The sequence below is a fragment of the Colius striatus genome, chromosome 10 (assembly GCF_028858725.1).
Source record: "Colius striatus isolate bColStr4 chromosome 10, bColStr4.1.hap1, whole genome shotgun sequence".
NCBI lineage: Eukaryota > Metazoa > Chordata > Aves > Coliiformes > Coliidae > Colius > Colius striatus.
Genome location: NC_084768.1, coordinates 6,173,011 through 6,245,099, shown reverse-complemented (window position 1 = coordinate 6,245,099; position 72,089 = coordinate 6,173,011). Strand labels below are relative to the sequence as shown.

General features: G+C 39.8%; 1 long non-coding RNA gene across 1 annotated transcript; it reads right to left on the bottom strand.

Moving 5' to 3' along the window:
• Positions 1-40,614: 40,614 nt before the first annotated feature.
• Positions 40,615-62,731, bottom strand: LOC133626300 (uncharacterized). Its single transcript, XR_009819393.1, has 6 exons — positions 60,978-62,731; positions 56,366-56,471; positions 53,786-53,928; positions 53,178-53,363; positions 47,002-47,135; positions 40,615-41,455 (listed from the first exon to the last, which is right to left on the bottom strand). It is a non-coding gene; the product is annotated as an uncharacterized LOC133626300 (long non-coding RNA).
• Positions 62,732-72,089: the final 9,358 nt, after the last annotated feature.

Below are 72,089 nucleotides of genomic sequence, written 5' to 3'. Positions count from 1 at the left end.
GAGAAGCTGGATCAGTACACTTTAAGAATGTGCAAAACTGGTACAACATGCCAGCTGATCATAAAAGGTGGATCTGAGCTATTTTCATCATTAAGGAACAGGAACTGTCCTATTTTAATGCTTGCTATACTAGCTATTTTTACATCTCAGTGCCTAGATAAGACATATCTGAAAGATACCATTTTCAAGACATGTGAAATGAACCTCCTTAAAATTCCTTAAATTGGTGATGCACACCCTCCAGGCACCTTTGAATATGTTGGGGTGAAATTTGCTTCTACTGAAGTCAATGAGAGTTTTACTACTGAGTTCAATAGTGCTGCATCTTACAGCTTTCTACTGACTTCACTCATTCTGAGTTCTCTGGTTGGCTGGTTTATTTAAAAGGTGGAGGAGGAAAAAAACTGTCTGAAAACACTTTTTCCACCAACAAGATGATTACTGACTTATTTTCCATTTTAGACCATGCAAAAGTGTCACAACTCAGTAAAAGGTGTGGGTTCATACATTATTCCTGACATATTTCATGCTTACAGTTTATACAACAGAGCACCTTCCTCTATTATTATATTCTACCTCATTAAGGGAAAAGGATGAATATAATAAAAGATTCTTTATGTAGCAAGGTACCAATAATATTCTACCTTAACAGCTCAAATCACCACACCTTATAAGAGTAGCACTACTGTGTGTAGGTTATATCTGATGCTGAACAAAGAACTGCATACGTGGTTTATATTTTCTTCTGGCTTCACTGAACATTTCTACAAGATTCATTTTAATACATTAAGAAATGGTAGTTCTGTATACATTTATCATTAATGTACTAAATGCACCAACTATAAAATGATTACACTGAACAATATGTTGTAGGGTGACAGCCATTCAGGCCCTGAAATGCTGAAAAATAAGAGACCTAATGACAGATAAAACCAGAAGTCTTTTTGACTCTGTCACACAAAACAATGGTAAGTGTTATGCTTTCATGGCTGTGGAGGAAATAATATGAGGGGGAAAAAAAAGCCAACAGGTACAGGGTCAGTAATAGCAACCTCACAGAAATACTGTAACACTGCTGACATTAATAATTAAATGTACAAGAAATCTCAATAAATATTAACTTATTTGCTAAAGAAATCTATGCCAATGGCCTTTTTTTTAATGCCTGCTCAGACAAACTGATTCATATCAGAGAAGTGGGGGAATCTGTTTTAGTCAATTGTGCTGTTTCTTCTGCAAGCTGCAGAATTGTAAAGTGCAAATCTGCTTAAGTTGGTCTTTTCTTTTACATTTATAAAGGGCCACACTTGATTTAGCAATACTATTTTTATGTGTAATGACATAGACACATTTATTATACATTCCGCTAATCTTCAGACTTGCATTTTGACTGAATTAGGAATTTATACAATATGTAGACTTCAGGCTGCACATTAAGGCTGAAGCACTTCAATACATTGGGTTTTTGCAAGCTAAGACTATTTGAAACTATCATTTTGTGTTTCCTGCTCTCTGAACAATGAACCACAGTAATCCTTCTGATATTATTTTCTGTTTAAGATTACATTTTGTTTGTACATTTATAGTGTCACTTAAAACAAAATCCAGCAGGTTTTCTTTTAAGATATCTTTATAAGGGAAACAGAAGTAAATATTTTAAGAAAATGACATAGAAACTGAATTTTCTAAAAGATACATTCTTCCTGGTATGTATTTTATAAATATTTAAATGAAAGATGATCAGAAATGTATAAATAATTGTGTTAACACTTTAGGAACTGCTACCATCTTCTCCAGCTCAGTAAGAGGTTTCCATACTGAAGAGATTAGAAAACGTACATTTAGTAAATGCAGAAACTGTTTGATTTCTTTTTCCTATAGAGCAAGTTGCATCACTGGTTTTGATACACAGGCTAGTTAGACACGATATTCCCATCTAGATAAGGTATAAAATGGAAATGGACACAATTATTTCATTAAAATATCAGTGCAGAAATTCACAGCATTGCAAATGTACAGTAGTTTATTTTCAATCTTAATAATGAGAAAGTTGTTATTCATTTGCATGAGAATGGCAATTTAGTGTGGCAATAGAAAGCTCCAACTGCATCCCTGCAGTTTATTGCCTTAGGTTTGCAAACTGCTTTAGCAGCCATCAGCCAAGAAATGTACATGTCATCTGCAAATCACAAATCACAGATCTTGACTCGACTGATTGCACAGGGAGAAGTGCTGAAGGGTTCATAGTGGCCAGAACAAGACTTAAAAGTGATGTGAAATAGGGAGCAAAAAGGGCTGCAATTGCCTTGGAGCCTAAAATAGACTGAGCTTCAATGCCATGGAAAAAATCACCAGCTTCTCCATCATTTCTTTAAAGGTCAGAATTTTTGTAGGTGGATTGGGAGCGCAGTGGATTGCAGATGCGTTTAACAGCAGGGTATTTTCCGCTGCCATGACCAGTTAAGGAAGATTTTCAAAAACACATCTGCTGGTAAACAGTTTGGCCCTACTCTGGGTCATCTGCCTTATCTGTGCTCATTGCTGCATGAATTCTTACCTGGATAAAGTCCCAAACCTCACATCAGTCAAAGTTAGGCTTTCAGTACAGTCCATTACATTTTTTAGAGAGGCACCTCCGTGGCTTTCAGTTGGTTTTATGATGTGGGTCTGCTTCTTCACAAATGTACGAAGCACACTGGCAGCAGAGAGACAAAGCTTGCTCCTTCCTACTTCATGTTTCTCTCGTCAGAAGGCAGAGCACAACATGAAAGAATAAATGAAGGGAAAACAGATGACTTACTTAAAGAACAACAAGGACTCAGAGAGAGGATTTCTCTGTGCTGCAAAAGGAGGCAGGTTTCCCATACCATTTTGTGTCATTTCACACCACTAATATTATGCAGAAATTGATTTATGAGGAATTCAAACACAAATTACCTACAAACTGGTCGAGAAGGCAGTAAATCCATTTTCCTTTACAATCACTTTCACTCTGTGGGTGACTAAATGCCCCTGCTTTAAGATTTCTTCTCCTCCACTTTGTTATAATAGAATGCGAAGTTCTGTTTGGAACTGCAGAGGTTAAAAAATAATCCTCTTAATGAAATGGTGAACTAAAATGCAATTAAACAGACAAAGACCTTTGCAGGTTGGGTTTTATGCTGGGGAGTCTCTACACTTACACATGTTTGTATGACACTTAAATATCTCTAAGTAATTTAAGTTCTCTAAATGTTTATTAGTCCATGGTGAGCGCACTGTATCCTCTTCTGGGATCAAGATATGAATTTATAAGAAGTGTAAAGCATTTAGACAGTTTCAAACAGATTTCAGAGCACTTTTAACATCTGGGGATTGATTTCTACTTAGCTGTTCTACTGTTAACTTCAGAGAGAAATGTAGGCAGTTTAACCAGCTGAGATTCTTTGTACCAGTGGTAGTGGAGCCTGTTTGGCTAATGGTTATTATGAAGAGGGTGTTATTTTCTTTGGTGTTCCTTCCCTCCCAACTCAACCTCTGCCACCCAAATGACACCATACAGAAATGAGCTTTTTAATTTCTGCAAGAGAAAGAAGATAAAATCTCCACCAAAGGCATGTGCCAGGTGAACAACTGAACATTCTTCCTGACATACTCTGCTGTGAGCTGAGACGTAAAGGAAGTCTCAGAATGCAAACTTAACTTATGCAGGGAAAAGATGGCAGCACTCTTCACAAAATGTTCTGCTTTGGTTTTGAAGAGATGTGTAGCTGGGGCAGCCTTACATGTATGCAATCACTACATCTAACTTACATGGCTTGTGGTTATGTCTTCCAAAATAGCTCTCACAGAGCATCCGAAAGATTTGTCTGCACATTCGTTATTTGAAGGTTATGCTGTTCACACCTTGGACTTGAATTTGCAGTTTAAAAAGAACAATGCCATATTTTTTTCAGTTTTTATCTCACCTTGTGTAACCTCCAGTGGCAACTGCTTTTTCTACTGCAACCCATCACCAGGTGGCTTCTAACAATGGTCAAAGACAACAGGTAACTCAGAAGACTTAGCATTAGTTTTCACATAACTGGAAAGCACTGAAGAAAAAACAGAGAAGAGAAAGAAACCAGAGTCTACAGGCATTGCTATTTCAGCAATGAATGGGAAACTTTATCTCAAGAGACTGAAGCCATCACTTCTCTGATGCAGTCCAGTTTTGCAGTTCAACCAGGGTTTCAGAGCACCCTACCAGTTTTAAGTGTCCTGCATTTGTTAACAGATACTGTTGCCACACTGAGGAAGAGCTGTGATTTTACATTATTAGCTTCCCTCCTTTTGTTTTCACTTACAAAACTGGAGAGGTTTTCTTCCTCTTTTTTTCAACTCACCTTACTTTTAAGTCTCTTTAACAGAAAAATACGAAATCCTGTTTCTTCTGGTTTTTGCAGTAAAGCTATCTGTGACTATCATAAGCCCATGAGTCAAGGATGACTTTCCCATCTAGCTCTTACCAAGCAAAATCTGCTTTGTTTTATCTGGTCATATGGACTGGCTGTTCTCCACTAAGCTGTCATGAGTGGAGCACATGGAAAGGGAGAGGGAGAGGGAGAGGGAGAGGGAGAGGGAGAGGGAGAGGGAAAGGGAAAGGGAAAGGGAAAGGGAAGGGGAAAGGGAAAGGGAAAGGGAAAGGGAAAGGGAAAGGGAAAGGGAAAGGGAAAGGGAAAGGGAAAGGGAAAGGGAAAGGGAAAGGGAAAGGGAAAGGGAAGAATTTCTGCAGCACAGAAATTTCTCTGCACCTGTATGGGGGAAAAGGAACAGAGAAAAGAGAGTTGAAAGAGCTGAAAAGACTGGAAGAGATGATAAAAAACTGTCATAGACCTGGGGTAAGAAAAGGAAGTAGGAATCACAGATGGTAGGGGTTGGAAGGGACTTTTAGAGATATCTAGTCCAACCCCCATGCAGAAGCAAGTCCACTTAGATCAGGTCACACAGGAACATGTCCAGGCAGGTTTTGAAGACCTCCACAGAAGGAGCCCCCACACCCTCCCTGGGCAGCCTGTGCCAGGGCTCCCTCACCTGAACAGTGAAATAGTTTTTTCTCATGTTTAAATGGAACCTTTTGTCTTCCAGCTTATTTCCATTACCCTTGTCCTTCAAGGACAGATTCAACAGAAAAAAGGGATACACCAACCTCCTGACATCCACCACTTAGATATTTGTAAATTTTAATGAGATCCCTCCTCAGTCTCCTCTTCTCTAGACTAAGTAGCCCCAGTTCTCACAGCCTTTCCTCATAAGGAAGATGTTTCAGTCCCCTGATCATCTTAGTGGCCTTGCACTGGCTTCTCTCCAGCAGTTCCCTGTCCCTTTTGAGCTGGGAAGCCCAAGAATGGTTGCGCCCTCAATGTCACCCTCAGTGACATAGCAAGGTGGGAACCCATAGCCTGATCACTGTTTAGAACTCTAAATCTTTTAGAGTTCATAGTATTTGCCTATACTCAGTACATACATATACTTTGCATGTACTCAGAGTATACTATGAATTGAATATATTTGCATATACTCAGCCCAACTCAGTCAAATTGCTTTCTGTGGAAAGAGCATGGAATCAATCCCACTCCAATTCAGATTTGATGGCACTTCTGGATCTTTGCTTTGCTTTTCCATCTCTATCTCCTCTTGTTCTGGCCAGACAATTTCCCCTCAACATACTCGTTTGTTAACAAGTGAAGGCAGTTCATGTCATGATTTCTCATTCCTGATTTAAACTAGATGGCTCCAAAGGGATAACAGTATCAGTAACAAGAGTAGTTAGTGACTCCCCCTGTGCCTGAAGAAGGATAGATGAGAGAAGGCAACCTATAAGAAGGTCTGCAATTACTGGGAAAAACAGGTGGATGAAATATCTAAGTTTGCTGCTCTTTTCTTCTTTCCCTTCCAACAATTATCTAAGGCAGCTACTGAGACCTAACTACTAAGGATCCATGCAAATATCTGCTGTGCTTGTCTGATCAATGATTCAATAGGCAAAGAGGGGCCTTTTTTCCATGCTCATCTTTGATTTCTGCACAGAACTATGCTAAGCTTGTGTTTCTCAGATGAAAGCAAGTGATACAGTTTATGCTAAAATGACAAAACAATTTGAAAGCGAGTGTGTATAACGGGGAGAAGAACTTAAGCACATGGTTGACATTATTACGTTTATTTCTCAGTGAGACCTGTCTTTTCCTGACACTAATCAAAAAACTGGGTCACCTCACAATGGTAATTTCCTAGGAATCTTGAAATTCATGAGTCAATTTGATCCCTTTTTAGCTGAACATTCACTAAGCATAGAGAGGCTGGTGGAGCTCAGCTAGCTCATCAGACTTGTCATCAACTATATGTGAAGAGTTTATATCCTTAATGGGATCAAAGGTTTTATCAGTGATCCCTCGTAAATGTAAACAGATGAAATATTTTTCTATCAGCATTGATTCCACACCTGACATTTCTTCTGTTGATCAGTTAATGGTTATTGTCCAATATAAAATCAGAGACAAGGAAGGTTCATCACTTTCTTAACAGCCAAGAACCACGGCAAAGAACATCCCCATCCCTGTTGTTTGAATTCATCTTGTAACAAGTGAATATTAATAACATCATTTGCCATTGCCAAGGACAGATTTGGACAGTCTGGACATTACAAGGAACATTTCAAAATATTACATGGTGTTTTAAAATGCAGATCTCCCTTTAAAGTCAAACAGAAGTCAGGCAGCTAAAATCCCAGTCATCCTTTAGAAATTTAGAACTAGAAAGGTCTCCAGACAAGGATTTGTGAAATTAAGGCATTGGCAGAGTGCCATTCACTTAGCCTTTATTGTCAACAAAAAATTATGCTCTTCTTCACTGCTAACTCTGAATAGTTTCCTGCAGCTACATGCAATTGAGAGTATTCCTGGGAGTATGACACATTTCTGAAACATTTATAGCTATCAATGAATTAAGTCTCATACTCTTCAGCTGTGGAATATTACTCCTGTTTGGCATAAGGACAAGGTGAGTGATGCAAGCGACTTGCCTATAGTATTACAAGATTATAGCAATGCAGAAAAACAGTCCAATTCCAGTAAATTATTTTTACTGGGGGAGAAAAACAAATCTACAGAAAGAACCAGTCCTCAGAATAAATCATACTATTATAGAATGTAGTTCAATTATACTATAAAAGGGAAAAATGTTTCAAAGCCCATAAAAACAAGAGAGGAATAATTTGGATTAAGTCAGACAGAATTTTTCATTTGACCTTGAGTGAAGGGTTTTGGTTTACCAAAGAGGAAAATATTAAACACTCCAAACTTCATGAATTATCTGCTGCAAGGGTGATCAAAACTGGAAATATGGCAAATATACATTTAAAAAGAAGAAAGGATATTTTAACCTAGATAGGATCAGACCAGTTTCTCCAGGCACAGCATGAGTAACTCACTTAGGCTCATATGAGTCAGTCATAGCCACAAAGGTAGAAGTGAGCCTCTGGGCTTAGTATGCAAGAGTTATCTCTTGTCCCTAAATCAGCATCAGCACTGTCAGCTGGATCACCAGGAGTACATCTATACAGCAGAGTACAGCCTGTTTGGAGATACTGAAAGAGCACCGACCCAGGATTGGGAGGATGCTGGGTAAGTCTCTCAGCTGATCAGGAGGCCACCTTATTAGACTGAGCAGAGCAAGAGCCATTCAGAGACGCTGGACATGCAGCAAGAGTCACTCAGAGCCAGCTGGTGGTTCTCTGCACAGAAGGACATTTTGCTGTACAAACTCTTCCTGCAGAAATTACCGGCAATCATCAGTGTTGTATTCTACTATTTCCAAACGAACTCTCTGTGTTAAATTCATCTATGTAAAAATGCAGTCTTGGGGAAAAAGAATTTCTATTGCAATTTTTTCCTCTTTCAGCTTGACTTCCTCAACTTTTTACTTCGGCCATGCACAGTGAGATTAGGAGACACACGTGCATATCAACAAAAGGTTAGGTCAAAGGCAAAAAATTGGTTAATTGCCTAGTTATGTACATTTGAAACCTGCTAGATGAGGGAAGAAATAAGATTAACCATGTACTGATGTAAAGGAAGATATAGAGCACACATAGAAAGATACAGAGCACCTAAAACAATCTAAAAAGGGAGACAATAATTTCATTAGACCACTGTATAGAAAAGCATACTGAAAAATCAGTAGGCTGCTGGACCTAGTCTGTCAATTTCTCATCAGCATTGACCTCAATAAATTCTTACAACTCCACATGAATGTTTTCTTTTGTGAAGTACAGTCATCATTTGCTGACCCTTTCTTTAATGTACTTACTTTAGAAGCAGACAAAAAAAGTATAACAATGTGCTTTCAAAAAGGCTAAATAAATACATTGCCAAATTGAGCACTCAAGACTTGATTGCTTCCTAGCTTAGTGCAGGAAAGAAAATGATTTACCAGGAAGTCAATCACTTAAAAAATGAACTCCCAGAGAAAACTTTTTTCTTAAAAAAAAAAAAAAAGCATATGCAAATAAACATCTTTTATCTGAAGTGGAATGCTATGCCAATTTAAACATCTGACTGCAAGCAAAATAGTCTCATCCATAGTTTGTTCTTTTGAAAAAACCAAGCTGCAAACCACTCAAGCATGGTTTTGCTTTCCATCTTTCACTCATAAGGTTTCCAACTCTTTGTCTAAGCCAGATAAAAAAATATTGTCATAGAGGGCACTTTTTTTCCCTCTACTTTCTCTTTCCCAGCTCAGTTGATATCACAAAGTGTGGATATCTTAAAAAAACACAGGTGAAAAACATTAATGATTTTTAACTTAAAAACTAAACCCCTGTTTCTCCAACTAGCAATTGGATTGGAGTTTGATTTATGTTTGGACCATAAGCCCAATGTTATGGAACTTGATCTGTCCCTATTTACCCAAAGTTCTAAAAAATTTTCATCATTAGTATTTGGCTTACTAGCCTATACCAGAAACGGAGTATCTCAAAGGTGCTACAGAAACATAAAACTGTGGTATTTTGTTTATTTAGTCCAATGGCAAACATCTCTGTGATTAGCAGACAGACATATGATGCTTACAGATGTGTCACCACAGACTTTTCTGTGCATCACAGTCCCAATAACTCAGATAGGGCTATATGATGCAAGATAAAACTCACACTTTCAGACAGGGCATGCCAGCTCTCCGGGGTTTGGCCACCATTGGTGCAACACAGGAATAGATGGACATAGAAGAAGCATTTACTGGAACTTCAGAGGCAAAGAGATGTTTGGAAGGCAGCTGTCAGATTTTGCATGTGCGTGGGATGTCAGGAGAAACTGGGTTGGTGTCATTCAAATTATCTTGTCCATCAGTCTTCTAGGAAATACACTGAGAAGCCTAAAACAAGATGTTGAAAGAGATGGTGTTATTTCTTCTGTGAAATGAGGGGATGTTTTATGTAGCAAATCTGACAATGAATTTCCAACATGAAAGAATCTGCTTACTACATCTTAGCTACCTTACTTGATCCAAGGTTTTAGAATAACCTGAGAGTGTCAATCAGGAAGAAAACAATACAAAAAAACCCTGATAAAAAGTCAGGAGTTGTACCAGACAAAGTCAAATGAAAGCAACCAGAAGGATCAACACATCAAGATAGTTCTTTTTCTCTTCCATCACCTGCTGCAGCTCTTCCTCTAAACAGGTGTCTCTAATTTGACAAGAAAAAACAATTTTAAATCACTGTTGACTCTTAGCTCATTTGCAGAAACCCACCAGTCCAGCTGTATCTACTGCTTTTTCACATGTAGAAACCAATTAAGGTAGCAGTAGAACACAGGACACAGTAGAAAGAAGGAAGGGATGGGTATTTACTCCTTTCAGCAGCATATCGCTTGTCAACCTAACTCCTACTTCTCTCCATTCAACATGCTCCTAAAAAAGCCATCCAGCCAAGATATCTATATTTAAAAGATTTATCATTCCTCTGCAGCAAGCTCATTCTAGAAATAAATTATCTGCCCTCAGTTTCACTGGTAGTAACATTAAAATCTTTTCCTACTAGTGTCAGCTGGTATCATACTTGCAGTGCAGGTACAAATGATGCTTACAGCCAAAGTGAGACTCTAAACGTGGAAAATAGAGAATGACTGATAGTTTTAACTGATAAAAACGTAGAACTTCCACACAGGATATGTTGAAACTGCTGAAGATATTGACACAACTTGCCACACTTAAAGTAACGACACCAGTGTAATGTCAGCCTCAATAAAAAGCTGAAAATTCTTGAGAATTCAGAGCATGAATTTCAAGACATTCTGCTGCTGTTTAAATGCTCTGCTTTGCCAGTATATCAGATGAAAGGATAAAAGGCTGACCACAGCAAATATTATTTCCCAATAGTTCCACTGAGCTTCCGAACCTCCAGGAGCAATGTCTCAATTTGCCACTTGAAAAAGGGAAGTTCTACATCTGGGCCACTCCTCATTTCACCAGAAGTTCCTGACACCACCTAATTTGATGTTGGTCTTAAAAAGCTAGCTTCCACCATATCAACATAGAAAGAACATTTTAGGAAAGCTTTGTTGTTGTGCATTTTCTCTTGGATTGGAGAAAGAAGGAAACTTTGTCATCATGTTCTGATCTTACTGTTCCAAAAAACATTTTCATATGAGGACACAGAGGCACTCAGAGAACTTGGTGAAATGAGATAACATTTCAGTTCTTGTAGTGATACATCTGCACGTCATCCACCAGGACAGGTAAACAGTAATAGATGCTGAGCAAAGAATGCTCATCTGTGCTCAGATCAACAAATAAAAAATAACAGTTGCTTTTAACCACTGCAGCTCCCTGGATCACAGAATCACAGAATGGTAGGGGTTGGAAGGGACATTTAAGAGATCATCTAGTCCAGCTCACCTGCTAAAGCAGGTTCACCTAGATCAGGTCACACAGGAATGCATCCAGGCGGGTTTCGAAAACCTCCAGAGCCTCCACACCCTCCCCGGGCAGCCTGTGCCAGGGCTCTGTCATCCTTACAGTAAAGAAGTTTTTCCTTAAGTGGAACTATTTGTGTTCCAGCTTTTGTCCCTTACCCCTAGTCCTGTCACTGGACACTACAGAAAAAAGTGTCACCCCATCCTCTTGACATGCACCTTTCAAATACTTCTAAGTATTAATGAGCTCCACCTTCAGTCTTCTCCAGGCTGAACAGCCTCAGTTCCTACAGCCTTTCCTCATAAGATGCTCCAGTCCTCTGATCATCTTGGTGGCCCTGTGCTGGACTCTCTCCAGAAGTTCTCTGTCCCTCTTGAGCTGAGGAGCCCAGAACTGGACACAGGACTCCAGATGAGGCCTCACCAGGGAAGAGTAGAGGGGAAGCAGAACCTCCCTCGACCTCCTGGCCACACTCTTCTTGATGTATCCCAGGATGCCATTGGCCTTCTTGGCCACGAGGGCACATTGCTGGCTCAACCAGCAATTATCAACCAGGACTCCCAGGTCTCTCTCTGCAGAGTTGCTCTCCAGCAGGTCACCCCCAGCCTGTACTGGTGCATGGGGTTGTTCCTTCCCAGATGCAGGACTCTGCACTTGTCCTTGTTGAACTTCAGGAGGTTCCTCTCTGCCCAACTCTCAAGCCTTTTGAGATCCCGCTGAATGGCAGCACAACCTCTCGTGAATCCAGTCCTCTCAGTTTAGTGTCATCAGTGAACTTGTTGAAGGTCACTCTGTCGCCTCATCCAGGTCATTGATGAAGATGTTGATTAAGACTGGCTGCAGAACTGACCCCTGTGGAACTCCACTGGCTACAAGCCTCCAACTTGACTTGGTTGAATTGATCACTGGTCTCTGGGCTCTGTCATTTAGCCAGTTCTTGACCCACCTCACCGTCCACTCATCCCACTCACAGTGCCTGAGCATTTTGACAAGAGATAGTGTGAAAAGCCTTGCTGAAGTCAAGGTAGGTGACACTGACTGCTCCCCTCTCACCTAACCAGCCAGTTATACCATCATGGAAGGCTATCAGGTTGGTCAAGCAGGATTTCCCCTTGGTGAATCTGTATTGAGTCCCCCTGATAACCACCTTTTCCTTTGTGGGTTTTGAGATGGAAACCAGGATGAGCTGTTCCACCACCTTTCCAGGGATGGAGGTGACGCTGGCTGGCCTGCAGTTTCCCAGATCCTCCTTCTTGCCTATTTTGAAGACTGAAGGGACATTGGCTTCCCTCCAGTCCTCAGGCACCTTGCCAGTCCTCTATGATCAATCTAAAATGATGGAGAGTGGCTTAGCAATAACATCAGCCGGCTCTCTCAGCATTCATGGATGCATCCCATCAGGTGTCACAGATTTATGGGTGTTAAGCTTGCCCAACAGGTCTGTTAACCTCATCCTTGTCCACCAAGGGAAAGTCATCCATTCTCCAGACCATTCTACTATCCTCCAGGGACTGGGATTGCCAAGGGCCAGACTTAGCAGTGAAATCTGAGGCAAAGAAGGCATTCAGTAGTTTCGCCTTTTCTCCATTCTCCACCACCAGGACACCCTCTGTGTTCATCAGCAGATTCACATTCTCCCTAATCTTCCTTTTGCTGCTGACATATTTGAAAAAGTTCTTGTTTTTCTTTACTTCCTTTGCCAGGTTTCATTCCAAAAGGGCTTTGAGCTTCCTGGTTTTGGCCCTGCATACTCTGGTGATGTTCCTATACTCTTGTCAAAAAAACAGGCCATTTTTCCACCTTACATAGATTTCTTTCTTCTCCTTGAGTAGTTCCAGTAGTTCTTTTTTTCATCCATGTAGGTCTTTTGCCTCCTTTTCCCAGTTTTCTACTGGTGGGGACACACCGATCGTGGGATTGGATGAAGCGGTGCTTTAAGATCGACCAGTTTTCTTGGGCACTCCTACCATCTAGAATTTTGTCCCATGAGATTCCTCCAATCAAGTCTTTGAAGAGGCCAAAGTCAACTTGCCTGAAGTCCAGGGTTGCAACCCAGCTTTGCTCCCTGCTTCTTCCACACAGCATCTTGAACTCATCTCATGGTCACTGCAGCCAAGGTTGCCTCCAACTTTCACATCCTAAATCAGATCTCTTTTTGTCAGCACAAATGAGAGTGACTCCTCGGTTTATTTACAATCTCTCATTACTGTACTTTCTTTGTATGTCTCATCCCAAACTTTGAGCATGACATGCAAAAATCTAAACGTGCTCTTCTTGCTGGGACTAGTTTCCAGAGATACAATAAACCTGACTTGTAATTGCCAGAGCAACTTTCAGAGTGAAGTGCTATTCAGCCAAAGTGAGAACTGCCGGACTTGCGGTAAGAGCTCTCATGAATTGCTGTTGGCAGCAAGCATGAAAGAGAGAGAACATTACTGATGAGTTTAAACAGCTGAGATTCAGATGTATAGTCACAGGATACTGGAAGGCTCTCTGACCACAGTTTCCTCATAAATAATACAGCTGGGGATATTTTTTCAAATAAAATAATTCTACCACTTTTACAAAACACTTAAACTTTGAGTCTTCAGACCAAAGATTAAATTCTCCTTCAAACTTTCATTTCTATTTTTTGTCTTTAGAAAAGTAAAGCAAATGGCAATAAAGAGCCCTTACTCAATTCACTGATTCAGCCAGGAGGCCTCAGTCAATCTGAGTAAAGCCTTAAGTAAGTTAATAGAGAAATGTGGCATTTGGATCAGGGGCTTATACACCTCTTCTTGTTCTTGAATAGTATGTTTAAATTACAACTTTTCTGTAATCTGCAGATTTATCTTAAATTGCCCATTAGATAGGTTAATGTTTTAAGTTTAAAATCATGATTAAATTCAAAAATCCACAAAAAAAAATCCCTCATCTTTCATTGGATAATGATTTTAATAAGCAATTAAACCACCATAATGCCACCAGTTATTCCATAAGATTTCTCTTGTATTATTCAGCCTACACTCATCTTTCAGTCTTTTTTGTGCTGCTTAACTGTAATACAGCCTTATCATTCCACTCATCCGAATCTTTCTTTTCCATCTTAACTGTCAAAATAAAGAAGAAAGATTTAGTCTACTAACACAAGCACAACCTTTTTTCCTTTGAAAAAGGTAATTTGCAGAAACCCAAAGCATAAAGTTTGGGAAAGCAGATTTCCCAAGGTCACAAAGTACCACTGCTTAAAAAGACAATATCCATGCCTGTGAGTACATTAACAATTACATCCACCTAAGGTTGTAATCAAAGAGAAACACAACCATGTTCTTTCATTTGACCACAACTTTAGAGTTTAGCTTTAAATCATTTCTGAGGGAAGGCTTCCTGCAGACTTTTCACTTAAGTAGTTGTAACTACAACCACAAAACACTGTTGACTGGTAGACTCCAGAGACTTGTTCATTACCTGTCATTAAATGTTTTAAAGTTTGCATAATTGATCCAGCCAATAAGTCATCATTGATTTATAGGGGTCTGTGCTGAAGAGTTGCTCGTTAAAAATTCATAACACTGGTATGTGTCTTTACAATCCATTAGCTGTTTACGTACCCACAGTCCTAAGATTGATTGACCTTGGACAGAGATTCTCATGGACTCTGCTTCTTCTCCCAAAAAAACCCTTTTTTTTCATTTTTTTGCACAAGTCTACAGTATAGAAAAGCAATACTTCAGCCTTCCTCCCTTGACAGCTATACTTTGATTTCTTTTTCCTCTCCATCAAAACTGAAACTTTACTTGAAATGATGAATAAATAAAGCATACTCCATAAACAGCTTTCCACTATTATTTAAGCTTGCGAGCTGTGCTCTGTTAGTCTCCTCTCCCCACCATCAGATTCAAGTGTGTAAATGTTCTAAAAGGCTTTGAATGTTTTATGATGATTTCAGGGAATGATGGAGTAATAGCTGAAGAGAGAAGCTATTAGTTTTAATATTTATATTGAGTGCTCTGAAACATTAATGTGACAGGATGTAAGATCAGAGCAGCGGGACATATTTACTTCACAACCATTGCCATGTGGCAAAAATATTTATTTTCTGAAGCTCTGAGGCCAAGTTTTTTTCACAAGAATTTTAAGTTGAGATTGACATACATATTAGCTTTTCCTGAACCTTGTATTTGTTTTTAGGAACTAAAGCTTGGCTGCTGTTTCGGATATAACTTCATTTAGGTAGGACCTAAGCATAATGATGTTGGCAGTGCATTATCATCTCTTTACAGAAGCTTTCCAAAGCTGATATTAGTTTACCAATTCATCTCTCCCTGTCTGCTGTGTCTGCTTCCCAAAGAGCACTTTAAAGAAAAATAGTCCTTTTTTTAATAAAGAACTGGGATTGGCTCAATAGCAGAACCATCATTAAATGGTTGTTTCATATTGTCTTTGAGTATTTCATGCGTGAAGTAAACCAGCCCTGTAAGTGTCCTAAGTCATTGTGCTCGGTTCTTCTGTTCAAACTAGCAAACGTATTAAGGTAAGTGATCTTATAATTACCAAAGGTCAAACAGTGCTCACCCCACTTGTGTGGTTCTCATGGTCTTCAGCGAATAAGGAAAGCAAGCAAGATGAGATCCCTAGGGAGAAATCTTCCTATCAGATTTGCAGAGTGGATCTGATATAAAGTGGAACGAATGATGACTTATTGCATCTACATTATGAAAGTGTGACTTTTCCAGATGCTTCCATGCTCTGTGCAAGTGCTAGGGAGCAGTTCACAGATGTCCAGCAGGAGAATCAATTGGGTCTATTTGGTACATTTCAGCCAGATCTAACAAATGTTATACTGAACTACGTAAAGCAGGCTTACAAGAACAATAGCACTGGGCAGAAAATGCAGCCTCAGCAAGGCATAAACATGTAGCCTTAGGTGAAAAAGTGAGGTTACCAGTGAGTTGTTATGTTGCTCAACAGAGTCATATTTATTCTCCTTTCTGTATAGTCATGGTGCACAGGGGGCTTACATGGGCTCTGAAGATTTGGGCTGGAAAGTCATACAAACTCTCTGTGGCAAAGTTGACTAGAATGGTTTATCAGGTTCTTTTCCATCCTTACGTTTCCGGGAAGACAAATATAGATATCCAAAGGTCTTAGTTATCTCTCAAACATTTCATTACCCTAAATAACTTCAGACTTAGTCTTCGGTGACCTCCATTCCCAATTACCTTCCAAACGATCCTCACAACTGAAGCAGCCAATAGAAACCATCCTTAAGTCAGTTCTGACAAGACAGAACATGCAGCCTTTACTTCTGGAAGTCTGTTTCACTGACCTTCATGTCTAATGACACATAAATACCAGTTTCTCCACCATTATTTTGAATATTCCACTAATCAAGTTAATTCCCTATGTTTTATATACAGACATCAAAGTCATAATTCTTTGTCTTTGGAACATCTGCTTCTGTTCCTAACTTGCTTATGTTGTTTTGGAGGCATTTCTAAACACAATTCTTATTATTAACTGAATCATGCAGTACACTAATTAACAGATTAGAATCTTTAAACATACTTAAGGGGAAAAACAAACACACTTACCTACAACTCTATGTACAGCTATGATTCAACTTCTTGGCACTGGAGAAAGTAATTTACAAGTGTTTGTTTCCACTGAAAAGACTTTGAAGAGTGCTAGAGGAGACTTTCTGTAAGGAAACAAAAATAGAAATTAGTATAGCAAGCAAAAGGAGAACAATTCCCAGCACTATATAAGGGGGTGTCACATTCAGACCCGCGTCTGCTACAGTATTTTTGAAAGGTGGAAAATGATGATGTCAAGGTATTTGCTACCTATTGGGAGGTCCTCCTATACAGAACTCCATTAAAATACATGGTCCACCAAGGCAATTCTTCACCTTGTCATGGAGCAGATATCACAAACACAATGTACAAAAGGATAAAGAAGACAGAAGCCAAGAGGACAGGCTGTGATGAAACTGGCACCCTGTCTTCTGCTCCCTAGCAGATGTTCCTTGGGACAAGGGTATGGTACTGCAGAGTCTGTCAGACTCAGTCTCCTCCTCCCAAAAGACTACTCCAGCAGAAAAGGATTTTACTTAGTCTCCCTTTGACAGGGAGTTTCCACACAAATGCTGGAATCACAAATGATACTGTTCCCTTAGCCGGATGTTCATTAACAACTGCTGACTCACAAATGCTAATTTTCATTTACAAACTTTATGCTCAGCAACATTTCATGCTTGGGATGTGGTAAAAAGTGCTCATCACCATATGAAGTCTCTGCCTGTGGTATTGAGGGAAATTAGTGTGATTTTACCAAAATTGGGTCAATTTCTTCCCCATTACTATTCCACAGGCAATGTTTGGTTAAACCAGTGATATATTTTGGCTAGTGTGATTAACAGGGTCATTGTTAAAAAATCTACTTAAAAGTATATGTTTATTTGCTTTTTCTCATACAGGTGAGCATTGCAGGGCCCAAATCAGAAGTAACCTTTTGTAATTTACTACACAGCCATCTTGCAGTCATGTGCAAAACAGAATACTGGAGTGTCCCTAATTATCAGGAATGTGACTTGGTATACCCTGTATGATACACAAATTGTGACAAGTTTGCTTTCAGAGTATAAACTTTTAAAAACCACTATAAAGACTCCATAAAACTACAACTTTGACTAGAAAAAGATGTAAGCTGCATAATGGCTACATGGGTATTTTTCCTTAGAGATCAGGAGAAATATGACAAGTATGACTGCTATTATAGTTATATAGCATATTCCATTTAGCAGCAATATAGCAGAGCTGTGAAAGCATATCCTAAGGTATTTTCACTTCATGCATTTGACATTGATATTAGTTATTGCATTTAAGATACATTGGGCTGTTTATTGCTGACTGTTTCCCCTCACTGAGAATGTTAACCACAGCAGAGGAATATTTGATGTTACAAATTATTTAGCTTGCTACTCTTCATTTTCCTTTTAGTATGCAATTATTTGTTTGGTTTCACTGAGCAAATGAAATTTCAAGGGCATTTCAAGGAAAATAAATAAAATACAAACCAAAAGGGGTTTTTTTTGTTTGTATTCAGGAACAGCACTGAATCATGCATATGTATGAATCAACAAAATCAGGTTAGCTAAGAAATTGGAAATTGCACTCCACACTAGAGCATTTTTCTTGCTCTAGAGATCTTTGCTATGGATTTGAAGGACTAATAAAAAATCAGCAGCATGACTGGAACAGATGTTTTTTATGGACTCAGCTTGTTAATAGTCTTTTTAGCTTCTCCTAAGGACTTAAACCAAGTTCCTCACTTGTTCTGAATATCTGAGATGATGTTAACATTGTCCAAAATGTACATTAACAAGCAGTAGTGAAAAGCTGAGGTCTTACATACAGTTATGCATAAAAATTCATAACGTTGCTGTGAATGTGATGAAACCCCAACATGGGCAGTGTTACAAAACAAAAAAACCCAAACTTATTGACTATATCAAACCCATAGAGTGTCATTCTCTTGAAGGGAAGACAGGCTGGTAAAATACTTCCATTCAGTGTACTGCATGTATGGTAAAAACATGGGCTCATTGTAACTGAAGAAATTCCTGATATATTTTAAATTGTGGTTCATTTCTGTATACAATAAGAACAAAACCAAAGTAAGGCAGATCCTCAACCAGTGCAAAGTAGCCAGGCTTTATTGGCTCCAGTGGCACTGTGTCAATTCGTATTTGCCATATAGGCTTTGTATTCTCATTCTAGTTAGTGAATTTCTAATGGTAAAAAAGAGTAATCAGGAAAAATAGAAATCAGTCTGTGTTGCAGATGTTTCTCCATTCAAGTAACATTACATTTTATCTGTTGTTGGTTTATTCACTCATTTTTCTGCAATTTCCTATGTTGCTCCAAAATTTCATACCTGCTGGATACTGCACATGTTCTACATTAGGCCAGGCTCTGAAAGGGAAGGAATCGCCCCAGAAGTTGTCATTTCATCACACCTTTTACCTAAGGTTCCAGAACAATGCTGCTAAACAATAATACCCAGACAGGACTGGTCCTTCCAAATCCCAATCAGTGGGATCAGCAGATCTATAATTTCTTTCTCAGAGAAGAGGGGAGAAGGAAGCTCCATATCAGTTAGGTAGCACTTTTTAAAATAGTACTTGAAAAAGCTTCACAATCTCAGTTTGCTGATTTTGTTTGTTTGTTTTTATACAGAGGCATCAAACCATTACTGGCATTCAACACTGAGTATTCTAATGTCACTGCTGTGTCAGATAAAGAGATACACCTTCATTCACTTCAGCCAAGCAATACTCGAGCTCAAGTATATCATTCAGTAAGGACAGATTGCCTTTTCTCTACATGTAAAACCTAAGGGAGAGACAAAAATAGCTTTTTTGTTGACAAATGACTTCAACTCAGGTGCAAAATAAGGACAACTATGTCCACTCTCTTCTCAAGTTTTATTGTGAATGTCGTTCATATTCTTCTCTTGGAGATGTTGACAATCCTGGTAGTAGTTTCACAGGAAGGACTGGGGATTTTCATTGATTTATCCTAAAACCTGTGGTGAGCAGGTGCTGCTGGGGGATCTATTTAGACCTATCTTTTAACCCATTTAAATTAGTAGTTGAGGTGCACTGGAAGTTTGCTGTCTTCATATGTCTTTGCCTATTGCCTGGGTCATTTCTGTTTTTAGGACATCCAGCTTTGGTTTGAGAGAGCTTTGGTTTGCAAATAGCTTGAATATAGAACATTTGATGAAACACTTTCCACAAATGGCTGCACAAAAATCTGAAAAAATACCAATTACTGCCAAAATGTTCCAATCTGATTCAGTAAACCCAAAGCAACCTGTGAAGTACACTGAAATTCTTTCAGATTTGTGCAACCTGACACAAGAACTTGTGGCCACTCATCTCAGGCTATGGACTGTAGAAAATGCCCTCACTCAAATTCTACATATGGATTATCTACTTGCAGGTTCTTTGATAGAAATTTTAAACACAATAATCTGCTGCTTCTGTTATCTCCTGACTGGTAACTGCTTAAGTCAGCAACTTGAACACTCTAGTATATAACTCATTTAAAAAAGTACCCAAAACTAAACCAGATAAGACAGAGAGCAATGAAGAAACAGATAGGACAAATCCACATACACTTCTTGACCCCCTCCACAATTATCAGATTCCTCAGGCCATAGAAAACATTTGCAAGAAGCAGAAGTGACTTTTTCACAAGTGCCACACACAGTAGGCAAAACACTCACGGAAGGGAACCATCCTCCACCAAAATGCAGAAGGTTTTAGGGAAGCTGCCCAGTAATCTGACCTCTGTACTGCCTTTGGAGTCCCAGCTCTTTTCTGGGGGGGAAGAAGTGAGCATCTGAGAAGTTCCCAATTGTTTGCTAAAAGGAAACTATCCTACAGAACAGAATCTCTAGTTGGATTCACATTTCAGTAGCATTTAAGTGAATAAAAACACAAAATCTTTTCTTGTTAGTGTGTCATAATGTGATTTTCTTGGCAGCATTTTTAGTACCCCATCACTATCCTTACACTGTTTAACTTTTCTCAGATCACAGTTGCAAACAACAATCTTAAGCTTATTTCTGCTCTACCTTGGCTTTCTTCCTGACACTAAAATAAATCCAGACAGTTGTTGCAGCTCCTTTCCCTGTCAATGTGGAACTTGGAAAAATAGCTTTGACCTGAGCTGGAGTAACTCCTTGATAAGATTTTATACCAGACACAACTGATATTTTGTCTCATTTAAATAATGATAAAAGCTCTGTTTTCTGACCAGGAGAGACCTCAGCACACATTCTTTTTTATAACACTGAAGGTAAGTGTTAGTGAGACCTGCTGATTATCTGATAAGAACACAATTAATTTGTGCCCAGACTCATTAATCTTTCGTAATACATGTCAGCCCATTATGTTTGATCCATGACCTCTGTCCCCAGACTTGCATGAAAATCTCTCAGGCTCAGAATCGCATCATGATTTGGCATAGAGCCACTAGCTCTGGCAGTTGACTGCAAAATGCTTCAAAGCCATCAGCAATGGTAGCTGCTGTATTTATGTGCACACGTCTGAATGATAAGTTCACAGCTCCTCTACAGCAGACTGAAAGAAGCTGGCCATTCGAAAGCCTGAATCTCATTAGAAATACAGCTGTGTCCCTATTTAGATCAAATGATTACTCACCTTCACTCTTACTTCTGTTTCCACAGACACAAGTGTCATTTGGAGTGCTGGAACAGCCTATGAAAATACTTTCCCCGTGGCTTCTGTAAGCAATATTTGATTTAACATTAATAAATGTGCAACAGTTCTTTGAAACCAACTGCCCTTTCACATGTGGACATTTGTGGATGGAGGAGCAGAGGATCTAGTTAAAAAAATCACTCGTTGCAGTACACCTGGGTCCTTCCTGCTTTAACAATCATCTCAAGACAGGGAAGTGTCATTTTTTGTAAAAGTTCAGGCATTTAGATTGATGAAATTACCTGGCTTGACAGGGGACATGAACACAGGACTTTGAGTGCTTTTTGGCAGCTACTTTCCCATCCACACTTAACAAGGAACGTCCAAAGGCTCATATTATTAGTACTCCTAGAAAATAAATGCACATAAGAACAAGCAGAAAATGTGTGATGGCACATGCACAACCTCCTTATGCAATACTGCAATATTGTGCACATATGCAGTGTTTTTTAATTGAAGCAAGTATTTCTAAGCTGAACTCCCTACGAATTGCAGCCCAACCTGTTCCTTGTCATTAGATAGTATTCACTGGTAGGAAAGAGGTAGGCACTGAATCTGAGGATGACAGAAGTTGAATGACCACAAAAGCAACTCTATGCAGTGGTTTTTGAATGGCAATTTTAATGCCAAATGTCAAAGTTTTTCTCACCATGTATTGAATTAAAAAATTCTCTCCCAGCTACATCTAACTTCTGTCACCAATACAGCTTATGAAAAATACATAATCATTTGGTATACAACAGTGGTCTATAAACAGCATCGCTCTAAAGGAACAGTACACCTTTTCCTTGTTAGCTGATGATGTTTCATTTGCTGTTTAACACATGAAAGACATAGTGCTGCCACAGCAATAACATATGCAGCCAGTGGCTTTAGGGAAGGTTCTTCTGAGGGGTTTCCTGTGAATCTTTTTACCTTCTCTTGGCTTTCTTCCATCCATGGAAACAGAGAGAAAACCCTGCAATACAACTTCCAAAGACAGATCGTGAAGTATGTGGTATTTCAAATGTAAGTAACATTTTCTAAAGTTTCTAAAGAGCAATTTCTATTATGTATTGGTTTATCTGCAACCACAGTATTTCCTGGTCATGTCCTAGCAAGCATATGTTTATTTCATTCTTATTAAAATCTCAAACAGGATCCTAATCTTATCAAAGTGATTATACTGCAGCTTTGAACCACTCTGCAGAAAAAAACACCCATTCATTCATTAATCACTCACTCATGCAACCAAGAAGGTGAGATTGTCAGATACTTACCATGCCTGATGGGCTAATTGTGAAAGGACACAACTCAGCTGCTTGCCAGCTGTCCAGAATGGTAACTCTCAAGGGAAAGGGAGGGAAGAAAGGTTCTCGTGTCTGCTCTCCCCAAACAGTGTCCTTTTCACATCTTCAGAAGCCATGTAATCTGTGAAGATGTAGACTGAGCTGTACTTTCTCACTTCTCTAGCACTAGGGTTGATCAGATCTATGTCTCCCCCTGCCTCTCTGTCCACAGACATCAGATTGTGGTCCATCATCTTCACATGCTTTTTTCTAAGAAAATAATAAGCATGAGGGAATACTAGTGGTTTTCTTTCCAAGCTTCACTGCAGGCACCATGAGAAGATTGCCCACTTCTCTGCTGGGAGCTTCCTCCAGCTTTAAACAGATCCCCACCATACAGAGTGCCAGGCTAGGATCATAAGGAAATCTGGTTTTTAAAAGAGCAGAATTCATATAGGGATTGTCACACATGCCACAGAGTAAGCAAATTTGGACTCAACTGTCAACCTTATTGCCAGATTGTCAGAAGATCTGAATCAGGAGAATAATTTAAATGTCAAATCAAGACATTGCAAAAGCAAATTCCTGTGATTTACCATGTTGCTCAGAGATAACGTGACCTAAGGGTAAAGAGAAGACCTGACTGGGAGGGGAAAAAAAAAAAAAGGCTGTTTTTCAGGGACAACTTCTTTGTTATAAATTCACCAAAGAAACTGGAATGTGTAGGATTTTTTCTCAGAAAAAAACCCCACAATGGTATTATGATAGAGGGTTCTCCAAAGGGGTTCTGAATCTCCTCCAGATGTACTTGCTTTGACAGGTATTTGCTATTGTGGGAAATAATAAACTAACTTTTGGGAAGTGCTCTGAAATCCTGGGGAAAGAGAAGGCCAAAATGCCAATGATTGTTACTTTTAACTGTTTTACATGGAACTACAGATATATCATAACATTGCAGCTGTTACTGTGGCCCGTTGCAGCATTTTTGATTAGGCTTGCACTGTAAATACAGAGATGAAAAGATAAATAGATATTTTAACAACAAGCCTTTCTCAATAGCTAACATTGTGTTGATATTCATGACCTTAGGGAGGATTTTCTCTGAATATGGACTGCAGAATAATGTCCACGTTGAAAAGAAACATATGAACCGAACTCGAAATAAAAAAAAACCCACTCAGGTTAAGAGCTGTCATTCTGAAACTCATTTTCCCCACCATGAAGATGAACTCTTATTACCTGTGAATATGGAATTCAAATACTATTTTCAAGTTTTAAATGTAGATAACACTTTACATTATGTGTCAGTGTGGTACCAATTACAGCATAACTCTGATATTGTATATCTACTGAGAGGACTGAGCCAAGAAGTTTCATAGGAGCCCAAACTTCAAGTAAAGTTTTAAAAAAAACAATAAAAATCCATTTACTCTTCTTATACAAGCCCATATTTAGTAACCTGGGACACTCAGTGCCTATGCTTTTAATGTAACAAACTTAAATACCTTGCACGTTTTCCTCTCCTGTCCCCTTCATGAGTGAAAATAAGATCTCCACCTTTCCACTTTCACACCTTAGTAGCTATTGCATCATTTTCTTTACTCCTAGTAAGGAAAGTCTACATCCTCTGGTACAGTGCTCTGCAAAAAGCACATTCTGGGCAAAGGGAAGTGGAATGCTGTCCTGGCTCCACAACTGAACTGTCTTCTGTCACTGTGTTTGAAGACAGCTCTTTCTCTGGCTGACCTATAGCGCTGTAGCTAAAGTGACAGCTCTTCAGCTAGCCCAACATCTAGCCCTCAGAAAGAGGAAAAAAATAGACACAATGGTATGAGGGAAGCTGCTTTAAAGAAAAGAAAGCAAGGCTGTGTCTTAATCTCCGAGATAAAATCTTACAGGATTTAACATGCAGCATTGCTGTAGGTATCTAACTAGCCTTTCGTGGTAAGATACATCTCTAATTTAGAAGCTGATGGCAACAACAGCTACATTTTTCATGAAGAGTGGAAACAAGGACATAAAGCCATTTCCAACGCTCAATGAAGGTAATGGAGAGGTACTGCCACTGGTCCATTGAAGGACTGCTCCTTCCCCCTTATTGAAAGCGCAGGTACAGATCCACAGACCCTGTAGAGCAGTAGGGTGCCATGGCTGAATTATTGCTTTCATGTGAAAATATAACAGACAAATAGGTCTAAGCTATTGAAACATACAAGCTACGTTGTGCTTGAAGAGAGAAAATGAACTATCTATGTTTAAACAACAAAATAATGCCCATTTCCTATGGAATACTTCAGCTACTCGTGTAGTCTTGGAGTCTGTTTGCTGGACTGTGCTTTTAACCACAGTACTAAGCCCCAGTGTACATGAAATACTATCTATGCAAGTGGCTCAGTGTTAGTTAATTAGGTACACTAGACTATTTTCCTCCCAGTGAACGGAGCTTGTATACTGGTATCTGCCATTAACACTAAATGGGGCTTACACATGTAAAATCCCCCCGGCACTGAGAAGGGAAAAAAAGCCTTTTTCATAAATAATGGATCTGTAGAAAATTAGCATTTCATGAAAAATTTGAAAAACTAGAAAGAAAATATAATGCAATTTCCATCTTCTGTGTCCCAGTTTGCCAGTGTATTGTGTGATACAACACACAGGTCATCTGTACATCTACTACATAATCACATCAAAAATTCTCTCAGTTATCTGCAGACTCAACTACTCACCTATGACCAATGTCCTCTGTGGCATTATGATAGTAAAAGTGCCCTTATTCTACCGGAGCACTGTGGCAGTGGGTTAATTTTCTGGTGTATGAATATTTCTGTGATATTTTTATTGAATTGTAATAAATGCCATGACTTTTCTACTGTGAAGCCTTCCTTTTTTTCTGTATATGTTATGTGACATGCTTACACACAAATAAATAATGGTTTCTCTGCAGGTACAAATATAAGCAACTCTTGCCTGCTCTATTCCAATAAACACTCATATGGAAAAAGCTATAAGCCTCGGTTATTAAGTCTGTACACTGCAGACTGTGTACAGTACACTAAGTAAATACACACCTATTCGTGACATCAAACATTTTTACCTCCTAGTCATTTCATTCACAATGCTTTCCAAGGTGACCAAGGCATGCAGCAATCTCCACTCATTTCATCTGTACTCCACACTAAACCTGGCTGCATTTGAAACATCCAGAGTTTTGCCATGAACCTTGATGGAAGAACAATTGCAGATTGTTTCTTTTGTGACAAGATGCTAAAGGTCTCACCTGAGCCAAGACTCCCCTATGTATTTGCCCATTACGATTAGGAAGAGTGCAAGGAAGAGCCCTAACTTCCATGAAAGTCTCCAGACAAGGCCTGTGCATCATGGTGTGAAAAGAAAGGGCAAGAAATCACTCACATTGGGAAAATTACTTTAGCTGGCCCACCCACAAATGGTAAGACATTGACTTTCGCTTCTTTCCAGGGTTCTGGATCTCAGTCCCATAGCTTTACAGTGTGAAGCAAAACCTATTAACAGGGGTCTGTGTTTCCAAAAGAAGTTGTAATGCCAGCAGGAATTCAAATTCTGAGAGTCATATTTTTGAGTTGTTCCATAATTTAAGCCTAAATTTTGCAATAATTTTTCTTTTTTGTCTTCCTCAGTGAGTAATTCTACCTTTTTAATTGTACTTTTTCCTGGCTTTGGTGTTTTGATGCTGTAAACTTCGTCCCGAACAAGGGTCATGATTACAGTCTTTGATTCTTGATGTCATTATTTGGCTTACCTTTAAAATGGAAAAATGATTTCTGTTTCCCAGTGGATCAAACAAACAAGCTGGGAAGTCAAAGGAGAAAAATAACATCCTTCCTTAGGTTGAGCAATGTGATTCGTGTTTCCTCCTTACAGCTTTCTGCCTATGGGAACATCTGTCAAGGCTGAGTCAGCACCTTCCCAGGAAAAACTCATAAACATGTTAGAAGACATTTCATTTTGTCATCTACCTAGGCACATTGGATTAGTATGCAAATAAGATAGCACAAGAACAGACCTCAGCAGCAGTGCTAATGCTCTAAGTGATCTTTCAGTGTAATTAGAATTTGTTTCATCACACTAATTTGACATGGCAAATTAGTGAAGCTAAGATAAGGGGGTTTAGTGGAGCCAGGGCACTGGTATGTACACAGAAACTTGCCTGTAAGTCCATTTGCATATGGGAGTTGTGAAATATTGCAGAGAAGTGACAATTAGTAAAAGCTCTAGAAAATATCAGTTTGTTTTATTTTTTATCTGGTAACTTGACAGGTTATATTTTATTCTGCTATTACCTTACAACAGTGGTCTAGAGATCTTATCCTCTCTGCTGCTGAGAAATCTTACAAGACTTAGGGTAAGCTACATGGTACTATAATTATACAAGTTTAGTCAAGCCTGGCCCAGTGGTGCACAGCAACATGCTGTTATCACACCGGAATTCAAGGGGCAACTTCATGATTTCTGTTTCACAGAAGAAGCTAGCTGAAAGCCATTCCATGGTGACAGCAAAGCTGTGGACAGTGGTTGGCTGCTTCTCTGCATCCTCCTATCCCAGATCATGCAATTTCAGGAGGGATCCTGAACCAGAAATGAAAACTGGTCTCCATTGCTGAAAGTAGTACCAAAACTCAGATGATTTTAAGGGTGCCTGGAGCAGGCAGAAGTCTGACAGGTGTCTGAATGAAGGCCTGCTTAAGAAAGAGGACTTATCCAGCTTACAGGGAAATAAAATCCTTAACTTCCTGATTAAAATGAAGATTTAACAGTTCTTAGTTTTCCTAAATCATTTATACTCTCGTATTACGGTAAATAAATTACCTGACCTTTGATGCAACACACTGTTTGTTTGGACATGCTGAGGCCATCAGCAAATTGAGAGAATCTGTCTAGAGATGTGACGACACACCTCTCTCAGCTGAATCACAAACCCACAACTTCATCCCAGAGCTGCAGCTTCCTTTTTCATCTCACCCTTCCCAAGGGAAAAGGGCTGCATAAGCCAAAGAGGAGCTGTCTTGAAATGAGGTCTCTACAGATCTGAGACAGAAATCCTACTCTGTGCTCTTTTGTGTTCCAGCTCGTTCAGAATAATGTCTATAGACGATGTCAGTTGTTTATAAAATTTGCATCTTATAATGAAATGCTAGGATAGGGTTTATTGCTTGAAACTTTTAAGAATAACAGAGTAGAGAAAGATATACATGGCTACGCACATTTAATCTGATTATCTGTTCACTGATAGGATAATATCCTACCCTTTCAGCTATATACTTTGGATTGCTTCTATAATTTGACACAGTCCTGAGGATTATTTAAGGTGTCTTTAGGAAATGCCAAAGGATGTAGACTATTCAACAACTAAAAGGAAAATAATGGTACTCAAAACCAAAGCAAATTCATAGGCAGTGTGAAAAACCTCACTATGGAGCCTGAAGAGAATTCAGAAGGGAACAAGCAAAATAGCCAGAAATGTAAGCTGTCCTTCAAACAAAGACACTTAGTATCTTCAAGTTTTGTACATCAGAGAAGTGACAGCCAAAGCACTGAAACAGAATAAACTGTAGCCAAAGTCGACCAAGGTAACCCTCAAAACTCTGGATATCAACCTTTTCTTTCTTTTTCAGATCAGGATCTTTGGGAAAAACATCTGACAAGAACATCAAACCCTTCCAAACCCAGAGGTTTTTTCGGGCACAGTTAAAAAGTTGACTGTAAGTACACTCCGGGAAGAAAGAAAAGGAATTCCCATAATAATAATCTTTCCTCTTGGAATCACCTTTTGGAACTTGGTTTCCATTTTTTTTTTTTGTTTTTCTGAGAATTGGGTCTCATGCCCCAGAAATCTGGAAATCATAGGATGGGGAATTCCCTAGAACCTGCATGGTAGACTTGCACTCCTGAGGTAGAGCCAAGGAGAAAAGCCTTAAGAAACAAAGGTGCTTCTGCATTTACTCATACTTGGAGAATCCTTCTTGATTTTAAATGTGGCCTAGCTGTTATTTTATGGAGTTCTTCAAGAACTTTTTTTTTGTTATAAGAATCACTTCATAAGGAAAAAGACTAACATTTTGATTCTTTATCCCCAGAGAAGCTCGACTAAACTGACACTCACACACAGAAGCAGATAGAGTCTGTGTTATTTGTTATAAAAATGAGCTAACATCACCTGCTTCTGAAGGTAACCAGATATTGCTCATATGTCTAAGCTCAAAAAGTTAATACTAATGTCTGTTCTGAGGATGTTTAAAAGGAATCTAATTACAATATAACTGGAAGCTGTGGAGAGATGACAGGAGAAAACACTATTCATCATAATATGTGCAATAAAAATGCCTTTTTTAAAGACAGAGGAAAAGGCCATACTGCAGGGAATATTTCATGGCTAGTGGGAGGGTTAAATAAACAAATGATAATAACACCAATCAGACCTCTTTGCTTAAAGCCTGCAGAGTCAATCTGCTTCTGACTGTGGAGCTACCAACCAGCAAAGGCAAACTAATTAGACACAGTCAAACACTTAGGCAATCACACCTTGTGAATGTAAGCGTCTTCCTGTCATTTGGCAAGTCTCTCAGCTGCCTCTGAGCGTGAGACAACAAATCCCCTGCAAACAAGTTCCTCACTCTCCCTGTTAGTGAGATCTAACAGAGCACAATGGCTGGAGGTGAAAGGTGGCAGTCTAGTCAGGTAATGACATCGTCTTGAACAGCCCACATTAAAATAGTGGCACTTGTTTAGACTAGCCTATTTGCACCTACCTGCAGAGGGCCTTTTTAATGTAATTATTAGCCTCTGCAGCCCTGCTTAGGATTTGAAAATATCATTCATTTTCATCTTGCTTCAACTACCGCTGCTATCTCCTATTCAATCCCAGTCACCTCATCTCCCCACAAGTGTAGAAACAGAAGCAGATGAGAAGAGTTGAATTAACAAGAAACAAGTTGGCAGGTGAGCTGTGTGACACAACAATAAAAAAAAGAAGGTAAAAAATTTGACAATATATTCTAATCACTACCTGAGTGCAGCAGAGCTGCAGACGTTGAAATCGCTTTCTGGGGAAAAGAGAAAAGACAGCGGGAGAATGGTCTGAAACCTCTCGTGGGAAACCCAAGGAACTAATCTTTTTGAGCCTTAGAACAAATATGTAATTACCATCTTTCAAAATTGTCTTATTTTCTCAAGATTTAACTGTTCACTATTGATAAAAAATGACAAGAAATACAGTCATGGGAGTAACAAGTAAGCGCCACCCAGCTCTAGACTGAGAGACCTAGACACATAGCTCACTGCACAAGACACAAGCCTGTATGAAGGAATTGTACAGCCACAGCCCAAAGCTTCCATCCAGTTTCCTAATGAAAATCTATGTTGCAGTGAAGAGGCGAAGTGAGTTATCTTACTTCCCTGTGTCGTCATTCACAAAAGGTCCAGCAGAAGCTGTCTCGGGTTATCTCAGAGCATACACACAGATGAGTGGGGCAGGATGCATTTGAGGAGTAGTCCAGCAATAAATGGCCAGTGACAGTCAAAAAAGCTGAGGAAAAGAGGGCTGGTCCATGCAGAGAAGCTGTAACATCCATTTCCTCTTCCCAGGGAAGCACAGATCTGTCCAACACGAGATCATTCTTCTGGGGAAGTTCTACAAAAACAATACCAAAGACACACGGAGGAGGACAAAGAAGAATTTCTGCTTCATTTGTACAAAGAGTAATTTCAACTTATTTTAAGGAATAAATGATTTAATTCTTGCCTCGTCTAGCACCAGTGTCCTCACAGAAATGATATCTTGTTTACAGGATCAGTGCTAATCACAGAATCATAGAGTGGCAGGGTTGGAAGGGACCTTTAGAGATCATCTAGTCCAATCCCCCTGCAGAAGCAGGGTCACCTAGATCAGGTCACACAGGAACATGTCCAGGCAGGTCCTGAAGATCTCCAAGGAAGGAGACTCCACAACCCCTCTGGGCAGCCTGTTCTGATAAAGAGAAGGTTTTTGGCCTGTGTGGAAGGTTTACTCAACATGATGTCTTGCTTTTCGGTAGTTGCTTTGGGTTCTATTCTTTACCTTACAATTATGTCACAGATTGTATCAGTGAAGATCATTTATCTTTGTGCTGACAAGGTGTTCAGATGCATTTCTCCAGCATACAGCGGTTTCACAGATGACATAATGCTGGCTATCATCTTCTCTGGTGCCACTGCCCAACTTTTCATGCTGAAGGCATGCCAGAGAGTCATAGTATGTCCCAAGCACTGTTGATACCTACTTTGTTTGTTTGTAGCTTTTTTTCTTCCATCTGGCTAAGATGGATGAGGGTCCTTTAACTACACTTGTTCTGTAAACTGATATTATGCATCTGACCTAAAATGACAGCTGGAATCAGGGCCACACTTAGAGATGATCATGCCCAACACAAAAATATAAGCAAGTTCTGGAGGGTGCCAGCCCTGGGTCAGTCTCAGCTTATTTGTCAATCTGCGAGTTCACTACTCCTCAGTGCTCTCCTTCCCCAGCTAGCAGAAGGCACTGCTTTCAGGGGTAGTAAACGCAGCATGTTGAGAGACAAGCAGTTGGCAGGAGTCCTTATGACAGGGGTGGCAAAAGCGAGACAGGTAGCCAGATGGATCTGGTGCGGCCCAAGGCAAGCACTGAAGCAAAGGGGTGAATCAAAATCAAAGGGTTACTATACCCTGACTGGAATCTCTGATTATAGTGACACTGCATAGGCAAACTACATACACTGCAAGCTCTTATCTATGCTCTGGTGCTACTGCAGTGTCTTGGGCAAATCTTGTTGTGCAGTGACATTCTAAGTCATTTTATATTGCTTCTATTATTGTTACTCACGTCAGTTTGTTTCTGATCAGTTCATCCTCCCTCTTCCACTTGGTCTCACTTTGAGACTTGGGGGGTTTATTAGTATTCACTGGTCCTCGGGGCTCTGTATTAAATTGGTCTTAAACATTTCTATCACTTCTACGAGAAATTAGGACCTTTACAAACTAAATGTATTTATTAGGAAGCAGCATGTTTTGCAGACAGAGGTACTGTCTGTCCTTAGACTAACTGATCCAAGTTGGGAAAACGGGCAAGTTCTCCAGCCATTAAGCTAGCTATGATACCCTGAGACACCACAGCTCCTATTACTGCAATATGCCCATTAAAAAAAGAACACTGTAAATGAACTTCAGAAATTCAGTTTGAAATTTTCAAGACTAAGAAGCTGAAAATAATTCATTTGGTCTGGATAAATTATTCAGTGCTATTGCACCACTAATACTTGTTTATTTTTACTTATTTACACTCATATATACACAAACACACACGCCTCAACACACTGTTACTCAGCTAAATATTTCAATTGTATCAAATATTAAGTGATTAATGCAGTATTCCCTTGCATATAACTGACTTTATATTCAAGGAAAGGTGACAGCGTATTGAAGCTTCAGTCTGTGTGTGAATCTCTGTAATGACATGCCACACCATGAGAAGCAGCTGTCTCATGATATTGAAACAGCCTTTTCTCACACAAGCTTGTCAAAATCCAAATGTGGCTGATTCCTCTACCTGCAACTATTTTCCTCTCAATATTGCATCTCATTTCACTTGTTTCTAGAGGGTCCTCACCTGCACGTTTAGCTAGGATTTAGAGGACAGACTAAAGGACACCCACCCTTCTGGAAAGCCAGTGACAAAAGCACTAAAAGCACAATAGGAGAAACTTTGTCCACTGCTTTGGCTACAAAACTGAAATAGGGATACTGGAGAAAATGAAGAAACCAGGATTTTGCCAGAGCTGTTCCCTCAGACTCTTCCCATGTTTCTCTTCAGCCATCAGACCTGAATCAAGATAGAAGGAATGATCCTGGAGAAATTATTTTCCTCAGAAGACAGACATCTCCTGGATCTGGCACCAGCTCTCAGGATGCCCAAACAACACAATTTGTTCTCTTTCATCTTCTTGTGAATAGTGTTTTAAAGAAAACTATGTTCAAAGAGGGAAACATTTCTACAATAAGGAGCAGCCTAGGAGATGGCTCAAAAGAGACCTGAGGCAAATTAAAGCCCAATTTAACTTTTGCTCAATAACTTCACTTTATTTGGATGAATCATTTATGTGGTGAAAAACTTCAGCTTACTACACTCGAAAACTCAATTAATAGCCAAAGTGCTCAGAGAATAGGGAAGGGGAAGCATGGAGGTAAAACTCCAGTTACTGAGTTAAGAAGCAGAAGTAAAAGCTTTTCAACACAGAGCATTAGAAGTATCAAAGAGGAAATGGCAAGAGTTCCCCCCCAGCCCACAGCAGGAATAATGCTTCCACAGGGGCATCAGTGAACAATAAGGGATAATAAATCCAGGTGCAGGACTTGGGAATGACTTGTACCACACTGTGCCATTGCAGGTGAGCCTCCAAGGACCAGCCAAAGACCCCATTGGAAGCCTGTAGTGGTGCCAGCACGTGGCTGTCAGTGGCCCAGCTGCCCCACTGGAACAGTCATCATCCTCACTGCCTCCCTGGATAGGAGTAGTTTCCATGCTCCTTGGATTATGGAAAACATGTTTTATCCTGGTTTAGAGAGACACTCCCAACTGCTCAGTGCCGTTAGCGTAAGGCCCCCCCATGACTGGTCTGCTTCTTAGGGGCTGCCCTGTTTCTGCTTTCTAGGCAGAAAGTACCAACAGTATCCAGAACAGGAGCATAAAAGGGAAATCACAGCCTTGCCTTTACCAAGAGATGACAAGACAGAAAAATCCTCCAACCTTTTTCACATCACCCATTGCTTTTCTTTTGGATCTGTGTGTAACTACACTAATATATTCCTGTGTGTTTAGGAGTTAAGGTACATTTACCACAGTATCAGACATCACTTTTCCTCAGATTTGATGAATCCAATCCATCAAAGCGTGAGAAACAAGTTGTGGGGCAAAAGCAGTTTGTGAATTACCTCTTTTTTCAAAAGGGAATGGAGGGAATGAACACATTTTGCTCCCCAGTAAACTTGAACTTGGCAGCAGAAACCAAGTCCATAACTAAATTTTTCAGCTGGTTCCCTTATTTGCTTCTCAAATGTAGAGAAGGAATATTAGGTTCAAGCAGTAGCCGCAGGAAAGGGGAAAGTGAGTAGCTGAGACTGAATGATAGCTTGATTACTCTAGTCTCTCAGGTTTTATCACATTAGAATAGGTTTAACCCTTCAAAATCCAGTCATTTCTCATCTGTGGTAGGAAAACTGCTTTGTTAGAGGAGAAAAAAAGAAAAATGCACTGGTGCATATGGTATACCATTAATAAGTCTCACACCCCTTAATAGGAACATTTGTACACAAATGTGGTTTTTGGGATCTAGCCAAAACCAGAACACCCTAGTGAATCATAATGCACAGCTAATGAGTTATTTTTGGTAAATCTGGCACTTGGAGTCAATAGAACCAATTTGTCCCCAAAAAGCTAAATCACTTATCGCTTCTTTGGAGGTGCTAAGTGGATCTAGAACTTCAGGATGCTGGCAATAAAAATGAAAGAAACTCATCAAAGCTGCCTATTAATTTGCGCTGCTCTCTACTTCTGTTTAGAACAAAGGCAAGATGTATGAGATGTTATGGCAGGCAGGCAAGAGTTCATTACAGGAAGCAACAGTGCAATTTAACTGTGCCCTAGGGCTGATGCTTGTTGTCTGAGGTGGGTGACCACAAAGAAAATAGACTGTTACTTTTGGGAAACATCCAATTAAGATAGCTAGACCCAAAGTGCAAAGCTCTGAAAAGATGTTGAACCGTGCCTGTCCTAAGCATTCCAAGATGCAGAGTTTTGGTTCAGCCTCCTACAGACTGCTTAGACATTTAGGTCTGGAATTATATTTCACATCCTTCTGAAACAGAAAGGTATTCAATTCAAATTGAAATTGAAGGGGAGGCTGAGAGGTTAATATGAGGTTTTGGTTTGGGAATGTCTCCAGTGGCAGAAAAAAGTAAAATTATTTTCCATTTAGAGAGTATTTCTCCAACTCAGAAAGTCATCACCACAGATACTGGCTCTATTTCCTATGGGAAATTCCCCTTAACTCCTCCCTTTCAGGTGTAAGTTGCCATTAATGCCCTTCCTAAGTTGAGCAAAGGAGCTGCATCTGGATGTGCAAAAGATATCCACTGAAGTTTCCACTTTAATATCCAATGAAAAATGTATTTGGGTAGGGAACTCTAGTTTTGAGTGTATCACAATTGTCTGCATTAACCACCCAGTCTAAGTGGAATGCACTGAATAGGAAATGAGAGGAAAGCAAAAGTTAGAGCTATGCCAAACTACCTGAGTGTAATGTGGATAGCAGTGAACTGTGACTCGTGTCATGTTGTGTTATGTAGCATCAAATCACTGTACGGTATGACACAACGTAAGCAACATGAGTGGCGTGAATGTGACACAGCACAGCCTTTTCTTCCTCTCCCCTTCCCTTTTCTTTCTTTTTTTTTTTTTACTTTAAAAAAGCATTTTACTTTTAATCAGATACTCGCTGTCAATTCAGATAACAGCTGCCTGACCCAAATTTTCAGCTGACTGAAGTGGACGGATCCTGAAGTGTGGACTTCCTATTACGAAAAGTTAACGCTGCAGACTTGCATCTCCACGCTACAAATATTCCTGCCTCAATCTCTTCCCTCCATGCACGTCTTTCCTCCCCTAACACTAGTTCTGTTTTCTTACTGATACTGAATCAATAATTTCATTTCTACATTACAAATCTTAAAACAATGCTGGCAAAAAAGTGTACTGGAATTTTACTTACTGATGTTTAATTATTGATGTAGGCTTCTTTAAACATATTTGGCTCTCTGAAACAGCTCTTTAGAACTGTGTTCCATTTCTTATTGCTTACCTATTCTGTTTGTTCTCTGCCTCCCTGATCCTTTTCGATTTTCTGCAGGTTAGCAAGCGCTGCATTGTCTGCTTTTGAAATGTGTCTTTAGGCATGCTTTTGTTTGACAAGGAATGCCAAGGCTGAGCTGACAAAGTCTGTTTGAAAATCTTTTTCCAGGTATACAAGATCAGTAAGTCTGTTCAATGTATTCTGTGATTAGTATTTTTCTTCAGATATTTATATCAACATTTCAGGTTTAGTGAAAGATGTTTTCTGAGCATACCTGTCAGTGTGAAACCTACTAAAGGTAAGTAACAGTATCATTTATATATTCAAATGTATAAATATATTTATGGTAAATAGTTGACAGCTCTCTCCATATAAGTTAAAAGAAAATATACCTTTAACAAGCACTCAGCCACTGTTCTGTTCACAGGTTGAAACAAATATCAACTTACGAAAGCTGTCTTTCAGGTGTTTTGGCTCTAGCTCTTTACAACCAGGATCATTTTAAACATAATATTTAGATTTCTGCACCCTTTACCCTGCAGGGGCGGGGGCACTGGGGATAATGTTTCTACTATAAGGCAAACTCTCAGGTGAAAAAAGCCTTTATATATATTCAGACACTGCATGCTCATGAATTCCAAATAGGATTTTTTTTACAAACCAAAACAACTGAAGGCACATCTTTTGCCTTTTACCTTCCCAGTAGCAACACAGAGATCACGTCCTTGACAAAATGATTTGGTAAGAGCTGTACCTACAGCCTGCCTAAAAGAGACAAAACTGAGCAAAGGTGGCACAATTTAAACGTGCAGATTCCTATTTTACCAGCACATCTCCTATTTGCCACAGGATACAGAAGACTCAAGACATAGACTTCCAAAATATTGACCAAAGAGAGTTTTCTGAATCCTTGGAAAAAAAGATGCAGCCCCAAAACCTTCACCTTTGATTTCTGCCCTTTGCAGAGCTCCTGTCAGGCTGGAGCCTGATAACTCTTTGTCTTTGCACGGAGACACCTGAGCAAATGATGGTGCTGGGACTTACCAGGTGATGCCAGGATCCCAGGCAGTTCTCTCTGATCTGGAAATGATAGTCTGTATAGAAGATTTGACACTAAATGTTGATGAGTTAGGCAAGGATATGAACTGAAGGCAGACCACAGACCTAACTTGACGGCCAGAATTTTTAATGTAGAACTGAATTTTCCTTCTGATGACCACAGCAAATGCTTGCTGGAAAGTGGAAGGCAAATAAGGTATTTGTGAATCTCCTCTACGGTGAGCTGGAGTCTGCTCTCCAACAGTAAGATTAGATCTGTTCTCATCTGAAAAGCTGGACAAATGCTTCAAAAGGAAATCAGTTTTTCTTTTTTTCTCATCAAAACCCTGGATAATAGAAGTGTCAAACTCTTAATTCCAAAATAAGCCACTCACTTTTAGTTCTTTCAGCGCGTTTTGTTTGTTTTTCACAGAGGCTGCCCAGAGAGGTTGTGGAATCTCCTTACTTGTATCTCTTAAAGACCTGCCTGGACATGTTCCTATGTGACCTGATCTAGAACCTGCTTCTGCAGGGAGGTTGGACTAGATGATCTCTAAAATCCCTTCCAACCCTCCCATTCTATGATTCTATGAAAACACCTAAATTTTAACATGACAGAACCAAAATCCAGGCTTTAATCTTAGAGCTCTCACCTTAACCTAAAACTGCTTTACTGTCATTACAGTTGAAGATTTTCTTCTCCATCAATAAAGTGCATACTTAAAAGTCCTGTATTAGGCATTGTCCTTTAACAAGCAACATGGAGCCACCTCCAGTCAGCAAAGGGATTCCTACATCTATTGGGTGTATTAAAATTCCACCGCCTCCTTTCTATGTTTTCCATATGCCACTACATTTTAAAGCAACATCAAGATAATAACACACAGCCCAAATCCTACCAAGGCATGACCTTGTCAAATCATGATCAGAAGTGATGAGCATGCACACTCCACGTTTCTTCCCAAAGGGCAAGGTACACAGCTGAGAAAGACCATTGGAGACGAGAGTGAAAACTTTAAACATGTGTCACCTTAATAATACTTTTTACTTTCACTTTAATTTCAATTATATTAGTGCTAATAGCAAAAAATATCCATGGATATAAGAATGCCTTGTACATTCCTTGCCCAAAGAAAAAAATAATAGGAAATGTCTGGTTTTATGTAAAAATAAAAACCATAAATATTCTAACAGTTTTCTGCTACAACAAAAGCACTAATCTAGTGCATTTGAAATTAGAAAAGGATAACAATTGATCTTAACTTTGAAACATGCAAAAGTATTTTCCTTATGATCTTTTGCCATAGAAAATGAAACCAGTCAATTCAAAAGAAGTTGATCTTGTTTAAAAGGTGCTTGGCTCTAATTACATGAGAAGTACCTTTCTTCAATAATTTATTAGAAATATAGGGGCAAGATAAAGACAAAGTCTAAAAATACGCACCATGTAAACCAGTGTTGAACTGCTCTCTTAAAATTAAAAGCTGAAATTCTTTGACTGTCTCATTTTCTAGCAGAACACAAGAAAGGAATATTTTAGTTGGTTCTCACCCTCCAGGCAAAGTAGTATAAAACCTCTGGCCTGATTCCAACCCCATTATCAAAGGACCACTCACCTAATCTAAAAAAGCAGCTCTTCATCAATTTATCATTAACAAGAGCATTACAATATAATGTAGGGAAACGGCTTTCCACCAGGGATTCAGTTAATGGGAGTCTAGAGCCACATAACAAGCATGGCAGAAGATATGCCACAGTAGGTGAAGATAATATACATATATTCTACGCAAAGGATACTGCAAATAACTTCTCTGCTGTTGATGAGCTCTCTGAAAGTTATTTTTTTAATATTTCATATTGAAAGTCGAGGTCTCATTGAATTCTACAGCCACATATATGAATGCAAAATAATCACTTGCTGAATCCCTACGAAAATGTTTTATACACTTTATTTGGCACCAGTGGAAGTGTGACTGGTAGGTTTTTGTGGGACTTCACAAGTTAGCACTGATTCCTGTTCACTGTCCATCCCGCTCCCTCTGTCCTGAGGAGTTTAAAAACCACTAGTCAAGCATCCAAAATTCAGAGGGTGGTTAGTTATCACAAGATGCTATGTGAGTGATCTTTGGCTTTTGATTCTCCTTTTGAGGATTAGCAACACTTTTCATTTTAAGCCCATTGCTCCAGGGAGTAAACGAGCTATTTCATAATTTTTAAGCACAAGTTGAATTTGGACATACTCCTACGAGTGCTACAGCTGATGCTTTGAGGAAAATGCTGATACTCTAAGGCAAGCCACGAAATCACAACTGATGAGTCTTTTACAAATACCTAGGCTGTGGTTCTATTCTTGGTCATTAATGTCATGCCATTGCTCTACTGTAAACCCCAACAGGAAAAAAATCGAGCCAGACAGGGAAGCAGCTTTTTTGTGCAGTTCACCAAAACTCGGCGACACATTTTTGAGCTCACATCAGCTGGGAGAGAAAAGATCTATCCATTCTAGCTTAAAACTTGCCACTGTAAAGTTAACCCATCAATGATGCTTGAAGAAAGTGGAACCTGCAGAATGAGCATCTATCAGATCAGCACTTTGCATAATAAGGCTGCAGGTTTTTGGGGACCTTTGGCAGGAGTCATGAAGCTAAATACATCACTGATGCATGGCCCTATCTGAACTCAAAAAAATAAATACATCTTATGGACAGAGAGAGAGAACTAGAGCTTCATGAGAATACCAGAAAAAAGGTCTCACACCATTCCTATTTCTAAAATAATTTCATTGATATACTCCTAATATTATGTTTCCCTAGCATATAGGTTTGCTGGACTGTATCACTCTAAAACATGTTTAAAGCATATTTTGAACATTAATTGGATATTTGGATATTACCCTACTCTAAGGGGGGAAAAAAAGCACATTTTCCAGTATAAATGAACTACTTTCTACCAGTTGTAAGAAATTAATGCATTACAGGTCATATAAGAGTTTCCTGTACTTAAGTGAAGGTAAAAGAAATTAGTAAAGAAAAAACCAGCAAAGCAGGAAATACCTTCAGTAAATGAATGGGTCTGATGAAACAGTGAACCACGTGGCATTCACAACTCAGCTCTACGAGTGAAGTTATATTCCTGAGAAAAACACCAAGTGGTGCCGTACATAACAGTTGGTCTCCTCAGCAAGGCAGGTCACAGCCAACACTTCACCTCAGTGCTCTAGCTTACTGTGCAGGCTCCCTGCAGAGCTCAGTAGAGCTCAAGGTCGCTACCCTTGAATTGGAAGTGCACTGCAGGACTGGCTCCACCTACCTGAGAGACTTCCTTCCCCTTCTCTGACCACGGCATCCCTTGACAGCTGCATTCCTGCAAACAGGCAAGACACTACTGAGAGGAGACAACGACTTTTGGAGGATGTGGACTATGGACCTTCTTCCCTGAGGAGAGAAAAATAAACTCACAAACTTCAGGGCAAACCTCATCTTTCCAGCTGAACTCCCCTCAATATTTTCTACAAACAAAGCAAAATTCTGTAAAATAATGAAACTCTTTGGCTGGCAGGCTGAGAAGAGACAGAGAGGCATAGTCCATACACAAAGATGCATTTACACACACACACTGCTCTTAGTAACACAAAGTGTTATGATGTTACACTGCACGAGAGTACACAAGAGCATACTGAGACCAAACACCACAGAGTGATATTTCAGGAACAGGAGTGGGAGATGTACTACACTGAATCAGATGTGTAATGAAGTACTCACACAGATATTTGATGTTATATCGCTGTTGGCCTCTATGTACTGCCAAAAGGACTCGATATCCCGACACACAGCTTAAACACAAAGCCAGCGTTCTTTCTTCAAATATTTTGGGCATCATTGGACTGGGATGCTTCCTTCCTTCCACAGCAGCTGCTAGTCATCTCTGCTAACAAGTTCTATATGACAATGGCTTCATATAAAATTTGCTTCACATGGCAAATACTTCACTTTTGATCATTTCCCTTCAAATGAGGAAGAACAAGACTGGGGTGGGAGTGATTACCCAAAGCCATGTCCTAGCAATATTTTCCAGATTTCACTCCCAATTCTGACCTGAGATAGAGGCCAACTTAAAAAAAAAAGATACAAGAGTAGACACCAAAACAAACCACGTCAGTAGAAATTCCCCAATTACAAAATCTTTATTTTTAGTTCAGTTTTCACAAGACACATTTTGGAATTCTACTCATCAGATAGTTCAAACTGGACAAATTATTTCTGTCCGAATTCAGACCTGTCAAATCCAGACATTTAAACCCCAAGGAGCATCTTCCAAGAAGTTATTGGCATTTATTCATGCTTTTCTTATATGACTTGATGTTGAGGAACTGGCACCTTCCAGGGAAAAATCTATTTTGCCAGAAAATTCCCAGCCAAACCCAACAAATATCATCCCTCTAACAGGTCTCAAGAAAAGATTGTGAGTGATTTTCCCTAAGGGATCATTCTGTTAATGTTGGACATTAATTTCCATGCGTAACAATAGCAGGTCAAAGCTATCAAGAAGATCCACAGAGGACTTGCCTCTGCATGCCACTGCAGAGCCCCCAGGCTGCATCCCACTCCATGAAGGTGTGAGGAAACACACAGACTACAGCACCTCCACAGGAAGAGCCCAATTTCAGAAAATGCAGCCTCTGTTCCAGTTAGATAAGGTATCTGGCCAGGAAAACTGCATGAGCAGCAGTGAAGGAGGAGAACCAGGCTGAGAATCTGTAGGAGCAGCAGTAGGAGATGGGGATAAAGGTTATTGAAGGTCAAGTACAGCCGACGCATCGCTGCTGGCACGAAATTGCTGCTGCATTCCAGGAAATCATTCCCTCTCATCTTCCTGAGCCTGTCACATCCTATTTCGCTTGCTAGTTCCTTTTCAATGTGTTTGTCTTATTTGTCTCCTTGGGTTTGCTGTTTATCTCCATTTATTCTCAGCATAATTTGAGGCTCGTTTGAATCCTGTGACTGGTAGGCAAGCAGGGGAGAGCTAACCTGGGTAATGATCTGGAGAATCTACGTGGGAAGGAGAGAGAGAAAGATTAGTAGAAGTGATTACAGCAGGAGTTGTGATGGGAATATGATATCACCAGAGCAAGCAGTGGGGGACCAGCTGGCCTGCGTCTCGTCGTTTTTGCAGAGAAAACTGAAGGAGCCACGTTACTCTGTGTGAGCTGTGTCCGGGAGCTATAAAATTACCTACTGATGAATAGGCTGGAAAGTTGTCTGAAATAAAGTTTAGGAAGCACTGACATACCTCATGCAATTCCAGCTTTATGGTAATGTATGTTAGATAATTAGCACCAATGGGTAAGAGGCATGAATGTTCATACATCGAAAGTAAAGCATTAGCATATATTTAGCAGATTGTAGTTAAATTTATCATGAGCTACCTGTCTCTACTGAAACAGTTCTTACAGCAGGAAACTCAGTCCCCCTTTGGAAAAGAAAAAGGTATTAGGACTTTACATTTGACTACCTAGGGGCTCTTTTGAAGAAACCAAAGCTTGTGTTCACAAATGAACTGTGAAAAAAAAAACCCCTATCACTAGCCTGGGCTTACACAGTGGTGGTGGAGGCCATGGGGATAGCACCTGTGAGGAGGGGCCAGAGCTGCCCCATGCCAGGCTGCTGAGCCCCACAGCCATGTGCAGGGCACCTCTAGGAAAACACATTTAAAGAAAAGGCAGAAAATGACAGTAGAGAGAAGAGCAAGGAACAGACAAAGAAATGACAGAGGGAACACCAAGGTTAGAGGGAGAGGTGCTCCATGGCAGAGCAGATGCCCACTGCAGCTTGTGGAGGATTCCATGCTGGAGCAGACAGACACTCCTGACAAGATTGCAGCCCCTAGAGAGCCCACTTTGGAAGAGAAGAAAGGTGGAAGAAGGAAGGAAATGGAGAAAAGAACTGATGACTGATAACAATCCCCCATTCCTGCTGTACTATTCCAGGTGGATGTAGAGGAATCTGGAGGGAAGTTGGGCCAAGGAAATGGGGGAGAAAAGGTGTTGCTTAAACATTTGTCATTTTGTTTCTCACTACTCAAGTTACTAATTAAATACTTATTGTACCTATCAATAAATTCTTTTTTCCCCCAAGTTGAGCCATATATTTGAGGGAGAATGGTGCCTAGCTCCTGCTGAGCTTATGACTCAATGTCTTCATGTTCAAGTGGGCCAAACGTAGATGGATCTGAGGAAAGCAGCCTTCTTCAGAGACAAGACACAAAGTCAGCTTATCAGTTCTACCTTGCACCCTCAATGTGAGCTAAACTTCCTTTGAACTACACAGCTACCTCTTGAATCCATGAGACAGCTCCTGTCTCCTTTTGACATCCTGCCCTGCATGAAGAAGTATCTTCCCTGGCTCTAGCCATTATTGTAATATCTTTATACTTTAGTATTGTGATATGTCAATATTTGCACTGTGCAGGTTTTTAATCCTGATGATAACAATTTACCACTGAATTGAGTCAAAGATTTTCTCTGCCAGGAATCTCCTGGGTAAGTGACTTAATTATGTTAAGCTTGTTTCCTGGATGTCTCAGCAATTGCTGTGTTTGTGAAACAATTCACGTTAAGAGTACCTTGTTTTTACATTCTTGCCCTAGTATGATTTTTAAATTTATTCATCTGCTTATTTTGGGAAGTGTAAGAAAATACTTTTAAGTTACTATTGAATTAAGGAGAAAATAATCCCTCTACTCATTCAGTGGAGAAAAACCCAGAACCTCAAACTTTGTCACCTACACAGTGCCAGAAATAACGCTGAATGTTTGTCATTTCATATATCTCGGAAAGCCTAAGTAAAAACCAGTGCACTTTCTGACAACAAAAATAAGAAGGAATAAGATGAATAAGAAACACTATCAGGAAAAGACTAAAAGAAAATTGTGAATGAAGGTAAGCTGCAGCTGGAGTGGCTGTGACATTGCTCATGGATGGGGTATTTGCACATACTACGGAGTATGAAATCTCCAACTGAATTTTAAAGTAAATTCTTAAAACAAGGAAATTTGTCCTTAAAGGGGGAGAAATATGTTGAGATCTGAGAATATGATAACCCTATTGTTATCTTTTAATTCTTTTTTCCTTCAGGAGTCACTGCAATGTTTGTCTTTTATAAAGGCATATACTGACTAATGTTGCTCATGTTATTAAAAGCCTATTATGTTTTAAAAAGGGATATAAATAAAAGGATTTTAGAGCAACAAATTTTGTTTCTCTTCAAATATCCAGACTCAGATCAAGCAGTTCACTTTACTCAGAAGTAGAAATCTAAGTTTAAAGTAAGAAGCCAGTGTTTCTTTGTAACCTGGTTAGGATACACTACAAGGAGTTAAGAAATTGAAGAGGTCGTATATCTGACATTGAGAAGCACATCTGCACCTGCTTAAAACTTATATACTGGTCCCAGCAGGATTTTGCAGAAATAAAATAATCAGGATCAGGGGCAACAAGGGAGCTTCTGGATAAACCCAGACAGAAAGGCCATCCAAGAACATCCTCTTGCCAAGTTGCTCAGTAAGCACAAGAATAAAAGTTTTCACAGAGATTTGTTTTCATACAGATTTAAACTATATAAAGCCTAGTGATCCAGTGATAAAGACTAGCAGAGAAGTCCACTCTAAAATAAACAATAGATTGGAGATTAAAAAGCTAACATGAGACATGGAAGGAGCACTAGTCTTGATCTGGCAAAATACCTTCTTTCTTCCTCTTTATTTTGTAAGGTTTTGAGACATCCAAAGGCAGAATGGGAAACACATTTGCCATCCACTAGGATCCAGCAATCATCACTAGAATGAATCTGTGGGAGTAATAACTGCAGAAATATCTAATAGAGATGTGTGGGGGGAAGGAAAAGGCTGCAGACAGGGAATATGGTAGGAAACAAAAAACCTTTGTATTCATTTTATAGTTTTTACACCCATAGGAGCAGAGAAAGACAAGCAAACCAGCATAAAGAATAACAATGCATTTTCTGTGTTAAGATGCTTGACTGCAGGACCTGAAATGTTCTTTTCCTTCTTTGATTCATCCAGTTGCAACTGTTTTGGATAGAGAGGAAATGCAAAATAAACATGAGTATTCATTCTTACTTGAGTGACTGTTAGTGGGAGTTCATAGAATCATTGTCCAAGATGATTGATTCCAACCACTAACCTCACGCTACAAGTTGAGAAAATTCAGCTCTTCTGAGCTGAATGCTGAATGTTGTTTCTCCTGATCACTACACATTTGAACTCTCTTACACTCAAAATTACTGAGTGTAACTTTGCTTCTTCAAAGAACTGGCTTGTGGTTTGTGTACATTGACTTGCTGAACACCAGAGTGATATACATAACATCAGTGTTTATATGCAACATTTGTCACATATGGTTTGTTCTTTTTCTTACATATTTTAATCACAGTAGAAAAATACTATAGATTTACAGAATAGTTTTTCAAACACTTTCAGTACCTACATGAACTGAACATTACTTAGAAACAAGAACACTAGATATTCTTCAAGAGCTACAATACAATGCAAGTAACTGCTTATGCAGGATGCCTCAGGGAGAATGGTTAGGCAAGGTTTGAGTATGAGATATGACACCAAACCAGAACTGGGATTCAAAGATTTTGCTGGTACCAAGCCTATATAAGTGAGCACTGGATAACTTTGCAAAAGAACAGGAACTTGGTTTCTTCTGAATAAATGATCATTACATGAAGCTGCTGGAGAACAGTAACTATGGAAAAGCTAAGCCCAGTGCTGTGGTTTTGCCCAGCCAGCAATGAAGCACCACGACAGTCTCTCGCCCAGCACCCCCCATCCACCCTCATTTAGGAGAGCAGGGGCCCCAGCGAGATGGGAGGAAAGGAGATAACCAAGGATGCTGTGGATTGAGACAAGGGGAGGGAGGACTCACTGCCAATTATGGTTTCAGGCAAAACAGACTCCACTGCTTGACTTAGAGAGGAAAGTAGGAAAGTTTACTCTAATATCTATAAGAAACAGAACAAAACAAAAGCAAAAAAAGGAGAGCAGGATGACTGAGAAAATTACAATCAGCACTTTAAGGTCTCCTTTCTTCCCAGGCCCAGCTCACTGCTCCCAGTATCTCTACCTCCTCTCCCCTCAACAGCTCAGGGGGCAGGGAGTGGGGGATGTGGTCAGTCTCTCACAGATGGGCTCTGCTGCTTCTCTCTTCTCAGATCAGGATGAGTCCTGGCATTCTTTCCCTGCTGGGTCTACATGGTTGCTTCTCTCTCTTCCCACTCCTTGCACCACCACCAGCCAGAAAAGAAGAAAAGACAGAAGAAAAAAAAAAGGAACAGGAAGCAGCCTCCTCTTCCAGCTTCTCCTTAAAAAGTGATCGTGGAGGTGTCTAATTGGCTCAGCCCCAGAAGTGGGTCTGGCACAGAGCTGGGAAGAGTTTTGAGCAACTTCTTACAGGAGCCATCTTTACAGCCCCTTCCCCCTTCCCAGAAACAACTCCATGTCAAACCATGACACCCAGTTTCCTTCGGATAGAAATGAACTTCACAGATTTAATTCCCAGCACCTGTATGTCATGTTTCAGGTTTGTCTGTGAAAGTTTTGCATAACCTTAAAAAAATCATAATAAAAAAATACAGCCCCCTCCCTCCAATCTACGTTTGGTAATAGAACACACTCTTTACAGATTCAATAAATTATTCATGGAGAAGGCAGTATTACTATTAGACCCTGGGGTCTTGGGCTCCCCACATGTAAAAGATCTAACTCTACACAATCAATCCGGCAGGATAACTCTGTTATACTCTACTTAACCCAGATTGCCTAACAGGGTTTGAAAATGGATTAGTAGATGATGAGCTTGCTTTAAAAGCAATATTATCTCCCAGAAAAGCAGAGGATAATTCCTACTAGCTGGTTTAAGAAATAGAATGATCTTAGGTTGGAAAGGAAGTTTTCGTATGTGCTCTTAACTAGCTAGACACTGACACATGTTATGACTAGAGACATGGGAGAAGCTAAGCATCAAAACAGGCATCAATCAAAAAAACATTCCCACTAAGCAATGGTGTTCTTAGACTCTTAGAATCTAGAGTGACAAGTATCAAAATTGACTTGTTCTTGCAAATTATCACCTATGAAATAGCAAGACAGATTTCTGGAAGGGCTACAACTTTTCACCATTGCAGCAATTCTCATGATTAATACTGATAAGTTGAGGATACTCTAATGCACTTTTAATTACAGAGAGAGGCATAAAGCTGAAAGTATTTCTAGAAGCCAAATCTTTCACTGCTCTCTAGTTTTGGTGGCTACAGGACACCAAAATAAACCAAGTAGATTTTTTTTTCCATAACAATAAGTTCAGTTTTTATTTATCACAGAAACTTAAACCTCTGCTCACCATCAAAGCCCTGTGGTATGGTTAGTTTTACTTTGCACTTCTCAAGATAGCTCTGTTTTTCTTGTATGCATGGGATTCCTTTGTTCATAATATGCACTTGACATAGAGAAAATGGCTGGAAATAGCTCCAGATGGGATTGGACAGCATTGGAAAAGTTTAGGAAGACTTACCTTCATGAGAAGAGATCATGGGAGTTCATCAAACAGGTCAGAGGTGTGCTCTTCTGGGAGGTATATGAGAAAGCCCTTTAACATGCTACCAGCCACTTAGCCTCAACAGTGCCAAGGTTGGAGTCAGGAGTATTCTGCAGAAGACAATTTATGAACATTCATTCAAATAGAGGGAAAAAAAACCCCAAATCACATGCTTCGTACTTACTATTGAGAAATAATCTAGATCTGTATTATGGCAGCTTCTCACCCAAGGGTAGTGTTAAAAGAAGGCAACAGAACCACCACTGAACAGAGGTTTTGATTTTACAACTGAGGAAGAGTGCTTCCCAAAATCCAATGCCAAGACCTGCAACATTCCAGACAGAGAACAGAGATGTATTCTGAACTTCCTATGCATCTACTGAAAGCAGTTCCTATTTTGAGCTGTTGAATATCAAATCTTCACAGCAAACGGTTCCTGGGCAAGCCTTAGGCTGAAAGATGTTCGCATAAAACATTAGTTGAATAAATTTAAACTCACATTTCTGGATCCAGTACAGCAATTTGTAAAAACACTGTCTACTGCTGGCATACATGGTCACTCCAGGGTTCTTTGAAAACAGACAGGACTCGAGAACTCACAACATTTTACACTGGTATAATGTATCTCTCGTTAACAAAATGGCAGCATAACAAATTACACAGGAGTACTGCTCGGCCCCCTTTGCTTCGTACATTTTCTCTCCTTTTATTCTTCAGTATGTTTTCTCCCAACATGTTTTTTTGTTTTCTGTGCTGCTACCTGGCTCCTTCCTTTCAGACAGCCTCCTCCTGACAGTTATCAGGGTTTAACATACTGTACTAGGAGGCTCGTGAATATTGCTCTTTGATTTTTAGTACTTTATGATGAATGGGTAGGAATCGTTGCTGTAGAAGAAAAAAAAAGAAAAAGGAAAGTAAAATCGTTTCTGATAATCTTTGTACTATTGAATTCTGCCTGCAAACTCTCCACTACTGAATCGCTTTGCTACAAGATTGTCACTCTACATGCTGTATGTAACAAATCTCCCCTGCCTCTTCCACAGAAGAGCAAGGTATAATGTGGGGAAAATGAAACGGTATGAAGCTTCAGTTTGATTAGGGTGTGTCCTTTCTTACATCTTCACTTCTTGATTTTTTACTATTTTGTTTTTTTAAAGAGTCCTCCCAGATGTGCTTAAATTTGAAGTACTTTGTGTCTTTAATCCCATATGATTTCACAATGTGACCTGACCTCTTTTTTCATTACCTACATAAAAGCAGGGAAACAAAAAGCAAAATGTTAGACCCTTGACTGACAAAGAATATTCACCCCAACAAAGAAATAATGCTTCCTTCTAGTACATTTAACAACCTAGACAAAAGATGAGGTGGGAAAGTCACTGGAAGGAAAGTGAAGAGGAGCAACTCTAAAACAGAAAGGGGAAAAGTCTGTCCAACTGCACATGAAAGTGCAATGAAAGTACTCCTACCCCCAGGTTTCTTTTGGGATGTCTTATCCAGAAGCTTTCTGCCAGTGAAATACAGGGAAATGATAAACTTATCTAGGGTTTCAAGAGCATACAGACTGAATTCAGTCCATCACACCTAAACAGAGTACATGCAGTAGGCTCCACACCTTTGAGAAGCCTTGGCAACATATTTGTACCTGGGAAATTCCAGGCAGGAGCAGGACCACACTGCTACTGTGCATTACCATCACATCCACACAGCTGGGAATCCAGCCTGAAATCCCTGCTGAAGCTTTGTCCACGCCATCTTGCAGAATCACAGAATCTTAAATGTTGTAAGGAGTTTCAAAAGATCATCTAGTCCAACTCCCCTGCCAGAGCAAGACCACCTAGAGTAGGTGCAGAGCAGCAAGGATCCCAGAGGGAGGATGAGATTAGCTCTTGACACCACTTCTGGAGGTGACATAAAGCAGCATGGCCCCCCCAGCAAGCTGCTCTCCTTCTCCCACAGGACAATCCCACAGTCTTCAGCAATGGCTGTGAATGTGGAGGAGCAGAGCACTGGCTGGGCCACGGGAGATGAGCAAATAATGTTATTTTTATCTTCCTCTCTCGGACAGGAAAAGTATCCTTCTGAACTCTTCACTTGGGGATAAAACAGTCCTGAATTGTGAATGCAAATATCATGCAGTAAAGTTTATGTTCTGAATTTTTAACACACTTTAAGGCAGTAACTCAAAGTATGTGCCAGGCCAGGACATACTGCTAGGCAATACCCTAAAAACACAGACATTCGAGGCCTTAACCGCCAGAACCTCTGAGAAATCTACCAAGCACTGCTAACATCACGGATGAATTAAGCCAATTTCCACCATGTTCAGGGAGTTGGACCCCAGTTTTCTCTATTCTTTCCATGGCCTTAAAAAGACCTTTTTTTCCCATGTTTTTGTATGGTTTTCCTTGTTTTTTCTTTTGATGACTTTACAGCTTTCCCAAACTTCTTCAGCACGATGGAAAAACGCAGAACACATTTCACAGTATGGCACAGTGTTTGTCAGTTGCTTGAAATTCTTGGTCTCCCATTCAAGCACATTTCTGTACCCTTCTCACTAACTGACTGCCAGCATGGAAGAACTGCAGAAGCTCATAGGAACAAGGCTATGACTTAATATTGAAGACATACATGCTAAAAAACTAAAGTAGTTTAAAGAGGATGAAAAAATTCCAATCATTTTTTAATTTAATAATCAACCATAGATCAGGTTGTGTCAGGAGATTGAGACATCCCTTTTTTCTAGCAACAGGACAAGGGGTGATGGGATGAAGCTGGAACACAAAAAGTTCCACTTAAATATAAGAAAAAACTATTTCAGTGTGAGATGAGGGAGCCCTGGCACAGGCTGCCCAGAGGGGTTGTGGAGTCTCCTTCCTTGGAGGGCTTCAAGACCCACCTGGACAAGTTCCTATGTGACCTGATCTAGGTGACCCTGCTTCTGCAGGGGGGTTGGACTGGATGAGGTCCCTTCCAACCCTACCATTCTATGATTCTATGATAATACTCTTCTGCTAAGAGAACCTAGGTATGGACCAAATTTCCATTTACCAGAGAGAAGAGGAAGCAACACAGCAAATGTAATCAGCCTGTTGGAGCACCACGTTCCAGTTGTGTAACATGACTGTCACCGTGTGTCTGTGCACATCTACATTCAGACCAGAGCTTGCACAAGAAGACGAGCATCTCTTCCCTCATTGAAACCTGCTGATTTCCTGAGGAGGCTCATAGGAGGCAAACCTGGGGGCCCTGCAGATGGTGCCACTCGGCCCCAGTGCCCAAGCAGCCAAAGCTCCTCTGAGGCTGTAGAGAGAACCAACTGCAGCCAGGGCAATCACCACTCCTCAGCAATACTGTCCCATGGCAACACACACAGACTTTCAGTTTGGTTTCCAACATATCAAACTTTCCAGCAAACTGCTTCTTTGCATTTCATCTGTATCTTTTAACACCACATACCCAGATGCTTTCCTCCCATCTGCTGGCTCACAAGTATAGAGAACTGTCAAACAGAAAACCGGCACCCTGTGTTGCATGGCCACAGAGTGGGCACTCACAGCACACATCAGTATAGCACCAGTTATACCTGTCTAGTGTTGTGTATGTAACAGTGCTGCCACCAAAGCTAGCTGATAAAGAGCACGAGTTAGCTGGAAGACACACCAGGGCTCCTTGTTGACTGCTGTTTTAGAAGGCTCAACACAGAGACATGTCATTTCACTAAGAAGTCACTTTGCCCTGTGAAATTAGAGTGCCAGGGTCCCAGGTAAATACGTGGCTCTTGGCTGCAAGGTCACAATTTCTTTCCAGCTTCTCTCTGTTGCATCAGATCAGTCTGACGGATTTAATGAGATTCGTGGGATTTTCATTTTTCCTGAGAGTCTACTATATAGGCAAGAAATACTGGTTTGACTCCCCCCCTCCCATCCAACAGTTCTGTAAAATAGTTCCACCTTTTAGGGGTCTACATTAAATTTTTAATACCGTAGAGAATCCTTGACTCACAAAGGAACACTGGGAGTAGAAGAGGTTTCCTTTGCAACAACCCCCTACTCTTCAACTTTTGTGAAGTTCTCTTCACAAAGTTCCAAAACACTCTCTTTTACAGGCAAAGCACTCAGAAAGCTTTTTCCCTTTGTTCTGGAGTATGCATTTTGGGGCAGTGTTGTTAAGTAAGGAATGTAACAAAAGATCCGGCAGAAAAGGTCATTTTCTGGCAGGAGTTTCAGTTCATACCTATTAAATGGAGCTTGTTTTATTGTTTGCTTGTTATAAAACTAGAAACAACATTCAGTTCCATATTCAGAATTTGTATGTCATGTTTCAGCCTGGAGCATGTTTCTACAGTTAAGTGATAAACTCTTAAATTAAGAACTCATCATAAAAAAAAATACAGCTCCCTAGCAAACATTGCAAGCATCACTGCAACAATAAAAATGATTAAATGCTATCATTCTGTTCAAGGCATTGCCAACAGATTTTGTGTTAACTGTCTGCAATTAAAGGTCTGTGTTTTCAAATAATAATATATATTAATATATTCTGCCAGTACTTTTGTAGCTTCCAAAATATTATTAAAATAAACAAGTTCAGGGGGAGAAAAAGTGACACAGAGAAACAGCCTGTTTCACAATTGTAAAAGCCCTTGGCAACAGACAGTTCCATTCTAATACAAATCTGAATCTCTTAATAAAGGTTACCCAGAGCAGGAGACAAGTTGTGTACCAGCCTCGTTTAATATGCCTGCCTGAGAGTACCAAACATTCAGAACGTTATACTCTGCAACCTCCAGGTGCATCTGAATGAGCCAGAGGAAGAAGATTAAGCTAAAATAAATACTTAAATTACATTTTTTAAAGTATGACAGAGAGGCAGACAGAAGATTTGTACTGGCAGTAAGTTGCTCTTTCTTCTTCCAGTCTCTTCACTACTCATTACAAATAAGTCAGCTAATTGCTAAATAACAACAAAAAAGAGACACTAATTAATGGTTTAGACATCAGTGTGTATTCAAAGTTAAAACTTAATTAGAAGTTAAAACTATGTTGTTTTATTGATGCATACTTAGCGTTTTTAGCCCTTTAAACATTAAATGGAAGTTCACTTAGGAAGGGACATTACAATGAAACATTTAAATACGCTGCTAATTTTCTCCTCTAGTTAGTGATACTCACCTTCTTCCTGACACAGTCACTAGCAAAGAAAAAAGAGCAAAATGAGAATTTTCCAAGCATGAGCAAATACTTCCACCTTCCTTCTAGGGCAAATTATTGTCTCTGGATTTCAACACTTCTTATTCCAGCCTTATTCTTTTCATTTGGCAGCAAGCGAATTCATATGCACCAGCCCCCCTTCTCCCCCCAGCAACGATACTCTGCTAATAAACTCTTACTGCCTTTTTCTATCTATCAAAACCGCTGCATAAATTGCTGCCTAGGAATCCTCACCACTCAGACATCCATACTGCTGACCCCCTTTGGGAGCAGTGAGCAGAACCCTGTGCCAATCAGCAATTATAAGATAATGGTACTAAAAAGACTGGGACTTACTCAGTTTCTCTGCCAACCTTTGCAGGACTCTTATGTGCCAGGGAATTGAGTAATTAAGAGACTAATTTATTGTTGAGCATAAAGGATTTCCATCTCTCTAGTTAGGTTTGATGTCATCAAAATTCACCACCTCATCACAAGTTGCCAATTGTTTGCCTTCAATTCCACAAGACAAGGAAATCCATGAAAATATTGCTTCATACCTCAAGTTTGCTTTGAACAAAAATTGCTGTCATGCTATTTGAGGTACTGCCCTCCAATACAAACACATGTGCCTCATCTTCTAGAGTAACCTTTAATAAAGAGAGACCTAAATTCACAAGAACTGAAACCAAAGCTATAAGTTGGCTGTGGATACACTGATGCTCCTCACTCTGCAAAGTAAAGGATGAATGTAGTTCATTGACTATGGTGCAGATTGCATAGCATAACCCAGAACATTTTGCCTACAGAAGCTAGGTTGTTGCTGCAAGGAAAAAGCGAGCGTTAATTACTGATGGCAATGAACACAGTGCATAGTGCAAGCCATAGCCAACAGATTAGTGTTCAAACACAGTACTACAACCTGTGTTTTCTAGTAGATATACAGTATTAAGGACTCACCTGCATCATAAATACATGATGTGTTTAAGGATGAACAGGAGGGGTTATATCCATGGAAGTGATGGCTGTGATGTTATAGTAACTATCACAGTCAAGGGGAAATTGTCTTGAACTTCACTGATTAAACCCTGGTGAAGAACAACTTTCTCTTTCCTTGCTATTTATTTTCTTCCAATGTTAAGAAGTCTGTCAGGAAGGAAGCAGACAGATTTGCAACTTAGAAAAGAAAAACAACAATCCAACTAAGTGTAAGGAGTGAAGAGTGTGCATTAGAGATGCAAAATCTCCTTCACTGAAGATTTTTTAAGAACAAATAGGAAAAACATCAGTTGGAAATGAGCTAGGTATTTGTACTCCTGCCTCAGTCCATGGGTAATGACCAGCTCTCAAGATTGCTCCAACTGGGATTTCAGGACTATAATATTTATGCTGTGGCTCCTGCACCCCTCCTGTTCCTCTCACATCACTCAAATCAGTCTCATCAGCTAGAGCTATACAGTGAGATGATCTCATGACTCTGGGTTGCTTTGGAGCAGAAGAGTAAACACAATACTGTTGGGACTGAGAGAGCTGACCAGCCTAGGGGGTGGCAAGGAAGGTGTATTTACCAAAAAAGAAGCAATTGTAGAATCTCCCTGAGAGTCTCTGAAGACTAAGCCATGCTTTCCTGGCTTTAACAGAGGACAACCTCCTTTACATTCCTTGGCGGAGGAGGTAAAAAGGATCTTAAAGAATGGTGAGTTTGATAAACCTGAAAAGAAATGTTATTTAAAGTGAAAATGCAGAACATTGTATCACTAATGAAAACCTGGATGAAAAGTTGTATTGAAGGATAGCACAAAGGAAAATCATGCTATGAATTCATAATACATCATGCAAGTATTTTTAATGAACTTTTTTTTAGTCCGTAGCTCAAATCCTGACATTTATTATTTCAATGATTTCAAAGATGCTCTTTCCAGGATTTCTGTGAAAAAAAAAAAAAGGAAGCCATTTTCAAACCCTGAAACAAATTGGCTCCCATATGTAAGTTTAAATTATCCATCACCCTGCAGGAGGATTCAAGCAAAATCGAAGGCCATCTTGATGAATAATCAAGGTAAATTTGTCACATTTTTTTACCGTGCTGCATACTTTCAGAGTTTCATAAAAAGATCCACATAATTAGTTTAGCTTACCAGGACAAAAAAGAAAAAAAAGTTGAATGACAAGGTCAGGCTCTTGCCCTTTCAGTAAATTAGAGAAGATTGCCATAAATTGCATAATATAATGAAACACCAATTTGCATATTTGCTGCTATATTAAAAGGGATCAGTTTTAGCTCGCAAAGCAGAACAAATAAAAACATGCATTTTAATAACTCAAATTACTCCCAGGAAGTGACCCTCAGCAGAAAGCCTGATTATCACTACTTAATTAGAAGCCTTGGAAATCTAAATCCTCCTTTAAATCCTATTCTGTGTACAGTGAAAGATGAAGCCGTGAGTTTTGTCTTAGATTCAATATTTACTCTTTACTAATATGTTTGCAAGGGAGACTTTCCAAGCATTATGAAGACATGCAAAAAAAATTAATATTCAAAGAAAGAGTGCATAAAACCTGTGTTGGCTTGCAGGTGCAAAGCAATTAACAAGCTGGCATTTGCAGTACTTTTAATTAATTAATTAAAAATTCAAAGCTGACTTTCATTTCTTTAAATGTTTGAACATTTTATCCATCAATAATGAACCACTACTCACTGCTGTGCTACAACAGCTGGTAAATGAAAAAGTCCAACACTGTAAAAAAAGTGCAGAGGTATTTCACATTTTGCTTTCCTCCTGCAATTTAAAAATGCAACAGAGTGTGAAACTGTGTGAAGGTGACTCTCGTGTGTCTGCTCAGTTGTGAAAACAAACCGCATTCTATTCTGCAGCTCAATCTAGAACTGGAATTAAAAACAAAAGTTTCAGTATAAAATGTATTTGGGTTTAATATTTCATTTAACTTTAAAAAAATTAAACTCTGTTTGCTTTGGCAAGTCAAAGGATTTTTCTTAAGAATAAAGTGTTCTGCCCTGATCTTTAAAGGTTAAGATAGCACAAAATGAGACTGAGCAACTTCTAAATGATCCCAAATAATAAACAGACATAGAGAGGTGCTGTGATTAAATTTACAAGTTGATATCATTTGAACAATAAATGTATTGTTTTCAGTAGAAGGATTTCGATCAGTACATATTTAAAAGACACTACCATTAATATAGTTTAATTAAAACATAAATACTACGTTGCTACCTCACTAGGCATTCACTCAGCTGGAACTAACTGTATTTGCTTAATCTACAATTTTAGATGTATTAGCAAAAATAAATGTTGGTGAATGTAAGAGCCTGATTACATATCTTGGGTAAATTAGTGATAATGAGTCAAGAGACTTTGTGTTCATTCACATATATTAGAATAAGAATCATTATGAAATTAAAGCTAAGATTAATCCTGCTAATGACACCACGGAGCATCTGGGAATAAGATAACCCAGATGTCAAATTCACTGTGATACTGTGCTGCTATTTGATAGAGTAACCCCTTGAAGTGTTCTTCTAAGGCAGCTAGCTGGTACCCCACAGTCCCAGCACTTGAAATGCAAATGAGTGACAAGATAGACTAATAATGAGAGCAGATTCTAGCAGTAAGGAAAATGAATTAATTAAAAAAAAAATCTGAACCACTGATAAGAACAAGCAGCAGGCAACCCAATGTCCTCAATTAGGGTGGATGACATCTGCAGTGTATTTCTCTCTAATAAAGCCCTCACTCTGTATTCCAAAGCACACGATTCTAACACTGTTAACATTTTAATGTCTTGGGCGTGCATGGTAACATTAATTACAAGATGATTTGGATGACTTCTGAATCTCTTTTATGTCTTCCACTGAGTAAAAATCTGAGTTGCAGCTTTGATATCATAAATAAAATGTAGAGACCTGCCAAGCATTAAAGCTCTCCTGAAGTAACTCAGATCTGCTAAGTTACATTAAACCTTTATAGCTAAGTAAAGAGCATTCTCTATGAATTTAAAGAGGGTCAGTGTCTATACATTTTAATGGCAAAGCTTTACAGATCTCCAGCATTTTTCTTCAGACCGCAGCTGTTGTTGTTTTTAATTACTAATGAGTTTAATCTAATGTTTTGTTGAGCTCAATTTACCTTCTCCATAGCATTTGTTCAGAAACTCACACCAGGATTAAGTGACTTGCTTCCTTGTTTTCCCAGCCCTGGGTCTTCTCTTCCTGCTGACTGCTCTGCTCCTTGTCTGGAAAGCACAATTGTTAGCAAAACCACAACCAAAACAAGATCAAGATCATTGCCAACTTAAAAAAAAAAACAAACAAAAAACTCCCACTTTAACTCTAGTACAAGACTCCATGAGCAAACCAAGACCAATCCAGGATCCCCAAGGGCTTTTCCATTTCACACTCAAATGCAGTGGCACCTCATTTTCTTTGCAGTTGTTTGGCATGCCAACCACCCACTGCACTGCCATCATCCCTGCATCTGCTGTGTAGATGCAGTCACTGTAGTGGGGGGGTGGAAAAAAAGGAACAATGATCTGTGGAGGGAAGACACAGTGGCCCTGGTTCTGTACTGCCCTGAATTTTTTTTAAGGCAGTATAACAACACTGAGGAGAAAGCTCTTCACATGGTTTTGTAGCCCAGTTCATGTCAGTATAAATGCAAGGAGCAAAGGCATGCAGAATCAAGCTTTTATTTTCTCAAGTGAAAGCCTGAAGCAGACAATGAACTGTCACTACTGTTTGGAACAGGACAAGGATGTATCCTGCCTTTTTGGCACTGCTACCAGTGGTGTCAGGAAACAGAATCCCTTTTGTGAATCTCTCCCTGGGGATGGCTGAAGCAAGATGTTCAACCTTCTTAAAGCTTCAGCCATCTCATAAAGTTTTACTCCGACATAGGTTATGATGCACAGGACAGTAAGAGCTTTATGAGAAACATCACTGTAGGAAAGGGTCTTACATATTTGGGAACTACCATGTCTTTGGGGTAAAATGTAAATGCTTTGATAACTTCTTTGACACTGGGACACAAGTTGACCAGAGCCTTTGTGCCAAAGGTGTAGAACCACAATGGACTCACTGGCATGCTTTTTTTTTCCCACAAGAACAAAGTAACAATCATATGACAATTCACAGCAAAGATTTGTGGTCATGAGGTTTGTGATGAGAAGCTGTTCAAGCCATTTAATCTCATTATAAATCTCCTCCCTCAGAATCTCACAGCTGTGCCCATTTCTGATGACATTTCTGGGACACCACCACTAGCCTGGCGTCTGCTTTTTCGGGTTCCATGGCACATACACTCCTCTTTGTCTCTCTCAGCTGGATGTGAATACACACATTCACACAACACACACCTCTTTCTCATTCCACACTCCCCACCCACCCCACCCCAAACATATTGATGAGAGACATTTTCTGGTCCAATTAAATTTTATACAACTCTGAGACAAGATAATTGAAGAGAAATTAAGAGGAAAGCAAACTGGCCTTGGGATCTGTGCCTTCAACTACATTTGTAGGTGTATTTTATCAGGTAATTTATACAAACTCTCATTTAATGCAGCCATTCTTTCATTTTTCAGCCTTCACAGCCTCAAGAATTAATGAAGCACTGAGAAATTTCATAGAATACCTTGATGCTAATAATTTTAAACCCTTCCTCTGAGGAGCAAGGGCAATTATTTCTACTGTTATTTTGTTGCAGTAGATCCTGACTTCCAGGTGGAGTCAGCTGCTGATACAGTTACACTTGTTCTTTGTGCCACTAATTTGGAGGGATTCACTATTCACAATTTTAAATGCTTTTTTAAAAATGCATCCCTTTAGATACTTCAGTCCATGATTTGCCCACAGTTTGTCTTCTCTGGACATCCACAGCCCTGGGGGTTTTCATTTCATTTCATCTCTGCTTTTTAGCTTATATGGTCATTCTCCTTTCACCTCCTCTAGATCAACTGTGCAGGAAAAGAACTTATGAAGCTGGAATAATTCACTCATAGCCTCATCTACTAAGAGCACTGAAAAGCTTGCTCACGTACCCCCAAAGCTTAGCACTGAGTGTCTACACCTAGAAGTCAATCTGTACAATCAGCTCTAGCTATTGGAATGTTTGTGCAACTAGGAGCAAAACCACCAAACTTCTTTTATTGTAGGTTTGTGAGATGAAAGTACAAGCTGAAAACCATCTTCATCTGCTGTCCTTGACATGCATGCCATGGCTTAGTTGGTGGTCTTTGCTAAGAGACAGAGACTGATCTTGTCCCAGCCTACATTACTTATCCTATTAATCAGAGCCTTAATGACCATTTCAAGTTAATTTCAAGACCACTGTCTAAGTGCTTTCCGCTTTCTTTTCCTAAGAATGGCTTCGTACCACCCTCTGCCTTGCTGCTTCACTCTGCTCACCCCTGCAATCCCCTGTCAGTGAGCTGGAGGCCCCAAACTCTCTGACCTCCTTTGGTTTCATTTTTGGAGCTGGCTTGCTAGGGTGCCTTCACAGAGCACTGCACAGCTGCAATGGTTTTTACATAACCTGTGATGAACCACAAATTTCAGAAGAGTTTTAAAACTCCATGGACTCCGTTTCTCCTCTGAAAATACTACCAGAGTCTATTAGGAGACAGCATGATGCATCTCCTTGCAAGAGCATGGAGTAAATGCACAACCACTGAAGCCACCAAAGGGGTTTTTTTATTTGTAGTAGAAGCTTCATTATAGGAAAAAAACCTCTAATTAAATATGCATAAAATGTGGCTTTTTAAATAGCTGGAAAAGCTTGTAATGTAACCACAGGGACAAACCACAGAGACCCAGAGGGGGAAAACCATCGAAGAGTTAATAGAAATACTCCCTTGAAAAGGCAGATGATACTGGTTAGACACTATCCCTTTTACCAGGTACTTTTAGTAATCTGCAAGCCAGCAGGTTCCAAGAACAACTATACAGGGAATTTCAGAGGCAAAAGTTACACAGGTCTTGTCTTCCCTTGTGCTTGGGCAAAAATGCCATTAATATTAATGGCAGACAGGCATGCATGTAAAGGAGAGAAACCCCTAATTAGTGTCGTAGCACATGCAACATTCCTAACAGGGAAACCATTTTGTATGCCCTAATTGCACAAAATTGGCAACAAGTTACCGTATGCATTTGTATCAAAGGCTACAGAAGCTCATGAATTCTCCAGTGGTAGGAAAACGTGCCCATACTGCAGAGTTTGGGTGACAAAAGCAGTCTGTGCATGTGTTATCCTTACAACCTCTGCTACCTAGGCGAAGGTAGCCCTCCAGGGGTTCACTGGCCAGCACTCCTGCTGCATCCCTCACCTCTCAGAGGAGAAGCACAAGCACCTGTGTTCTCCACCAAGGCAGAGATACTTTTCAGCATTTTTTTACTTAAGCAGATCTGACTGATCAGTCTCTGATGACATGCAGGTATTGCAGAACTGCACTGAAAACATACCGTAGACTTACAAAAATATCAGAATGGCACTGATCATGGTCGAGAAGGGGGTCTTCCCCCTCTCATTTACAGATTTCTTCACCTAATGCATTGCTACAAACCACAAGAAAGCCTGTTTGGCTGCAGAAAGACATTCAAAGTCCGAGTCACACCTGCTGCAATTTCTACTAAATACCAAGCCTTAAAATTTCTGCAAAAGGTTTTCAGAACTTATCTCACATTTCAGTCAAAAGTTGATTTTTTTTTTGCTAGCTAAAACAATAAACTAATCTTTATATGCAAGCAAAGGTAAGTGGTTAAGTGGAATTATATTAGCAGCAATTGTGATAGTATGTTTTTACAGAGAAACCCCCTGTGTTCTTGTAACAGCTACCTTTTCAGATTTTTTTTAATCTTTAAATATACATTACTTAAGCATCTGTTTTCTTCTCTTAAAAACATCAGAGCAAGTAATTCCTCCAGTAACTCAGCTGACTTCTCACTGATGCAACAGACCTTGTTTTTGCTCCAGAGACTCAGAGACAGAAAAATATCCTATTCTACATCTTTTAATTTTTAAACTGGAGAAAGGAAATACTGTGTGAAACATTTTCATCTAAATACTTAATTGGAAGTCAACATAAACAGGAGACTGGCATCAACCTACTTAGCAAGAAACATGACTGGCTCACTATTTTCTTCACTAAACACAGAAGTTTCTTTTACAAAGCAAATTTTCTCCTAAATTCTTTTAAAAGCAGTAGCCTTCATTCTTCTAGAACCAAAATCTCGAAGGGAGCAAAGCAAAGCCTGAGAATGTTGAAAGTTTGATCACCTAGGAGCTCAGGTAGTGACAACATATCCACTTCACCGATAGCAGTAAGACAAATCTGCTCGTGTTGTATTTGTGGATAGACTGTTTGGCCCCTAATTCTCAACTTGGACAAGTTAATGTTTCCCTGGCTGGTCTACTGTCATGCCCATCTGTCAAAGTGGCATAGTGCCCATTCACAAGGTAGAATGCCAGTTTGAACCAGAACGTGGATACGAACCAAAGACCAGTTTAGGAGGAAAGCCGATTGAATGCAGCTAATGACACCTTATTTACAGAAATCCTCCTGGTGTCAAGCAGTGCCAAATTAAGAACACATGCTACATTACAAGGATCACATCTGTTAACAAATATTGGCACTTTGTCACTGGCGTCTGCCTCTTTTGTTAATCCGCTTCAGTAGTGAAAAGGCTGCCTCGGAAGAAGAGGCGTTCAGGCCTTGGCCTACCAGGATAATCACAGATTCACTCACCAAGAATTTCCCAGCAACAGGCCAAAATCTGTCAACGTTCCTCCTGCATACATCTCTTCCCAGGGGCTGGTGATGCCCTGTAAAAAGCTGTGAAATTACAGCATCGTAATACCTATTCAAATGAGCTTTTCCATGTGTTTGAGGGTTTATTAAGCCCATTGTCATCCTGTCAGCAACAAGAGGAACATGATTGCAGAAAACAGAGTGACAAGTAATAAAAAGGGGAGAAACGACTGTTGTGTATTCTCAGTACAGCCGAGTTTGTAATCTGAGTAAGAAATTGAATTAAACGCCTCAGCCCAAAGGAGAAAACCAAACCAGAGAGTACCAAATACAGTGTTCTTTGGACACCTTTGCATGTTGGATTTTGCTTTTTGGTTTTTTAAGCTGAATAGTATGGATATATTAAGGCATGAACAATATGGGCCGGTACACAAAATGCCTCTGTACTGAAGGTATGTGATTACAATTTCAACTTTAAGATTATTTCCAGTTTCTACCATAACAACGACAAATTGGGACGAGTTCACCACTTAAAACCACCACTGTAATCCCTGCCAGAGCCTGGGCTCACAGTCCTGAGCAGGCAGTTTGCCATGAGTCGGGCCATAGACAGTGAGATCAGAAGCTGACAGTCCTTGCCAGCAGTTTCAGCAGTCCTCTGTGCGGCTGGGGAGGAGGGAGGTGGGCTGGATCTCCATCCAAGCAGGCAGAGCATGAGCACTAACTGCCCCTCCTTTCGGGAGCTGTTGCCACACATCCTCTTTTACTGTCTGGAAAGCAACTGTATCTGCACCCCTAGCAAGTCTCTCATTTACCCTTAGTCCAGGAGAAAGGAAGGCAGGCATAATGGATGCAACATGAGGGCGAGACTGAGATGTTACTGTGTCCTGCCTTCTAGGGTACAGAGGCAATCAATTCTTGGGATCACCAACATTCAAGGATGGTGTAAAGATATCATGGCAGATGTAGCAGGAGCAGGACACTTGTATGAACCTCCTTTCAAGTATCTCACCTTAGTGAAGAGGCCAGGACTCTCTACTCTCTATAGCCAATAAGCTATAATTGCCTGGCTGGCTACACTGCAGCATGGTGCATCACTATGGGTAATTTATAATAGGATGGGAAGCTCTTGGGCTGTTTTTTGGTAACAAGCAGCTTTCACGAGAGGTAGCTTAAAGGTCTAGTTGAATCTTCTTGAACAGGCACCAAGAACAGCAGTCCTAATAATCTCTTTTGTGTTTGCTCTAGAAAGAAGAAACTACATTTACACTTTTTGGACACTAAGGGAGCAGAACGATGCTTTTGGGAATTAAATGAGGTATTTTCAATTCTTATTCAGATGTAGCTGTTGTTCAACAAAATTCTGCCCAAGAAATACTGCTAAGTATTACTATTTACTTCACATCATCTTTGGTGATGAGACATCTGCCTCTTTTCTCTGGAGTTTCCCTTGTCCACCCTGCTTTTTCAGTTATACCAATCAACCATGGTAGCATCAGTCCCGTGAGGTAGCTGTATTGTGGTAGCATTCAGAGGTCTAGTGCTCCTCAGAAAGCACTGAATATAACATGGCATAAACTATTAGAACAACTCTGTCCTAAACCTCATCAGCAAGCACTGATCTTTGTGAAGGTTCAGCTGCCAGCTTCAGAGTGAGCTAGATGAACCATTTAAAATTAAAAGGCATCACAGGGCTGTATGCCCATGCCTTTAGTGTACATGTAGAAATTACTCTCTCCTAGCACCAAACACATATTCTTATATGCTCTTACCCTAGTTAAAATGTCAAGCAAAGGATTTGTTTTCTTCCTACTGTTGGATGAAGACCATAAAAGCTTTAAGTTGACTATGTTCTTCAGAGGCACCACAGTGTTTCACTCACTAGCTATGAAGTTTAATTAGTTAAGATATACAAAAAGGAACTCAAGATTCTGTTGAATGATCTTGGGAAGTTATAGTTACCAGTGCTGTTACAGATAGCTCCTTCATATTCCTTTGTAGCAGCACATCTTGAGTAAAGATACTGCTTTACTAGACAGAAACATGCAATTAGGAAAGAGAAAGCAGGTATCTTACACCACATGTAAATCAGGAGAGTTCCCCAACATCTCCAAACCAGTTGTCAGCCCATACACCTGCAAAACTTCAAGACAAACAGGCACACATTAAAAGAGGCACTTAACAACAATACATAAAAATTAAAGACATGCTATTGTATTTGTCTGAATAAAGTCCAGCTTGTGGCAATCTATTTCAGAAAAAAAAAAAAATCACAAACATGATACAAACATCACTCTCCAGCTTGGTTGGTGAATTTATTTTGCTTAAATAGTCTTGAAGCACCAAATGACATTTGTGATAATGTCACAGGGGAAAGTGTTTAACTGCCTCCTAGATTCACCTGGCATGTGAAGGATGCAATTCTAAAGATAGATAACAACATTCCATTTATACACCTCTTGTCATCCAAATTAATCTTTCTGTTTTGCAAACTGCATAGAAATATCCTAAAGCCACAGACAGTACTGGAGACAGCTTAAACTAGGAAATAAGAATTTGACTCACTTTGGAACCAGCATCTGAACTACAAGAGGCACAACGTGATTAACCACAGCTCAGCTTCTGAGCTAGATGTGTCCTTGGCAAGTTGTGTGTGCAGGCTGAGCACACATATCCTCAGGATCCAGCTTTCACCTTGGCCACACAGCTGTCAATCCCAGCAAAGATGCCATTTACAAGTTCACCTAAGTCAATCTTGCTTAACATGGTAAGACAGTGAAGTCTGTTAAACCACCAGAGCATTCCCCAGCACACATAATGGTTCCAGTACAATCCCTGGTCATATCTGATTCTTGCTCACCAGGGAAATGCACTGGAACCTCTGGTAAGTGACATATGTGCCTGTAGAGTCCAAGTTACGTCACTTAATTTTAGACACATGAACTGGATGTCTCATCACTCAAATGCTTTATCTAGAAGGCATGTACCTCCAGAAGGCATTTCACGTCTCAGGTCAGTTAAACTGCCCTTTTTAATAACCTCTCCCACCCCCATAACTAGAGAGAAAGCCAAGGGTGATGTCTCCTTAGATAGATTCTTACCATTTGGTGGCAGGAGTCACCTCTCATTTGATGCACCTGGCTCAGAGAAGCAAAATGGTGATTCTTGGCTTGTAATGAATCAGCAAATACCTGGTTATCTAACCCTAAATGCCACACATCACACTCTTTAAGGGTTCTTCTCTGGTCGGTCAGTCCAGGTAGGCTGTCCATCCGCATCTCTAGCCCTGAGGAGGCTGCATGGAGCTGTTAGCCTGCTCAAGACATCTGAAAGCTCTGGCAAAGCCTTGCAAACTGGCAACCATTGAGGAACCAACATCAGCACAAGAGAAGGTTTTGACTCTAGTACCATTATGGGGTTCCACAGGTGCTTGCCCTATAGGCCTACTGAGACTCTGCAGCAACTGAGATCTTTGCTGAATGAAGTAATAATGCTGACAGGACTGCTCAACAAGCAGTGCTAATAGAAAACAGAAAAATAACCCAAACACAGAAGAAAAGGGCTGATAGACAAGGGACCCCATTCGTGTTTTATTCTTTTAAAATACTATAAAATATAAAATACTAATTTAGGTACATTTAAAAGGCTAAGGAGAGAAGATAAGAGGCTGCAGGGTGCAATTTCTACCAACCTGAACTAATATATCCATCTAAAACCAATTCATATTTATCAGTGAAACAAATCCTTAGCATTTTTTCAAAAAGTCTTTTCAAGCCAAGCAACGTTCCAGGTCCCAGCCCAACAAACAGAAATGGAAACTTCTGTCAGAGAACACTGTTAAAAGTGTCATTAAAGTGATCTGCATGGATTTTTGTTAGCTGTGTGGAAAAGCCTGCTTTTAAACATTTTATCAAATGCTGCCCTCTAGTGAGCAGAGGACTTGGAGATGAGCACACACACACACACACACACACACACACACACACAGAGCAGTTGTAAGGTCTGAATGAAAAACTTAACTGAAAAAACCGAACTACGTACCAATTGAGACAAAGGAGTTAAATGAGCTCTCTGGATCATTAGCAGCAATTCTTACATGGTTATATCACTGCTGGTGAAGTTTCCCCCTCTTACTATTGCATAAGCATCTGAATTCAGTGTATTTAGCCTTTGCAGTGTATTCTGTATTATCTCCACACCTCCAGCATCTTTCATATTGCAAACCTCCATCAGACATTTATATTTCGTATGCTCAAGTTTTAACTATAGGTTTCACCGTTTGTGAGACTCATCATACAGGTAGCTTGTTTGGAATTACATTCTGTCAAACTAACCTGCAAGACAACAGAGTTCCATTCTCTGTATAGATACCTGGAAGCACATAAGGGAAGAAAAGAGCAGTGAACAATGTCTGTCACCGTGCTCGATTCATACTATTCTTTCTCCTTTTCCCATGCAAGGGATTTCTCCTGTGCCTTACCTGCTTACAGAAAATTTAAGCCTCTGCTTCTTAGCCATTGATGAAACGAAGCTCTGACAAACAGGTTCAGGAAAAAAAAGTATGGAAATTCCCATAAACCATGGATATAATTAAAAAATGAGACAACACAAACTCAGACTCTCCAGCTCCCACAATAGCATGCATTTAATAGATTCCAACCTGTTAACAGTTATGATCTCAATATTTTAATAGTATTGGTTTTATTTCTCCATCAAGTAGCAATTTCACCCATTAAGGTGGAATTAGCTGCCTTATAGTTTATGAGCAGCATTTAAGCAGAGGGGTTTGTTTTTCATGGGATAATTTTCCTGTAAGTGCATACTGGAAATATGCTCTAATGCTGAGCTTTCCTCATATTGCATATGCTAAACAAGTCTTTTCAGCAATAAAAGGATAACCCACCACTTATCATTGCAGTCCAAAAGACTGTGTGTAATGGGGTCATAAGGAAACATTTCTTTAAGGCAGTGCACCCCAGTATTTTCTTGTAAAAAAAGAATGCTTGTGTTTGATTAAAGGTACATGAAATACAACAAGTTAACATTAAAAATTACTGTTACAGTCACTGCTGCCAAATAGATATTCTGCCCACTACAGCTGGGAGGCAGACATATGAATTAGTTTAAAGCCTCATCCTTCAATCCATCTAAGTAACATATCGATTCATAAGATGGGAGGTATCAGCATTCTATGCATGGGAAATAGCCAGACCTTGACAGCTGCTGGAATTTCTGTTCTCTTCCACACTTACCAACGTGCCTGAAGAATTTCACTGCAAAGGAAGCAAGACTTCAGAAGTGCTGGCAAATATAAGGGCATCCAGTTCTGTGTGGCTACTCTTACACAGCTTTGAAGAGCCTGGCTTTTGGAAGATGCTTGGCACTTATCTCTTAAAAAATACTCTCCTTTCAGGCTTCTCAGACAAAACACTACACAAGAGATGCATGGTGTCAGTGCACGTTTCTGAAGCTGCTGGTCCTTCTCCTTTGGTTTTATCTTTATACCTACATCTGAAAAAGATAGAAATGGCATCAAAAATACAGGAAAAAAGAGGGAGAAAGTGGAAAATGGAAAATGTAAGGTTTGGGTCAGATTACTTCATGAAGAACATAAACCACTACCACACAGTGGGTGTGTCAAAATCAGGGGTTTATATCATGCAAGGAGCTGCTGAAGGTGCTGTGCAGAAGGGTTGCATGGAGAATGACTGTTCATTCATAACCACTCAGTCCTTAGACCTCTGATGTGACTCCATTGAGGGGGCTTTTCAGGCATACACAGGAACACATCTGCATGACTAGAATTAAAGCCAGCAGGAGATAAAAGAGAAAAGATAGACCAACACACTACACAATACAGAAAATTTCAATAATCTATTTCATGTTCCTATAACAGTGCAAAGCAAACACAGGAATCATTTTCAGCTTTAAAAGAAGATGGCATTTGCCTTCCTTTCATCCTGACTTCTAGGCCACAAGACAGTAACTCTCCTTCCCCAAAACAACAGTTTGCCCACTCTCCAGTGAACGTGTATATGATCAGGATTCAAGGGATGAAGATGGCTGGCTAGATCATTAGCTTTGCTTGGTAAAGACCTAGTAGTGGCAGAAAGAGTGAGGAAAACACTGATCCATTGCTCCCTAAACACCCACTAAAAGGAATCCATAGACTGCACTGTAGACTTAAACAGACTTAATTACAGCATATGAAGATTAATGAACTCCATAATTTGTGCAACATGGAAAGTACTGGCATCCTGCACAATGAAGCAAATCTGAATAAATAAGGCTTTGCTGTTGCAGAAAGACTTTCAATGCTATGGAATGGGATGCAACCAATCCTGGCTGCATCTTACCCACCTTAGCAGCTGGGTACAACTTGAGCAACACAATATGCAAGGCAACCAACCCTAGTGCCAGTTCTCAGGATTTTGTTCTAAATTACATTAGTTTTAGATAAATCCTAGCCTGTGGTTCTCTGTCAACACGTAGGGGTCTTATAGAGACTCAATCAGTGACAAAACAAGGGCTGTGCTTGAAGTGACTCTCCCAGTTTGTGAAGTAGCTCATTAAAATTTGCCTCCAGCAAGCCACAGCGTACCCCCCACCCCCCCATTACCCCCAGCCCCCTCTCCCCCATTACCCACAGCCCCCCATTACCCATTACCAGAGCTGTGTGACATACACACAACTCCTGCCATTCCCCCTGCCCAGTCAGGCATGGATCTGCCACTAACCACAAAAATTACTGCCATTAGTTTGGCAGCAGGGCCCTGAGTAGAGCCATGCACTCAGCTCTGAAAGAGATATAAAGGGCTCCTCATTCCACTGCACACTTTCCATTTCCCATCCAACTAGCACAAAAGTTAAAAACCCAGTTTGTGCTGGACTTCTGTGCTAGCTAGACACCTGCTGATTCCATAAGCTCTCTGCCCACAGAAGCTTCACTCTGTTAGATTTTTCCTTCCTGAATGATACCAATTGCCAGTTAAGCCCCTGCTCACAGAAGCATTTATTCAAGTTCACAGAAGAAGTTCCTGTCCCACAACCAAGCACTCGGGCGCTTTGCCTGTTTTGAAGGAGCACATCACAGCAATACTGGATGCAAACTGGCCTGGTTTAAATTCACACCAGTAGCTGTAATGTAGATTCAATTTTTTCCTAAACATTTCCTTAAAACTGTCAAATGTAACATTTTTGTAACTGCACAGAGACAACTTCCATCCTGACAGCTCTGCAGTACGACCCAGATGAGGCTGAGAGAACTATCTTCCTCCACGACCTACTGTGCACCTGAATTGCTCATCCCATACCTTTCAAGTTTCATACCTATTCAAGACTCCCTAACTAAACTGTTTATCCCTGTAAACACTATAGACAAAACTTCCTAATCCTAAGAGAGGCCAAATCAGGGGTTCAATTGTATGTCCCAAATATTTGGGTGAGAGATGCAAAGCACATAAAAATTGCTTTATGTGTACCGTTTTCAAAGTCTGTTTGCAAAAAATGTCTATTGTGTCATTAGCTAGTCAAAGGCTTCATCATCTCTCCTCATAGACAGTGGAATTTCAGTAATGGCACATGCAGACAGGAACTTTCTACAAGTCACTGCACTTCCACATGTGCTCAGCTGCTGTCTGTTGTTGACTGCTCACAGTTGAAACCCATGATGCATCTCATGACGGGCAGCATTCTAGCTTGGCATAGTTTAGAGCAGAGCTCCTCCCTTCAGTTCAACAGGTCACATGCTTTTCTTCACCCTAATTTACTCAAGTATATGGATAATGCTGTTCAGACTTGGCTTTAGGTTGCACAGATGTATGCTTGTGTACATATGTAGGCACGTGTGTGTTTATAATACACAGCTATTTAAGTCACAGAATCACAGAATGGTAGGGGTTGGAAGGGACCTTTAGAGATCATCTAGTCCAACCCCCCTGCAGAAGCAGGTTCACCTTGTATAAAATCCTTTTGCAGGAAAAAAACCCATCTAAGCAACAGTCATGCAAATATCTACCGAGGCAAATACTACAATAGTAAAATCATCATTGCAAAACAGGTACCAAGTAGTACCCAATCCTGCCTCCCCTCAAAGAGTGACAAAACTCCCCTTGATTTCAGTGGAAGAAGCTGTATGATCTAAAGAGCCACCATCCATCAGATATGCTGTCCTGTTAATATTTTGCCCTTTTGGAAACAAAAATAATGCAAGAAGAGAAGTTAAATCTCAGTACAGATTCTCCTTGGCTTTGCTTATTAGTCTCCATTGTTTTCGGAGACTTTTCATGAAAATGGAAGTTTTCAAAGCCAACAGCTGTATGTTGACTGTTGGCCCACTTTTACCAAAGACAAACACAGATTTGTTTGAAAATTTACTTAAAAACCTGCTCCCAGGTTAAGACCTTGGATGCCAAGTTTCAGCCCAGAGCGAATTTTTATGGCCGAGATCTAAACCCTTGAAAATAGGAAACTAATACAGCAAGGATTTAAAATAATAGAAAATGTTTCACATAATATAAATCCACAAGCAGAGTATTATATTTAAGTCTTAATATCTACATAGTTGGATTATCTTATATCTTGACAATCACACTAAGTAATCTTGCCTCCTTTCCCCTTCCTTTGATTCAGTGTTTCATTCTTATGCATTAACAATGCTCTGGGCCATAAAATACTGTATTAATATTAGTTTGTCACAGTAGACTAAATTTAGAACAACTCATTAATATGAGAGAGTAAAAGGCATTCTGCCAGGAGTGTGAGTGACTCCATAAGCTCTTAAGGCTATAAGTTATGCAGATATGCCACTTCAACTAGAGAGATAGCAATTCTTTTTGTTACTAATAAGAGATTCTATTAGTTGAAGCCGATTCTATTTCTAATTAAGAAATGTGGAAAAAGGCAATTTTACCATTGGATGTCTCTCTGATATGTAGCTGGAACAAGCCATACACCACCTTTCCCTGCTTTCTGGTCAGACAGGATTCGCAGCACTTGCACAGAAGGAATTTTCCCCTGTAGTATACAGGGAAAAAAACAACTCCACTATAGTATTTTCTTTGGTACAATCATAACCTGTGTATCTAGAAGAAAGTTCAGCAATAAGAGCCATTTCAAAACAAATCTCGTAATGTTTAGAATTGCCCCAGTGAAGAAAGTTCTCATTTCTCACAAATCCAGCCTTTCATTCCTATAGTTTCATGCCAGTAATGCCTTCTCAAAGGTTGTCAAATATTAATTTTTTTAAATTTAGTCCCTTGCTAAGCTACAAATATTCATGTTTAACACCAAGTAGCAGTTCAGGGGCTGACAACAGTATGTACCTTTTGAATGATGCATAGAAAGCAGCAGTTAGCACAAAGACAAAGCCACCAGATTGGTCTCAGGGAAACCCAGTGTCTGAATTTTTCATGATTCCTCTAGCACTTAAAGAATAAGAAACTGGCTACTACTGTTGGGAGATCAGCATTGTGAAGGTCAGAGCCCAAAAACATGCAAGTGAATCAGATTTTGCCTGGGGAAAGTGAAAAGGGATTTAAGCTGCTTAAGAGAATTATAAAGATTTTTTTTAATGTATTTTACAAACACTGTAGTAGCTAAACAATAGCTGTAAAAATGAGAAGAGAATCATATCCACCTACTATTCATTGCTTGTAAGTCTCAAAATAAAAGACCTTTTCTTTATGTCTGAGGGCTTAAAACTTCCAGAGATCATCATTCTTCTTACAGACTTCTCATTACACTTCTTTTGCCTTTTAAGAACTGCAGCTACTTCAGAGGAAAACTGATAAATGGAAAGTGTAAAAGACATGCAAGAATTGCTCCATGCTTACAAAAATGCAACAGCAGTAAGGGGACATCTTAATTACTCCACAGCCCAGTGGCTTGCTTATGTGTTTATTTTTCCATAGCAGGCAAACTTTACTTGATCTCGTAATTATTTCTAGGAAGTATAAATTGATTCCATGGGGGAAGTGAAGAGAAAAATAACAGAAACTGCTTAGAAAAACATTACACTCTTTAAGCAACTGATGGCTTCACCTGTCATCATCTAGTTAAGCTCTTAATGAGTTATTTTCTATTCTTGGTCACATCTGATTTCTTCCTTTTTTTTTATATAAGTCCCTTTGAACAGCTGGGAGTTACAGCATCCTTTGATCACAGTATTCTGAATCTTCAGTCAAAATGAGGACATTTTTGTCCTTACTTGGGCTATTTTTACAAGTGTATTTCTCCAAGTATGTTTTTGGGCATCACTTTGCAGGCACACAAGGAAGCTGAACAATTAATGTATACATTTTTACATAAATGTTTATAAATTTAGTAAAGGGAGAAAGCTTTGCCACAAGAAACCTCAGCTCTTTTGAAGGCAGTTTTCTAATGATGACCCTTGGCATGCTAGCCCACATGGGATTCCTCTGAGAAGAGTCTGATGAAAATTAGTCTATTCTCATTTCAAACAGAATTTTGCTGAAGTCCTGATCAGAGCATCAGCATGGAGTCCAGGGAGACAACACACGCTACTTGATTCACTCCGCAGCCTCCCTCTCCTGGTAATTGTTGCAGGAACACATAGTGACAAGACTATAGGATGTGAGGGGTCTGGATGTACTCAGGCTGTTACTCTCTGTTTAAAGATTTAAACCATCAGGGTATGATAAGGCTTTTTGATGTTCATTGAACATGGAGCTTGGGTACAGAAGAAGGGGAAAGGGCTTCACCGGAAGGCAATCATCTTTCAGAGCCACAGTAAGACTGAGAGAGGTGGGAAAATCTCAGTCTCAGCATAGACATGGAACAAAGGGAGATGAAAGGGCTAGGGTGAAGAAGGGGCCAGATCTGGCTGTGAGGCAGAACTTGCACTAAAAGATAGTTCGATGCCTTAAAAAGCAGAAAAAACATTTAGTGTTCTTGCTCCATTAACATACTCTTTTGGCTAAAATTTAACTGTTCTGCACATTTTTTTGCAGTTTATGTTGACACTAGGTTTAAACAATGCCTCTGGCCTCTTTTCAAATTGTTTAATGAATGTACTTTGTCAGATGAGCATCATTTCCTAATTACACAGAAAAGTATTCAGTGATGAGCTGCTTTGAAGAGTGGATACAC